This window comes from Macrotis lagotis, chromosome 4, assembly GCF_037893015.1.
Source record: "Macrotis lagotis isolate mMagLag1 chromosome 4, bilby.v1.9.chrom.fasta, whole genome shotgun sequence".
Taxonomy (NCBI): domain Eukaryota; kingdom Metazoa; phylum Chordata; class Mammalia; order Peramelemorphia; family Peramelidae; genus Macrotis; species Macrotis lagotis.
Window position 1 is genome coordinate 197,689,110 of NC_133661.1, and position 72,089 is coordinate 197,761,198.

Consider the following 72,089-nt stretch of genomic DNA (forward strand, 5'->3'; position numbering starts at 1 on the left):
CATTCCTCTACTAGAAGTTTAATGCCATTCTGAAGATTACATGCAGATTTGTTCCTGTTGTGGAGTGTGATCACAGTAATTAGATCATTCCGTTCCTTCTTTTCTTTCTCTCCCTCCTTCTTTCTCTCCCTCCCCTCACCTCTGTTTTCTCCTTCCTTCCTTCCTTCCTTCCTTCCTTCCTTCCTTCCTTCCTTCCTTCCTTCCTTCCTTCCTTCCTTCCTTCCTTCCTTCCTTCCTTCCTTTCTTTCTTTCTTTCTTTCTTTCTTTCTTTCTTTCTTTCTTTCTTTCTTTCTTTCTTTCTTTCTTTCATCACTCTTTACTATTACCATCAATTCTGGTCCTCTAGGATGGGAGCCAAGCCATTGATTTATGCAAAAACATTTTCATTACAAAGCATCATCCTTTTTATTCAGTGAATCACACACTAGCTTACAGAACATTCTCTTAATCAAAAACTATGGGAAGCAGAGCCAAAGAACTGATTTCAATTCCAAATACTGGTTCGGCAAAACAAGTTCTGATATATTACTAACAGGACAGCAATTCAGCCATGAGCCCAAAAGTATTTTTCAGGCAAAGGGTCAAAAATATGCTTTCCTATTGAACATTATAAGTCAAAAACAGAATACAAGTGAAATTCAAGAACCTTCTTTCATGTTTCTGCTACTGAGAAGTTAGAATGCCAACTTTGTCACTTGCTAGCTACGTGGCCATGGGCAAGTCAGCTGTTTGTTACCAAACCTTAATTTCCTCATCCTGTGTAATGGGGATAATGTTGTTTGTACCCTCTTCCTTCTAGGATCATTGGGATGAATGTGCTTTGCAAATTCTAAAGAGTCATGCAAACTGGAATCATAAGGTAATAGATTTTGGAGCTGAAAGGGACCTCAGAGGTCTTCTAGTCACCCCCCCACTCATTTTGCAAATGAGGAAAATGAAATCAGATAGTGTGAGATCTTAAATACAGAATTCAAACCTCTTGATTACATTGCTCTTTCTTTCCTTGGAGCCTCTCAGAGTTATGAGTGTGGGGAAGATGGAAAATGGAAGCATGAAAACACAACTGAAATAGGATCATAGTCTTGGAGGTAGAAGAGACTTTGTTATTGATATTGAGCTATTTTTCAATACTGTTAGCAAAGATTCTGGAGGAGTTTGCCATTTCTTTCTCCAGTTCATTTTGCAAATGAGGAAAATGAGGTAAACAGGATTTAGTGACTAGCAGGTAATGTCTGAGGTCACATATGAATTCAGGTCTTCCGGACTATAGGTCCAGTGTTCTCTCCACTGTGCCACCCAGCTGCCCAGAAGGGACCTTTCTAATTTCTTGTATCAAGAGGGTAAGGTGACTAGTCCATGATCACACAGACAGCCAGTATCAACAGAATAGGATTCCTCTCCTACTTTCAACACTTGTTATTTGTCCTTAAGTGGTATTTTCTACTCTGACAATTCTGTGAACCTCAGAAAGTGAACTAACTTTCAGGGTCTCATTATCCTTATTTGTAAAATGGGTTATCATTTTCTGTCCTTACTCTTTGGGATTGTTATGGGGAAAGCATATTATAATCTGAAAAGTACAAATTATTTTTTAAGACTTTTGGATGCCATACCACATTTACTTTTACCCTCCCCTTTACCACTGAGTCTTTTATGGTAACAAAGATAAAATAGTTCCATCATAAAAACAGTTTTAAAAACAAGCCAATGTGGTTGAAAATCAGTGCAATGATGCATTCCCTTAGTCCCCCACCTTAAAGTGTCTTCTAAATGTGTTATTGTGATAGAGAAAAGAAAATCAAGAAGTGACACTGAAAATATTATTTTTAAGCCTTGGTACTTAAGAATAGTAAAGATGACCATAATATTTGTAGATCTATGCAAATAGTCAGACAAATGGATGGAGCTATAGAAAAATAGTCATTTTTTATGTTTGCAAGTTTCATTCTAGAGAGAAGCTAAAAAACATGGGTAGATGAAAACACCCAAGAAAGACCCAAGAAAGATCCAAGAATGATGCTGAATCATTTCTATTAATGTCTAGAAAATTGTTTTTCTCTCCCTGCTTTTCAGTTTCCTAATCTGTAAACTGAGGGTTCTCTATATAACTAAGTTTCCTCAAAAATATCACGACAAGGAACAAGATTACAGAAATGACAGCCTTCTGTAAAAGATCCTGAGGAGGCCCTTTTGAGTGAGGCGCCACAGAGATGCCAGGTGTTATTATTGTTTTGAAGATAGCTATATTGCTAGGTTGCTGGTGCTCTAATAATAGGTTACAAGTAGGTTAGTACTTTCCATCCATTGGTTCTGTGAAATAGGTAGTACACATATGAGTGTTTCCATTTAGCCCATGGCCATGTAGCTGGGCAGTCTAACTCACTTCTCTCTAGTTATGGAGCTCTTTCCATTACCCAGGGCTGTGACTCTGTTGTGGTTTTCAACTCCTGCATCCAAGCAAGAACCCTGGCTCAATTTTTAAATTATTTTTTACAATTAAGTTATGGCAGCTCTTTGTATAATAGGTTGCTGATTTTTCTCCTTGAAATAACAAAAGGTTTGCTAGGGACTGGAGATAACAGAGGTGTAAAAGTTGGAAGTGGAACCAGCTGATCCCTATCAGTTGTCCCTGATGGCCTTGGAGGAAGGAGATAACAGCAACCCCTTCCCTTCAATAGAATCACTTCCCTTGTTGGGCAGGGAGAAGGGTGGGCCACTTCCTGAGTGGGGTGCCTGTAGATAATGGGCAAGACAGAAGGCAGAATCTATAACTCTCAGGGACAACTTTCAAAAAAGAAGGAAACTCAAAAGAGACCAGTTGTGGCAGGAGAAAAGGGGTGGATGGGGTGGCGCAGAGCTGGGTTGTTCTTATCTGGAAAAAAAAACTGGTTTTATTTGTTGGCTGAAAAGAGGACAAGATAACAAAAACTTGATCCTGAAGGTCAGGGAGTATTTCATTTTGGTCTTTGGATGTCTTTATTACCTACCTAATAGTGTTGGGTACATAGCCAGTACTTAGGAAGTTGAAAATCAAATGCTCATAGATTAGGGAATGATTAAGCAAGTTGTGATCCCTGAATGTAATGAAATATTGTACTGTAAGAAACAATGAATGTGAAGAATATAGAAAAGCATGGGAAGACTCATATGAACTGACGCAGTTAAGAAGACAGAACCAACAGAACAATATACCCAATGGACACCAATAAACAGAAAGAACTGATAAATAAATGAAATAAATGAAACAACACTGGAATTAAGACTAAGGCAAGTCAGCCAAGGGTCTATGTGCATGAGTTAACTGGTGGTTCTGGCTAGTCGATACTACTAGATAGCTTCGAAAAAAATTGTTGAAGAAGTAAAAAAAAAAACCTTGGACATTAAACCAAAAGATAAGAAGATGCAATTCATCTATAGTCAATGCAAACAATAACAGTTAGAAATGGAAATACCAAAAGTAATCGGACTTGCAAGTCAAGGTGAAGTGGGATGTCTCAAAACTCTTTGAATGGAACATCCAAAGAAGATTTAATAAAGGTCTATATTGCCAGAAAAGAAGGTGGCAAATGTAGTGTAAAAAGAGACTGGAATCAGAGATCAGTCATGCACTTGGAACCTAAACTAAAATGATTCTTTGATTTCCTGATTCTTTGGGTGGAAGTAAAAGAATGTAAATGATGTGCTACAGTGAGAACTGGCATGCCTTTCATATAATGGTATGCTGCTAAATATTTAACAACTGACTCTCTGGAAAAAATATATATGTAGGAGACACTTTAAAATGTAGTCTGCATTACTAAAAATTTCTCCATCACTTTCTTAAGTCTAGACAATTGACAAGATAATGAATCAGGTCTCAATATGTATCATTTGTTAATTTTAGATGTGTAAATGCTCATAATGAAAATTTAGCAATTGCAATTGTTTCTCCCTGACTTCAGTTATTAATACTGTCTCCAGCACACTCTTGCTTCTATAGACCTGTCAGATTATATAACTGCTTAGAGGAAACTAATCTTTACTGGATAACTTCATTCTATGGAGAAATAAAGTACATTTGTTGCATTAAAAATGAATTAGCAGTCTCAAAAAAGAGATAGGTTTTCGGACAGAAGTCCATTGCTTCTGGAATTCACATCTAGTCTTGTTCTTCTTAGTAATATTATGATTAGAATATGAGAACATTTGTGCTTGAAGAAAATTAGGTCAGACTAAACAAAATAGAGATCTAGGAATTAAGAATTTGGTTTTTTTAAGGCTCATTTACTTCAATTGCTTGCTTCCTTCGTTGGGTTCCTTTCTTCTTTGGGTTCCTCTCTCTCTCTCTCTCTCTCTCTCTCTCTCTCTCTCTCTCTCTCTCTCTCTCTCTCTCTTTCTTCCTTCCCTTTGCTTCATTTCCCTTCCTCTTCATTTTTCTCTCTTCTTCATCTACTCCTTCCATTTCTGATTTCCCAAGTGTTCATGTATTACCTCCATGCAGAAGACTCTCATTTGTCTATCTGTCTATTCCTAAACTCTTGTTTTTAGGTTATTTTTTTTGCAAGGCAAATGGGGTTAAGTGGCTTGCCCAAGTCCACACAGCTAGGTAACTATTAAGACACTTAATAGCTGAATATTTAATCCCTTCTTACCTTTCCCTAGAGTTGTTTGTACAGTTCATTCCACTGAATGGGGGGGAAGGGGAAGAAAAGGAATAAATATTTAAATAGTACTGTGCTAAGCATGTTTTACAAATATTATCTCTCTTGACCCTCACAACATCCCTGAGTGAGTAGGTAGTATTATTTCATTGTACAATGGGGGAAACTGAGGCAAACAAAGGGAGAGTGACTTGCTCAGGGTCCTACAACTAGTGACTGAGAGTGGATTTGAACTCAGGTCTTTCTGGCTCTATCCACTGTATCAGCAGTTCCCTATCATGCACTTAAATGTATTATATTTATTTGTTTGTCTCTTTCATATCTTCCCTCAGAGATTGTAAAGTCCTGAAGCAACTGTGGAGGTAATACAGTTTTTTCCCTCTTTTCCCTGAGTCTTTGTGCTCAAATCACTTTTTTTTTTTGGTAGGGAGGAGATAGAAGGGACTCCATCTACATTTTCATTGATGCAGAGAACTCTCAGTGAGGAAATTTCCTAAACCAATGTTGATTGGCATTTGGTTCTGCAGAATGATCTGGGGAGCATTTGGAGGTGAAGTGACTTGTCCAGGTTCATGCAGTGAGTTGTATCAACAGGAACTGAGCCCAGGTCTTTGTGATTCCAAAGACCAACTTACTAGACACTAAGCCATGTTTGGATTGTACAGAGTAGGTGTTTAATGGAAGTGAATTCTTGACTGATTTAATTTGCCAAGATCTGTGACTTCAGTGGTGCTGAAGGGAGTTGAACATGGACTCAACCCAAGTGAATTTTTGGTCCAGCCCCTTTGAGAACTCCACCTCTCATACAGTTCTGGCCTTGATTACTCTATCAAGGAAAATGGCCAAGGCCCTTTGACTAGTTTTAAGAAACTTAGGATAATTCTTATCCAGACCTTTTCTCTTTAAGTGTATTATAAAGCCTTACTATTCTTTTTTTTAAAAGATTTTATTTGAGTTTTACAATTTTTTTTCCCAATCGTACTTCACTCCCCCCTCAAAAAGCAATCTGTCAGTCTATTTTGTTTCCATATTGTACATTGATCCAAATTGAGTGTGATAAGAGAGAAATCACATCCTTAAGGAAGAAACTAGAAGTATAAGAGATAACAAGATCAGACAATAAGATATCTATTTTTTTTCCCTAAATTAAAGGGAATAGTCCTTGAAATTTGTTCAAACTCCATGGTTCTTTATCTGGATACAGATGGTATTCTCCATTGCAGACAGCCCAAAATTGTCCCTGGTTGTTGCACTGATGGAATGAGCAAGTCCATCAAGATTGAACATCACCCCCATGTTGCTGTTAGGGTGTACAGTGTTTTTCTGGTTCTACTCATCTCACTCAGCATCAGTTTATGCAAATCCCTCCAGGCTTCCCTGAATTCCTGTCCCTCCTTGTTTCTAATAGAACAATAGTGTTCCATGACATACATATACCAGTTTGTTAAGCCATTCACCAATGGAAGGACATTTACTTGATTTCCAATTCTTTACCACCACAAACAGGGCTGCTATGAATATTTTTGTACAAATGATGTTTTTACCCTTTTTCGTCATCTCTTCAGGGTATAAACCCAGTAGTGGTATTGCTGGGTCAAAGGGTATGCACATTTTTGTTGCCCTTTGGGCATAGTTCCAAATAGCTCTCCAGAAAGGTTAGATGAGTTCACAGCTCCTCCAACAGTGTAATAGTGTCCCAGATTTCCCACAACCCTTCCAACAATGATCATTATCCCTTCTGGTCATATTGGCCAGTCTGAGAGGTGTGAGGTGGTACCTTAGAGAAGCTTGGATTTTCATTTCTCTAATTAATGATTTAGAGCAATTTTTCATATAAGCCTTACTATTCTAATGAAAACTATGTTTTTTGGCCAGGGTGAAATCTATCTCTTTCAGTTCAAGCTGAAAGACTCATGCTAGAGGGAGTAAGAAGACATAAAGCACACCTGGAAGGGTATTTGGGAACTTATATCCTCATAGAGCACCAGCTGGGTGGTGCTGTGAATGGAGAAACAGTCCTGGTGACAGGAGGACCTGAGTTCAAATCCAATCTCAGCCACTTGATGCTTAGTAGCTGTGTGACCTTGGGAAAGTCATTTAACTCTGACTGCCTCTCATCCAGGGCTATCTCCAGTTGTCTTGATTCATATCTGGCCACTGGACCCATATGGTGCCAGAGGAGAAAGTGAGGCTGGTGACTTAGCACAGCACCCCCTCATTCAACTCCAATTCACTGACTTGTCATGGCATCACCTCCCTGATATCATGGTCTTCTTTGAGAACAAAGGACAAACATCATCGTATCATCTGTCATGTGAGAATAATACCCATAGCTGAATTTTGGTTCTTGGACTAGGACTCAAAGACAAAAAAAGGGGGAAAAAGTCATTCTCATGATAGTTACTTAATTTCTAGAAAAAGAGATTCTCAGGCCTGTAAATCAGTCAACAAATATTCATTAAATAATTTCATTAGTGCTTGGTTCTATACTAACTCTAGCTGGGATTCTTTACCTTAGGTCAAATAATTTTTTAAAAAATTGATAACCATATTTCAGTATAATTTATTTCTTTTTATAGTCCTATGTATTTTATTTGGTGTATTTAACAATATTATTATGAAAGGGAGGGTCCATAGCCTTCATCTGTTTCCCAAAGGGAAAAAAATGCAAAAAAGAAAAAAAAAGGTTATGATCCCTTGTTTAAGGGGGGAGACTTACAAGGGGGGGTTTCTAAACCATTCTATTTTTCCAGTTTCCAGATAAAAAAACTAAGTCCAGGGCAGCTAAGTGATTTGAATAGAGATAAAGCCAACATCCTAGGAGGAATTTGAGCCTAGGACCTGTTGATTCTGGAGGTATGGCTCAATTCACCAAATCATGGCATTACAGCAATGAATACCATGTTGTGTTCAAGTAAAACATTGGGTCATACTTGATAGAGATTGCAAAGTAATGAAAAGTAATGACATTAGTAACAATTAGCATTCATATAGTCTTTTACTCTTTGTAAAGTGCTTTAGAAATATTATCTCATTTTATCTCCACAAATGACCTGGGAAATGGTTGCTCTTTTTATTTCCATTTTACAGATGAGGAAACTGAGGTGGATAAAGGTCAATTAACTTGCCTAGAGTCATAGAAAAAGCAAGTGTAAATAAGAATAGTCTCAAAAGGTTTCATACAGATGAAACGATTTTATCTGTGTCTTAAATAATGTTAGCTACTATTTACATAGCATTTGATCCTCACAATAGCTCAGTGGGGTCAGTTCTATAGTATTAGAATCATAGACCCTATAGTTCCCATATAAACTACTTTAAGAAAGAAAGAAGAAAGATTTAAGTATTTATTCATTACCTGGCATTGTGCTGCGAGTTTTGTATGCATTATTTCTTTGCCTCCTTGGAAGCAGATACTATTATTATCTCCATTTTACAGTTAAGAAAACTGAGGCAGAGTTTAAATAACTTGCTTAGCATCATATAACAAGAAAATTTAAGACTATATTTAAACTCCTGATTCCAAGTTCAGTGCTATCAGCTGCACCACCTAGCTGCCACTTTAATAGCCATGGATTCCAAAGTCCTCATTTTACAGATGTACAAACTGAGGCATGGAGAAGTTGTGCCAGGTTGTAACAAGAGTATCTGAGGTGGGAATTGAGCCCATATCTTTGTGATTCCATGTCCAATTCCCTATATACTATGACATAGTGTTTTTATTATTGGCCTCATGTTATAAGTGAGGAAATGGAAGCTAAGAGGAAAAAAGGACTTTGTTCAGGTGACAGCAAGAGTCAGGGAGAGGATTTAAATCCAAGTCTCTACTGAATCCAGGGCTCTTGGACTACTTTCCTCTGCTATTTGAGATTTGCTTCCAAAGAGGCAATGAAATAATGCATACAAAACTCCCAGCACAGTGCCAGGTAATAGAGACTGATTCTAAGGGGACTATTTGATCAACTTGGAGAAAAGCTTGGGCAGGCATACACAGATGATGGCATGCATGTCCTGTGTGACCTAAATCTGGTCTGTATGATACATGCAATCCACTTATGTGAGCTTCTAAGTCAAAATACCAACATCCCAAATGCACATTTACATTCCCACAGTTGCAGCTTCACCTTCCAAAATGCAAAGGCTCTAGATTACTATTGTATCAGGACCTAGGACCCCAGGACCTAGTTCAGGAGAGCTTTGTAAGTTTTGTCAACAGTTCATGCTTGGGTGTCATTTGCTAGCATGTCCCCATTTTCAAGACAGTGTAAAACTAAATGAGAGAAAATGAGGGATATTTATGAAGAGACACCCAATATTTGGAGGGAAGATCTTGAACAGCTGGATGTGCCAAGATATCTGGAAAATCCTGTTTAATACAACCTGCCTCTGGCACTTGGCACACAAGCCTCTAGGGAGCTGGCAGCCCAAATAATTGCAATCTTGGTTATGTGTTGCTGACTCCTCCTCTTGGAAAGTAGCATGTCTTGATCCAAAAGAATAAGAGGAATCCTTTTGGGAAATGAAATAATTGATGAAAAATGCCCCCTTGTCTGTTTCACATTTTCACTCCATTTCCTCCAATTTATACAGTTCACCAGGTGTGGTAGACTAATCTGAAGTGCTAATTTAGCAAGATTGATCTTTTCAGGTACTTGTATCAGCCCTTTTCAAAAGTATGAAGTCACTCAAGTTTGTCTGCTCCTCCACTCCCTCCCCTTCCAGAGGTTTATTTTATGCCTACTGCTTTATCCTTTTGAAGGATGCTGTCTTTTGGACTCTTTTTCTCTTATCTCTTATCTATTCTGTATAATACTTCTCTATATTCTCCTCCTTTTAAGGGTTTAGCTAGGTAGTCATAAAGTAAATACATGTTATGGTGTATCAATGGTTCACAGCGAATAAATTTTTCATCCCCTATAGGACTATTTACATCTTAACAAGGAGTTCTTGAAGATATTAAGTTTTAAAGGACCCAAAGGAATAACTCTCTAATGATATTTGCTCAGTGACAAAGTCTAGTTGAGTTAGATTTTTATATGCTTGATTTTTTTTGGTGTTTTTTTGTGTTTGTTTTTTAAACAGGGCTCTCCCCATGCCTCAGATCATACTACAAAGGCCACTGCTCGCTGTCAATATAACATTCAATTAATATGTCAAATATGTCAAAGGAAGAAGAACTGGCCTCCTGTGAAATGTATATACCAATTTGCACAGGTTTAGAGATTCTTCCAAAATGATTGGTGTTCAGCTGTAGTTTTCTGTTTATTGGAGTATTTGTTCTTTTATTACTTTGTTACCATCTAACCCACGAAGATGTGAAGCAAGACAGCATCCTATAGAAGCCTAAAAGAAAAAAAAAAGTCCATTGTTAGAAGCTATCGAATAATTTTCCTGGGATGTGAGGGTTAATTTTTCTTATCTCTCTCTTTGCACATAACTTGGGTCAGATTCTAGGGAATACTGATATGGGTGTGAAAAAGTATACCCTCTTTGTAGACAGCATTATATTTCTTATGAAATACCAAAACACTGTAAAGTTAGACTTAAAGTAGTTAAAAATAGAAGACATCATTAAAATTTATTAAAATAAACTTCAGACATTAAAAGTGTGTTTAAGAAGCCTACCAAAGGTGATAGGAGAATTGGATCCACTAAGGAAGCACATTAAGGTAAATTAAAGCACTGTCTAGTGTATATAACAACCAGCACATTTCCTGGCACTTTGCCTTCCGTAAATTCTTTTCGATAATGACTACATCAATAATCTTTATTTGGATCCATCATTGTGGTATGAAGGTGGGCCTGGGTTCTCAAAAGCTATGCTATCAGATTGTCAATTCTGATATGTTTTACCATGCTATCAAAGTTCTCCATGTGGTTTTGGCAGCAAGAAGTATCTGTTGCCCAAGAACCATATCAACTAGGTATAAAAAGGCCTACCAACAGTAGGATGATCACTCATTGATGAATTCATTGTCCTTTGCAATGTATGAAAGGCAGAAAAATACAAACTGACCCTCAATCCTGTGTAACACCCCCCTCCTACTTCAACAGTGCCAATGTTAGAATGATAAGAAAGGTTAACTAAGAATCACAGTTTTCAAGCCATCTATAAGCTTCATCTTGGCTGTGGGTACCAGGTTGTGAAATCCTGGTCCAGTGATCAACAAGAAGACAGATTCCTGGAATAACTGAATCATATTGATCTTGACTTTCTTCCTATAAATGAAACCAGAAGAAAGAAAGAACTTTCCCAAGTCAGGGTCACAGGCTTCCTTGAAGAGCAAAATTCCATTTAATTCAATAATTTTTTAAAGAACATACTATATGGAACTATTGATTGCTGAGGATATGAAAAAGACCTACCTTCAAGCAGGTTAAATCTAATGGGAAAGAAAACACTGGAATAAATGCATACAAAGAAAACTATTCACAGGAAAAATATGCAGAGGGAAGATACTAAAATTAAGAGGAGTTGGAGAAAGCTTCCTATAGAAGGTAGGGTATTAGTTAAGACTTTAAGGAAACCAGGAAAGTCATAGTTGGAATAAGGAAAAGAGCATTTCAGGTTTGGGGGATAGCTAGGTAATGAGAGATTATCTTGTCAATGAAACAGTCAGCAGGCCAGTGTCACTAGATCCAAGAGTATGTGTTGGGGATTAAAGTGTTAGAAAACTGGAAAAGTAGGAGGGGGGATAGGTTATGAAAAGCTTTGAATGCCAAACAGAGCATTTTGTTTTGTACATGGGGGCAATAGGAATTCACTGGAGTTTATTGAGTAGGAGGGGTAACATGATCAGACCTGTGTTTTAGGAAAATCACTTTAGTAGTTAAAAGGAGAAAGGATTAGAATGGGCAAGTGGAACCCCAGCAGGTTATTAAGGCACTAGGGTGATGGCAGGGTCAGACGAGAGAAAGGGGTGTATTCTGGAGATGTTCCAAGATGACCTAGGCAGACATTGACAGTAGTTTGAATATTCAGAGTATATGACAGTGAGTGGGAGTTTGGTGTCACCCTCTATAGTAATGGAAAAAATAGGAGAAATAGAGGAATTGGGGGCAGATAATGAGTTCTGCTTTGGACATATTGAATTTAAGATGTCTACTATACATCCAGTTCGAGATGTTTTGAAAGCAGTTGGAGATGCAAAATTGGAGGTCAGCAGATAGATTTGGGCAGGATATGTAGATTTGAGAATTATCAATATAAATATAATAATAAATCCACAGGAGATGATATCAACAAGTGAAATAGCATAGAAGAAGAGAAGGGGACAGAACTCTGAGGGACACCTTTGATTACAAGGAATGATAAGGAATATTCAACAAAGAAGATAGAGTTGGAGCAATAAAATAAGTAGATGAAAAACCAGAAAAGAATGGTGTTCCCAAAATCTAGAAAGAAGAGAGTATCAACGAAAAGAGTGATCAAAGGTATCAGAGACTACAAAGGAAAGTGAGGATTTCGAAAAGACCATTGGATTAGGAGAGAGCCCTTTTAGTGGAATAGATTAGGTCAGAAACTAGTTTTAAGGAGTAAAGAAGACAATAAGAAGAAAGGAAGGGGAGACAGCTTTTTCAGGAAATTTAGCCACAAAGGGGAGAAGGACACTAGAATGATAATTAGCATAGATAGAAGGATCAAATGAAGTTTTTTCTAGGTAGTAGGAAATGGAATGGTAGAAAGATATAGATTGAAAATAAGTGAGAGGGGAGATGACAGAGGGGCAATTATGGGATGGAATGGGATCACTTGAACAAGTATGAGGATTAGCCTTGGTAAAGTATGAGGCTACTTCATCAGATAAAGGAGGGAATTGGCAATTACACCTCCAGGGTCAAAAAGGAAGCCTCCTTTTATGGGGTACTGGATTGTGTTGTATTCCAGTGCTTCTGATAAGCATTTGAAAGTTTACATGAAAGTAATTACATCTTATATACCAAATTACATTGTGGAAGATGAAGAAAATACAAAGAATTCTGGAAATTATCTACACATCATAGAACCAGCAATTCACAGAGTTCAAAGGGATTTCAGAGGGAATCTAGTCCAATCCATAATTGACCAAAAATTATCTGCACATATCCTTTACTCTTCTACTTCAAAATCACTATCAATTGGGAATCTACTATACTCTTTCATGGAGGGACCCAGACTGTTTTGTCTTCATGCCCCTCATGACCCTGTTTTAGACTTTCTCTGAACTTCAAAGCCAAGTTCCCTCTATTGCTGGCTCACAACTGGAATTTTCCTTAGTGGGTGGGGCTTCCTCATTCTGGCATAGATATATATATATATATATATATGTATATATATATATATATATGTATATATATATATACATATATATATATATATGTATGTATGTATGTATATTTCTATGAGGTCTACTCTTCTTTTCTTCTTCCATTGGTGAGTTTCTTCTAGAGTCTCTATTTTGTGGAAAGCCAATATTAGTAGTTTACCTTTATTTCTTTCCTAGCCCTGACTCTCTGTGGACATCAAAACCATGGTTCCTGCACCACATACTTTCATTTCCCTTTTCTTTTGCCTCACACTTTTCAGCTCCATTCACTATTTTATCTTCCCCATTAGAAACAGGAGCTGAATCTTTTTGCTTGTAATTTATCTTTTCCTCCTCACCTTAATACAATGCCTAGTACATAGAAAGCAATTAAATGCTTATTTCTTTCTTTCTCATCCCTTCCCCAAGGAAGATCATTCCATTTTGGGTAGCCCTTAACCTGCTACTAAGTTTTATGTCCCATCAAATCCAAATTTAGCTCTTTTTTTTTTAGCTTTTTTCATTGCTTCTATTTCTAGCTACTAGGGCTTATGAGAACAAATATAATTTGTTTTCCACAAAACAACTGATCAAATACTTGAAGATGCATTCTGATCCTTGGTGACTTCAGTACAAATTAGGAAATAGTAAGAGGATAATAAAATATATTGGAAAGCATATATTATTGAATAAGGAACAAGGAATAAGAGAGGTTCTTCATCATGAAAATTTGCTTCACAAAAAAATTGTAAGAGCTAGACATTATGAGCCTTGAATAATATCACCAAAATGAAATTAGATTTTAAAAGATGGAAGATGGTTTGTAACTGATTTCCTGGATCAACTGTTTGTGTACAGGCAAGTCAAAATGAGTACAAAGGTAGAAGAAAGAATAAAAGCGAGAGAGAGACATGGTGTGCAAATGAAACAACTAAATCATGTCTCATTTAAACAAGTTACTGAAGATGGAAAACTGAATAATGGAAGGTTGGATATCCCCCTTTTCCAAAATGCTCCTCTTCAAAGAAGAGAATATCAACAACTTCCCTTTTCTTTTCCTTTAGCAAAAAATGTTTATGAGAATGTTCTACGTTTTCACCAAAGGCATCCTAAGTGAAGGATTAAAGGGAATAAGCAAGTTTTTAAAGTGATGTTCTATCATGCACTGCACAGCAAGATGTTTCCCATTCATATGTAGGCCCATTTTGGAAGGCTCTGATTATCAAAATCAATAGCATTAGATGTTTTGAAGAAAATTCTAGGCTCTGTATGTCTTAGAAAGTGTGATTGGGTTGCAGGGATTTCTGGAAAAAGGAAGACTGAGAGTGGTTTTTTGGTGACCAGACATTTAGACTTCATCTTGAGAAGGTCAATGTCGCAACAGAAATTCTTTGCAACAATACCCCCTCAGGGGTAGCTAGGTAGTGCAGTGGATGGAGCATTATTCCTGGAGTCAGGAAGACCTGAATTTAAATTTGACCTCAGACACTTAATACTTACTTAGCTGTATAACCTTGGGCAAGTCACAACCTCATTACCTTGCAAAAATTAAAGATAAAATAAAAATAATACCCCTCTGGACCTCTCTAGCACCAAAATCCAAAAAGACAAGGAGAACTGCTGATTGCAAAGGTGATGCCCTTGGTAGTAATTTTAATTATACAGAAGACTGAATCCCATTCTGGAGAAAGGACTCTCTCAGAGATACTTCTGTAAAAAATTCCCTTTCTGTTGTATGTAAGCAGGGAGTTAGAGGGACACTGGTTGCCATATTTCTACTGTTTTTATTAGAACCCATCTCCATTTTCCCTTTCTGTTCTGGTTTGTTCTCTCTGATACATAAAACAAAGCTGTTTGGTTGCCTTTCATTCTCAAAGAGGACAAAAATGACATCACTATGTCAGGGTCAAGGTATACTGTATCTCACTATGGCTGATCAGACCAATACAGCCTTGGAAGACTCTACCACAGATTGGACACACATACTCTTTAAGAAATTTGGAGTGGAAATGTCTCTAAATTTATGTATCTCATGTTTCTTTTGAGCTATTGCAATTCTGCTTTGTTCATATAGCACAGTACCACCACCAAACTATAGGCACACCAAACTGGGCAGACCTGTTTTAGGGTCTTCTGTGTCTCACAAATGATGCCAGAGTTCTTCAGAAAGATCTTGGGAATTTCTTTGTATCACCTCTTCTAAATTCCATGTGAGTATTTGCTTTGTGTGAGTTCTCATTTAGAACAATGTGGCCAGCCCATCTGAGTTATCATTTCTGCAATAGAGTTTGAATGCTTGGCAATACACCTTGGCAGTTCACCTCAATGTCCATCCAGTACCTTATCTTTCCAGGTGATCTTCAGAATCTTCCTGACAATTTAAATGGAAGCAATTTAATTTCCTGGCATAGCCCTAGTATGCTGTTTCATAGGTTTCTCACATGTATAATAATGAGATCAGCATAATGGCTCTGTAGACATTCAGTTTGGTGGACAGTCTAATACCTTTTCTCCCCCACACTTTTCTTTGGAGCCTCTGAAACAATGATCTAGCTCTGACAATGCATGTATCCATCTCATCATCTATAGGTACATCCTTAGAAAGTAGACTGCCAAGATAAGTGAACTTAAAATTTCTCCATTTATTATAACTATATTTCCATAGATGGTGTGGTGCTGGCTTGTAGAGTACCTTTGTTTTCTTGGTGTGAATTGTTGGGCCACAATTAGCACAAGTAGCAGAGAATCAATTCATACTTTGAGCATCTCATCCTCAGAACCTGCACTGAATGAACAATCTTAAAACGCAGCAAAACTTTCATATAGCCATAGGTAAGTGATCCCTGGTGGGGTGGGGGTTTGGCAGGCATATGGAGAAGTAGAGCTATTCTAGAATAGACTCTATAGAACTTTGGATGATCTTCTTGGTGCAAAGTTGGCCTAGGGGAGTTCTTGTCCTTGGAAGTGGAAAAACAAGCTATCCCTAGGAACTCACTAATTTAGGCAGAACTGAATGGGACTATATTCTATATTAGTTCAAAGCCATAAACTGAAGACATAAATGAAGACAAGAGAGAGTGATTTATATTTGTTACTGAAACCCATAAGGCTGACCTGTAAATACCAGTAGTTAGGGACAAACAAAGAGGGATACAGGAGAGGGATTGCACTACATTGTCTTTCCCTCGGATTCTTCTACTCCTTGCTGCCGGGGAGAGCAAAGTAGTATAGTCTTCTGCCCGCAACTCTGCCCTCATCCATTAATTGTGACCCAGGGCAAATCACTTAAACTCAACCTGCTTCCATTTCCTCAGAGAAATTATTGTTATTCCTGAGAATAACAGTAGTACTGATTTCCCATGCTTATGAGGATCAAATGAAATAATATTTATAAAATGCTTTGTAATGCCTGGAAGATAAATATTTAATTATTAATATAAATGTATAATCAATATATATTTCCTTCTCTTAATCATTTTCCATTTGTTGGAACTTCATCCACCTCTTCTTCTCCTGGGGTGAATGGGGTGTTTAGAAAGGACTAACATCTCTCACTTGAGGGCTTGCTGAACCCTTTTCAGGACTGTTCATCCACTTTTGGTGTCCACCTTCAACCAATTCTCACCTGTGGCTTTAAAGAAACTGTAGCATGTGCAGAGACTACACCCTGGTAATTTTGGTTGAGGGCAACCAAGAGGCTTCAAACCAGTTGGTAAGTCAGGAGAATGTCTACCCCAAGCATGTGAAGATTTTTCCTGGTGCAATGGGCAGATGAGAACAATTTGTTCTAATGATCATGAAGGTAACTGAAGCAGTCACTTAGAGTTTGATCAGACATTGAAGATGCCAAGGTCATTCACTGTAATGCCATGTCATTGCCAGTCGTCTTGACTTTCTTCTTTCTTTCCTTTTTTTCTTTTCTTCCTTTTCTTTCCTTTCCTCCCTCCCTCCCTTCCTTTCTCTCTCTCTCTCTCTCTCTCTCTCTCTCTCTCTCTCTCTCTCTCTCTCTCTCTCTCTCTCTCTCTCTCTCTCTCTCTGATGTTAGCTAGTAGATGATAGCTATTCCCTTTTCTCAGAATCTCTTGATATTGTCAAATAAAAGGAGCTTCAATCTAAGTTTTTCAGTTCTTATGGATGTTTGAATAAGGATGAGTGAATTTTATGTAGTGTCTGCAGCCTAGGCTCCTAGGTCCTCTTTTATTGTTTTAACATTGTGAATAAACAACATTTTGGTACCTCAGTTTATTTATAAATGATGGGACTGGGTTGGGGAGGAAGTGATATTACTTATCTCACCACTTATCTCACTTTGGGGTAAATGCCATAAATATCTTCATTCTTTTGTCTATTCCTGGTGGAAATAAAATAAAGAAACATGTAAGTACAAAGTGTGGTTATTCAAAGTATTCATTTACATCTCATATGATCATATAGCGCCTCCTTCCCTGGGGCCTAGTACTCTGTCCTATAAATCCTCCCATCATTCTTATGTGTTTTATAGATAAGGTCTGAGGTTAAAGAATATGCTGAAGAGTAGACTTTTGGCATGTACTGCAGGAAAGAGCTGAAGCAGAGACCAGAATATCATCTCATCTTGAGCTTAAGCTAGTGATTAAAACTAGTGCTTATCATCTTTTTCTACCAGTCAGTAGCTTAACGAATCTGCAAATATTTACTAAATACTTAATGCTTGTTACCTATTACTATCAAATCAAAATTTCAGCTTCATAAACCAGAGGTGACAACCTCTCACTACCTCTCTACATGATTTATTGTCAATGATATGTTTAACTACTTATTCTGAATTCTTCCCAGAATTATCAGCTTACACTTAAGGATAACCCAAGAAGAGATGGTCAGTGAACTATAATAATAATAATGATGATGATGATGATAATAATAATATAGTACTTTTAAAGTGCTTTAAATTTTGCAAAGCACTTTGCATGCTCACAACAATCTCATGAAGTAAATATTATTAATTTTATTTTGAAGATAAGAAAACTGAGGCTGAGAATAAATGACTTGCTCAGAGTCTCACAGTTGAAGTAGGTTTCAATTTTAGTTCTTCCTGACTTTCAAGTCTAATATTATTCATTCTTCCTATCATTTGTCTTTTTTTTGTTTGTTTCTTTTTGGAGGCAATGAGGGGTAAGTTTGAGGCTAGATTTGAATTCAGGTCCTTCTCACTCCAGAGCCCCTGCTTAATCCATTGTAATTGCCTAGCTGCCCCTAATCATTTCTTTTTTAAAAATCAACAATTTTTTATATGATTGGCATTTCCCACTTCCATCCTCTTCAAACTGAATCTTCCCTTGTGACAAAAAAAACAAAACACAGTTATGAAAACACAACTGATGTCTATGCTTGGTGATATTTATAATCTGTCTTAGCACCCTCCTGTGTGGAATAAAACCATTTCAGGGTAAATATCCCTAGTGAAGTCCTCTCAGGGTTAAGAAATATTAAAGAAAGAACAAACTATTATTCTTAGAATATTTCTAGAAGAAAGGCCCTTGTATTCCAAAGACGTGGCTCATTCTAACTTTTGACAAGACTACTTTTACTGACTAGAAGGATAGTAGACTTTTCCCATGAGAAAACCTTACATTCCAAAGAAGCTCATAAGCCCCTTGATTGATGATAAGACTATTTTTTACTGACTAGGGGGATAGTAGATATTTCTTAGAAGACCTTGCATACTCAGACATTATTTCATTTGGATAGACATAGAAGGTCATTGAAAGTCTTTTTGATGTTCTCACCGTCTGGATGGTGAAGTAATATTTTTATGAAAATATTTTATTCTTTTCTTTGTTACTGGGTAGATTTTTTTTGCATGAAAATTGTAACTATGAAGACCCAGCCAATTGGGTTGGGAGAGGGGGTTAGGGAGAGGGGAATCTCACTAGGCCATATACTCTTGCTTGGTTTGAATCTAGGGTGTAGCTCCTTGATCTTCACTATCTTCTTGAGACTTGGAGCATGCCCTTTTCTCAAGAAAAGTAAATAAACTTTTTTTCCCTTTTTGCTCATAGAATTCTCTGAATATTTTAAGTGGATCTTTTTTTTAAGTGACTTTATTTAAAGATGAAATCTGAATTTACTAGTCCCAGAAAAAGTTTCCCCCCTTTTTTCCTTAACTAATTGACAATCAATCTGCCCATTTCCCCTTCCCTCTCCCAAGGGTGGGGCTTTCTCAGCCCAGCTAAATGGGGCTTGGAATTGATAAACACCCCTTCTCCCCAAACTAGGAAGGCATGGGGGTCCCCTGTTTTCTAAAACAAGTTTTTTGTGGGGGAGGTCTTACCCTTCCTGCAGTGAAGCATGCATTCCATCTGAGACATAGGTTTGAATTTCAAAGTTCTAAAAGGGAACATTTCCCTTCTCCTCCCTCACCCCATTTCAAAGAAAAAGAAAGAGAGTACTACCAAAGGATAATTTCCAAGGGCTCAGATGTTTTGTTTTTGTCAAATCCAATTCCTTCCAAGGAGCAAGCACACAGCTGGGGGAGGAATATTGGTACCAGATTTTCTCCCATATTTTAATTCTCATCAATTCATAGGTAGGCAAACATGTCAATTGGATATATGCCAAACGTTCTTCCTTGACAACTGTCACTCACAGTGGGGTATAAACCAAATACACCTCAGAACTGCCATTCCTCCGGTCAGTCTGAACATGGCAGGCCTATATCAATGCTACTGTCAAACATTATGTTGGTTCAGTTTTTATGACAACCCACAAACTCAACCATTTTTCATTTTCCAGAAAAAGGTAAATACAGAAGGAAGGCTAGAGGTCCATTAATTTTCCTACTTTTCTAAAAATCTAGAATCTAATAAAAAGGGGAGTGTTGCTTCTTACCTATGGAACTCGATCCAGTTTCCCAGTCTGAGAAGTAGCTGGCTACTTGGGTTTGATTCTACCTATGAGGAATCATTATTTCAGAATAAGAAAGCATGGGTGAAAATAAAACAATTTATTAAAAATATTACAAGACATAAGGAAGGGCGAGAGAGAGAGAGAGAGAGAGAGAGAGAGAGAGAGAGAGAGAGAGAGAGAGAGAGAGAGAGAGAGAGAGAGAGAGAGAGGAGAGAGAGAGAGAGAGAGAGAGAGAGAGAGAGAGAGAGAGAGAGAGAGAGAGAGAGAGAGAGAGAGAGAGAGAGAGAGAGAGAGAGAGAGAGAGAGAGAGAGAGAAAAGAACAGCGAAGCATGGTTGGGCCATGGTCAGAGAAGACTGAGATGGCCTTAAGTGGATCTTCATCCCACACACTCCTCCCTTACCTCTCTGCCTTGAGGAAGATAACAGAGTCTGAGTCTTGACAATATTTACAATTCTATTTTCTGGTCCCCCAATTTTGTTCTGAGGGAGGAGGTATGTTTCATTGTGTCTTTTCTAAGACAGTTTTTTTGGCCCACTTATTTTTTTTTAGACAATTTCTTTTCTTCTTTCCTGTATTTAAAATCACAGAGCATTATTCTTTGAAAACCTATATATACTTCCAGACCAATATTCCTTAAATTGCTTTCGCCATGACTCTCTTCAAAATACTTTAATAATGTTCCATTTAAAGGGTTTATAGAATTTAGAATTAGAAAGGGACCTTAGAAGCCATTCACTTCATTTCCACCTTTTTGAATGATAAGGAATTGAGGCCCAGAGAGTGAATTTTTCCAAGGTCACACAACTAGCTAGTATCACTTTTGAAACTAGAGTACAGGTCTCCTGTGTCTTGAGATTTTTTTCCATTACTACTCTGGACCTCTCTTAAGAGTCGCCTCAAAACTTGCTAATAGTTCAGACCATAAGCATTGAAAATGAACAAGAGAGAGAAAACAGTTGCATAGCAGTTGGGGACAAAAGAACATACTTTGAGTAAGAAGCAAATGTGGTGTCATGAGGTGCAATGATTCTTCTCTACCCCATAACCTCACTGTTTTTTTCCACAGCATACCTAAGACTTGGTTTGTTGTTAACCTCATCTGGTTTCTCGCCACCACTACTTCTGCTCATGTACAGGAAAAAGACTGCAAAGTTTCCTTTATCACCACTTTTCTATGACAGCAGCACACTAACATTGTTTAAAGGGGATTTATTATGAAGCATGACAGGGGAGCATGCAAAGAAGGAGGTGGCAGGGATGGTCACAATTGCAGGAGGAAAGGTTAACATTTTCATAGCCTGGGAAGGATCTTAGATTTATTATCTAGTCCTCTGAGATTGTAAGCCTGAGGGCATTTATCCTGCCTAACTTTTGCTTGGCCTTGCCTTTGCTCAATTCTAGTTCCATTGCAAGGATTTGACTGTCTTGGGTTTTCTTTCTTTTCTAGAGACTGCTTCTACAACCTTCAATGATAGGTGTTTTTATCTTTTAACTAATGATGGAGGCAGGGGAGGAACCCATCTCTTTTACCTCTATCAGCTAGTCCCAGGTATCCATATTCTTTCTAAGATCATGCTGCTTATGGGTCAATCTATTTCTAGTTCTGAAACAGGGTTCCCACAAGGAGATATCCCCATAGTTCCCCATTTTTGAGTGGATTAAGTTGATAGACACATTCTGGGGTAAATAGAAACTGAATACTTCCTTTTCTGTCTTCAATTAATTAGTCATTTAATTTAATCACTCTTTCACCATAAGATGATGAGTCATTGCCTAACTTGGTCCCCAACCCACTTGGTTATGGTCACCACTGATTATGCAATATTATATTAACATTGTAATAAAAATTGCATGAATACCACTATATCCCTGACATTCCTGCAATCCTATTCCTCAGTCTTAGGCAAAGTAATTTTATTCTTTTTTATAAATTAAATTAAAAAAAATTCAAGTTCTACATTCTCTCCCTTTTTTCAACCCCTCCTCTACCCATTGAGAAAACAATATGATTCACATCATATGTGTGTGAAGACATATAAATCTTATTTCTATATTAGCAGTGATGCAAAAAAAGCAAGAAAAATAAAATGGAAAAATATGCTTCAATCTTTACACAGAGTTCATCTGATTTTTCTCTGGAGATAGACAGCATTTTTCAATATTAGACCTTTGGAATTTTGTTGGATCATTATACTGAGAAGAGTAGCTAAATCTTTTGCTTTTTTTGGCAAGGCAATAGGGTTAAGTGATTTGCCTAAGGTTACACAGCTAGGTAATTATTGTCAGAGGTCAAATTTGAACTCAGGTCCTTCTGATTCCAGAGCTGGTGCTCTGTCCACTGTGCCACCTAGCTGCCCCTGTCTTTCACTTTTTAAAAATATTTTCTTATTACATTTTTAAGCACATTAGACACTTTCCTATAACTACTCAAACAAACCCTTTAATAAAGAGCATCTCTTGAAAAAATTATCATTTGTTTATAGAAAGAGTATATAACACCAATACTAATCATTGTACTTGACCTGTGTTTTGCTCCTTCTTGTTAGTGACTTTATATTGTGGTATATTATTCTTTTGCTCTATTTTCTTAACTCTGCACCATTTTAACTCATTCCCTATGTTCTTCTGAATTCTTAATACTCATAATTCTTTCCCATCCAATAATGTTTTATTATATTTCCATACCATGGTTCATTCAGTTATTCTTCATTTGTTTAGTATATGTATATTTTTGTCATTGCAAATTATATTGTCCTTGTAATTTTCATTGCAATTGGTGATTGATTCCAAGTATTAATGCTATAAACATTTTTGCTTATATGGGTCTTTTCTTGATATTAATCATCTCCTTAAAGATAAAGCATCAACAATAGAATCTCTGGGCTAAAGGGTATGAAAGTTTAGTGCCTTTCTTGGGGGGGGGGGTAGCATTATTTTACCCTAGGTTCATTTTTTGATAATAGAGTTAGGATATAGGAAGGATGTAGGGAAAACGAGACATTAATACACTGTTGGAGGAGTTGTGAAATGATTTGACCATTCTGTAAAGCAATTTGGGAACTATGTTCAAAGGCATAGTTTTAAAGAATTGAATGATAAATCAAGGATGTGCTGGAATCAGTTTGTACCAATACACTTATCTGATAAATTTTCATTGTAAACATTTATCCCTTAGAAGGTGAAAAATGCTACAAATAATGACTTGATTTATTGTTTTGCTGATTATCTAAAATTAAGAAAGTGATGGAGAAATTATTTTTATTTTATTTTATTTTTCCATATTTTGTTTTTCCTGGTTACATGTATAAACAAATTTTAGCATTCACATTCTCTCTTCTTCCCTTCTCACTCCCCTTTAAGAAGGCAAGCAATTTGATATAGATTAAAAATGTGTAGTCATGCAAAACATTTCCATAATAGTTGTATTGTGAAAGAAAACATCCTTCCCTCCCAAAAAACCTCAAGAAAAATAAAATTTAAAAAATTGTGCTTCAGTCTATATTAGGACCATCAGTTCTTTCTCTGGAGATGGTTAGCATTCTTTATCATATGTCCTTCAGAGTTGTCTTGGGTCATAGCACTCCTGAGAAAAGCTAAGTCATTCATAGCTAATCATTCTATAATATTGCTGATACTTTGTATACAGTACATTTCACATTGCATCTAATCATGTCTTTCCAGGTTTTATTGAGAGCATTCAGATCATCATTTCTTAAAGCAGAATAGCTTTCTATCATAATTACATACCATGATTTGTTCAGCCATTCCCCAACTGTTGGTCATCCCTTAAATTTCCAGCTCCTTGCCAACAGAAAAAAAGCTGTTATAAATATCCATATATATATATATATATATATATATATATATATATATATATATATTCTATTATTTTTTGTTTTTTGTTTCCTTTGGAAAGCTAGTAGAGGCACTGCTAGGTCAAAGAATATGTCTAGTTTTATAGCCCTTTGGGCAATGTTCCAAATTGCTCTACAGAATGGTTGAATCATTTCACAACTCCTCCAACAGTGTATTAATGTCTCATTTCCCCTACATACCTTCTAACATTTGACATTTTCCTTTTCTGTCCTCTTAGCCAGAATAATAGGTATAAGGTAGTACTTCAGAATTATTTTAATTTGCATTTCTCAAATATGACTAGAGGTAGCATTGATAACATCATCTGATAATTGTTCATATCTTTTTCTACATTTATCAGTTGGGGAATGGAACTTATTTTTTTATAAATTTGACTGAGTTTGAGAAATGAGGATTTTATCAGAGAAACTTAAAAATATTTTTTACCCACAGTTACTATTGCTAACTGTATTTCCTTCCATCCTATTCCTCCCTCCCTATTTATTCTATTCTCTCTCATTTCATCCTGTCCTTCCTCAAAAATGTTTTGCTTCTGACCTTCCATCACTGCTCCCTCTTTCTCTTATCCCCTTCCCCTTTTACTTTCCTGTAGAGTAAGATAGATTTTTATATAAAATTTGTATATGGTATCCCTCTTTGAGCCAATTCTGATGAGAATAAGATTCACCCCTTCTTTCACTCTACTGTAAAAACTTTTTCTTGCTTCTTTTATGTGAAATAATTTACCCCATTCTACTTCTCCCTTTTCCTTTCTCCCAACACATTCCTCTCTCAACACTTAATTATTTTTTTAAGAAATTTTTCCTTCATATTCAACTTTCAACTATGCTCTGTCTATATATAGACCTTCTAATATGCCCTAATAAATGAGAAAGTTCATATGAATTATCAGTATCATCTTCCCATGTAGGAATGTAAACAGTTCATCATTATAAAATCTCTTGTAATTTCCCTTTCCTGTTTAACCTTCACTTGAGTATTGTATTTGAAGATCAAATTTTCTGTTCAGTTTTTGTCTTTTTGTCAGGAAAGTTTGAAAGTCCCTTATTTCATTGAATGTTCATCTTTTCCCCTGAAAGAATATGCTCAATTTTTCTGGGTAGTTGATTTTTGGTTATAATACTAACTCTTTTCTCTTCTGGAATATCATATTCCAAGCCCTATGATCCTTTAAGGTAGAATCTGTTAAATCTTATGTTATCCTGACTATGGTTCCACAATAATTGAATTGTTTCTGTTTTGGTTATTTGCAATATGTTTACCTTGACCTGGGACCTCTGAAGTTTGTTTATAATATTCTTGGGAGTTTTCATTTTGGAACCTCTTTCAAGAGGTAATTAGTGGATTCTTTTAATTTCTATTTTACCCTCTGGTTCTAGAACATCAGGATAGTTTTTTACTTGATAATATCTTGAAAGATGATGTCTAGCCTCTTCTTTGGATCATGACTTTCAGGTTGTCCAGTAATGTTTAAATTATCTCTCCTGGATCTATTTTCCAGGTCAGTTGTTTTTAACTATGAAATATTTCACATTGTCTTCTATTTTTTCAGTTTTGTTTGATTATTTCTAGGTTTCTCATAAAGTCATTAACTTTTCTTTGCTCAATTCTAAATTTTAAAGAATTATTTTCTTTAGTAAGCTTTTGTCCTTTTCCATTTGATCAATTCTACTTTTTTAAGAGTTTTTTCTTCAGTGAATTTTTTGCCTCTTTTTCCATTTAGCCAATTCTGTTTTTTTAACGCATTCTTCTCCTCATTGACTTTTTTGTACTTATTTTTACATTTGACCTGCTGATTATTTTTCATAATTTTCTTGTATCACTCTCAACTCTCTTCCCAATTTTTCTTCTACCTATCTTACTTTTCAAAATACTTTTTGAGATCTTCTCTGGCCTAAAACCAATTCATAATTTTCTTAGAAGCTTTGCATGTAGGAAATTTGACTGTGTTATCTTCTGAGTGGGTATTTTGATCTTCCTTATTATGATAATACCATTCTATGGTCAGACTTTTTCTTGTTGTGGCTCATTTTCCCAACCTATGGCTTAATTTTAACTCTTTGGTAAGGCAGGGTTCTATATCCATGGTGGAGGGTGTCTTCTCCCAAGCTTCTGGGTTTTTTTAATCTAGGGACCCAAATTTTCTAAGGTGATATGATCTAAGAAGATATGTCTACTACTCTCCTGGCCTATGTTCTGGTCTGTGGGTGACCACAAATACTCCTTTCTGCCCTGGAACTATGAGGAGGGTCCTTCCTCCCCTGTGCAGGTCGCAGGTTCTGTCGTGCTACTGCTCCTCCTCTTTCTCGGACTATGACTCAGATTTGAGTATGGGAAGAGCAACAGAATCCTGTCTCAGTGATAGCAAAGAGATCCCTGCAATCTGATATGCTACTATCTGTGAACTGAGAGCTCTGGAAGCCTCTTCTGCAACCACTGCTCATTCAGCAGCTCCCAAAGACTGTTTCTGGATTGTTGGGACTAATCTTTGCCAGCAAGTCCTGTGCTACTCTGTGCTCTTCTCTTATCTGGGGCAAACAGATCTTTCTTGTTGATCTTCTAAGTTGTGTTGGGCTGAAACATTGTTTTGCTTCATCTTTTTTTGGGATCTGTCACACTAGAATGTGTTTATAATCATTATTTAAATGTATTTGGAGGAGTTTGCAGGAGAGCTCAGGTAAGACCCTGCCTTTACTCCTCCATCTTGACTCCACCCCTGAGAAAGTATTAATAATGCACATTAAATTTAAAAGTATGTGATGAATATATTTTCTCCTAATCCAGTTGCTAAACATTTACCAATACACCTCTAATTATCATATCCTTACATATATGTATATGGTAGATAGGTAGTACAGTAGATAAAGTACTAATCCTGGAATCAATAAATGGCAAAACACTTCTGTATCTTTGCAAATGGGACAAAGAAGAATTGGTTATGACTAGTCAACTTAATAATGATTTCTGCAAATAGAATCATATATGTGAACAGTGAATAGCATACATACATAAATACATAATTACATATATATATATATATATATATATTTTAAACTTTTATTTCTCTAACAAGTGGCTAGAAATTCACCTATTTCATAAAGCCTCCTTTTGATCATATCAAAAAATGGAGGGGACGGGGCGGCTAGGTGGCGTAGTGGATAAAGTACAGGCCCTGGAGTCAGGAGTACCTGGGTTCAAATCCGGTATCAGACACTTAATAATTACCTAGCTGTGTGGCCTTGGGCAAGCCACTTAACCCCGTTTGCCTTGCAAAAACCTAAAAAAAATGAAGGGGTGATACTCAATAAAGCCAATTTAGCAATTGAAAAATATTCTTAGAACATTTTGTTAATTATAACAGAAAAAAGGCTCACCTTCTGAGATCACTCAAGAGTCCCTCCAGGAATACTTTTACCTTGAAGGTCTTTTAGACTTTTACTGGACTGTGTCCCCCTAGCCCCATTTTTACCTTATAGGGACCATTCTCATCTTTGATTGGATATGCCAGAGGTGATGTTTCTGATCATACTTCCTGATGGACAAGGCTATTTAGGGACAATAGTAGGCTTCCTTTGTGGGGGGGGGGGTGCTTCTGGCTAGACCACCCCACACATAATAAAGCAAAGTCCACACTTTAGAGAAATATCAATATATATGTGTTTGTTAACCTGCTTCTGTTTTGCTCTTCATTAAAGTCAAAACTTCTGTTTATATTTGTCTCTCAGTAGGACAAATTTTGGGAAGGTTAACATATTTTTTTTTCACAAGACAATGGGGTTAAGTGACTTGCCCAAGGCCACAAAGCTAGGAAATTATTAAGTGTCTGAGACCAGATTTGAACTCAGGTACTCCTGACTCCAGGGCCAGTGCTCTGTCCACTGCATCACCTAGCTGCCCCACATACTTGTTTCAATAAATCAAAACATCCTGTGAAGATCCCTTTTCATTTTGGAGGGGTAAATTTACATAATACTATAGATCTACAACTGTAAAAGATCTCAGAGGTCATCTAATTTGACTATTTCATTTTTTAGATGAGGAAATTGAGGCCAAGGCTGATAAGTGACTTACTGCAGGTCGCACAGGTAGATTTGAACCAAAATTCTAAGTGCTCTTTCCACCATGCATCTATATATCTTTATGGAATATATTAATAAATTAGTGCTATAGAGTTTTTATATTATATGTTATTTATATATATAATATATATTAATTTGGACAACTAAACATGAATGAATAAAGATAGCAAAGTAATTGTCTCTAAAAGACTCCTACTATAATATATAAGTACGGTCTAAGAACTTGGGCTCTGAGAAGCTCCCATTGGTTTGGGAGCATAATGAATTAACCAGTAAGTGATTTGTCACCTTGAAATGCAGGCAAACTCTAGCTCTGAGGGATGAATCTTGAGAGGAATGTGAGGAAGAAAGAAAATGTAGTGACAAGCTCATTGTAGAAAGGTTGTTTACTAGGGCAATGACCAATGAGAAGAGATCCATAAACAGAGTGGAGCACTCTAGGCTATGAGTAGTTAGAGGGGTGTGGAAGTTCCAGGCCTTATCATTATTACAAGTTATGATACTTCATTCCTCTAATAAACTCATGGATATATTGAAAGTCATAATGTAGAGGCCCAGGAAGGGACCTTGGGGAGTCTCCAAGTCCTTCTGTCCTCCTTTAAGTGTTTTGCTCCAAATTCCATAGTCAAATATCAGTTTCAAGATTTTAATCAGATCTTCAGACTCACAGGTTCCTTTCTCCTGTTACCACAGTCTCTCATATCTAAAATCCTTCCTACATCACTGAATTTGTTTTATGTGTCAGAATTGCTGGATATGGTTCTAAGTATAAAATAATATAATTGTCTATAGTCCTACTTTTTGAAGTCACACTTTAAAAAGAAATTATTTCATTGCCTACAATACATTGTACATAATAACTTTTAAATAAATGCTTGTTTAATATGTGTGTCTATGTGAATATATACACACACCCATGTATGTTCATGTGTCTACATATAGGAAGGATGTATGTATGTTATGTATGTTATGTATGTATGTAAGAACAGCTGTGTAGTAGATAGATCACCAGGCCTGGAGTCAAGAAGACTCATTTTCCTGAGTTCAAATTTGGCCTCAGGTTCTAACAAGGCCAAACTAACTGCTTATCTCAGTTTATCTGTAAAATGAGCTGAAGAAGGAAATGGCAAATCATTCTAGTGTCTTTGCCAGGAAAATGTCAATTGGGGTCACAGAGTCAGACCCAACTGAGAAACAATTGAGCAATAACATATATGTGTATTTACAACATACAGAATGCTCATGCTTGTACACATGCAAATATATATTGCATACACACATATCTGCACCAATATGTGCTTATATATTAGCTTGGGGACTGAGTGTGTCTGTGTGTATATACCTATGAACATATGTCTAGTTGAAATTCCATAGCTGAGAACATTTAACAGTAACAAGAGCATGGCTGGAGTGTCCCGGGGCACTCCATCAATTTTTTTTTTAATTGAAGGTTTTATTTATTTTGAGTTTTACAATTTTCTCCCTAATCTTACTTCCCTCCCCCCAGAAAGCAATTTGCCAGTCTTTACATTGTTTCCATGTTGTACATTGATGCAAATTGAGTGTGATGAGAGAGAAATCATATCATTAAGGAAGAAACATAAAGTATAAGAGATAACAAGATCAGACAATAAGATACCAGTTTTTTTCTAAATTAAATGGAATAGTCCTTGAACTTTGTTCAAACTCCATGGTTTTTCACTCCATCAATTTCTAACCTGTACTCTGCACCCCTTTTTTGAAATAAATTCCCAGGTCTCACTTGAGTATCTCCTCAGATCCATTTTTTTTTCATGCTTCCCCTAACCCTTGGTTTCTTGCAAAATAAGATTTATCTGCCATCAGTCTCTCTTTAGCAAGTTAATATCAAACTAGTCTTAGCCAAATATCAATATGTAGAGTCCTCCTATCAATAGTTATCATCCCCTAGAATCAAAATCCAAAGTCCTGTTTATGATAGAGTTCAGTATTCTTTTACAAAGCTCAGGGAAGAGCTTTTGTTATGTCTTGGTGTTAAAGATTTGGTTTCCATTTTCTCACCCAGATCTTTCCTTAGATGATAGTAGGACTCTACAGATCGACAGTATAGTAAATCTGGGACATTCTTGGTATGACTAAAACTCAATAATGAGAAGCCCAAAACTCTTTGGAAGAAGCTGTAACATCTTTTTGTAGGGGACAACTGGATTCATTTTATCAAAGATATGAATTATACTAATACAAAGTCTTTAAAGTTAGATGAGAAGGTCTCTGTAAGGAAAATTAAATACTAGAATATTTAAGTTATACATTAAATACATTCAAATTTTTTAAAAATTATTTTATTTTAATTTTACTTGCAAATTTTCTCCCTGTCCCTACTCCTTCCCCTTTTTCTGCCCACTGAGAAAACAAGAACAACACCTGTTTACAAGTAGGTATAGTCATATAAATCAAATTCTTTCACTAACCATATCTAATATATAAAAAAAGAAAGAAAATGTTTTAAGTTGTACTTTGAGTCCATCAGCTCTCCATCTGAACTTGGATAGTATGTGGCAATATTAATTCTTTGGAATAGTGATTGGTCATTGTATTGATAAGAGTTCCTAAGTCTTTAAGAGTTGATTATCATTACAATCTTGCTTTATAAATTTTTCTTCTGGATTTGTTCATTTCATCTAGTATCACTTCTTACAATTCTTTTCAGATATTTCTGAAAACATCCCTTTCATAATTTTTATAGTATGATAGTGTTCTGTCACATTTATAGACCTTAACATCTTCAGTAATTTCCTAATTGCTTTAGTCCAGTAATTTCAGCTAGGTGGCTCCCTGGATAGAGCACCTGGCCTGTGATCAGAAAAATCTGAGTTCAAATGTGACCACTGACACTTTTAGCTGTATGATCTGGGCAAGTCACTTAACCGTTTCCTCATCTATAAAATGAACTGGAGAAGGAAATAGCAAACTAATCCTGTAATATTGCATAGAAAGCCTTAAATGGGCTCATAAAGAGTCAGACAAGACTGAACAACATTTCTTCTTCCCTCCTCCCCTCTCCTTAGAACTTTTGACAGCAAAGACAACAAACCCTTAAAAAATGCTCTACACTTGATCTGGGCCTTAGAATATGGGTAGGATCTTGGTGCTTGGAAAAGGGGCAAAGTGTCCTGGGTGTATATAGACCTGAGCAGGACTAAAGATGGAGTACTGGCTTTTATTTTTTTGTAATGTAATACAATAAGCACATATATTTATATTTATATAATCGACTCTCAAAGGCAGTTTGGTATAAAGGATAAAGGAATTGACCTCTAGCCAAGTAGAGGCTTAACCATTTAATGCCCTAGATAACTCTCTAGAATTGAGATTATAAATTGCAGAGAAAATACCAACCTGCATTTATAGAGAGGGTTTCTTTACACCAATGAGTTTCAGTTATTGCCTCCTTCCTTAAGAAGTTAGCAAGTGAGCATTAGAACTCATGCCTCTCCTTTACTTGTGCTCTTTGTTTCAAACCCCTAATCAAAGTTGAACTGAGATTCAAGATCTAAAGTCAAAGTTCAAGAGCTCGAAGGGACCAAAGAGGACATGAAATTCAACTTCCTTATTTTACAGTTAAGAAAATTGAAACCTAGAGAGGGAATGGCAAAGCATTCTAATGTTTTTGCCAAGAAAACCCCAAATGGGAGTTACAATGACTGAAAAGACTGAACGACAATAAAGTCCCTGGCACTATGCTAAGCATTTTATACTTATTATCTCATTTGATCCTCACAGTTTCCCTGGGAAGTAGGTGCTTTTATTATCCCCATTTTAGAAATGAGAAAACTGAGGCAAATGGAGATGAGGTGATTTGCTCAGGGTCAGAAAACTAGTAAGAATCTTTGGTTGGATTTGTATTCAAGTTTTCCTGACTGCAGGTCCCATGTTGTATTCTCACTGCCCCTTAGAGAAGAATTTGAGGTACTATACTAGCAGCTATAAGAGCTATCGCATATAAATAAAAAGTTTCATCATTAGGCTTGGAACCTAAGGAGCCACAGCTCTTCTCTTTTCTCGGGAGACAGAACTGTCAGAGCTATTAGAATCATGATTGAAGGCAAATTACAAATTAATTGGGTAGCATCATCAATAATAGAAAGGTTTTCCTGGAGTTAGTCAGTCAGTCAGTAAACATCAATTATATACTTATCATGTTCCAAGAACTATGCTAAGTACTGGAGACATTCCTCCTCCAGCTGATGTAGGACAGCTTCATTCAATGTGAAATAGGGTTTCTTAGGGACCTGATTATTTAAAGAAAGAAGCACTGCCTCTTACTCCTACATTTTTAGGTTCTAAGACTCTTTTTGTTATTTGGGATAGAAATTGGCTCTTTTTCTTGTTACATAAACTCAGAAAAATAGGCCGAACATTATTCTATATGTTCAGGAAAAGGATTTATCCTGTTTAGGATTTAATAAGGATGTTGCATCACTTCTACTGGAACAGTGGATAAAGCACTGGACCTGGAGTCAGGAAGACTTATCTTTCTAAGTTCAAATTTGGAATCAGAAGCTTTCCAGCTGTGTGACTATGGGCAAGTCAATTAGTTTGGTTTGCCTCAGTTCCTCATCTGTAAAATAAGCTAGAAAAAGGAAATAGCAAACCACTCTAGCATCTTTGCCAAGAAAACCCAAAATGGCATCACAAAGAGTTGATTACAACTGAAAAATGACTGAACAGTAGTGGAAAAAATGCAAGGTCATAGGTTTTGAGGGAACTTAGGATCTGGTGCGAGTTAACCCTTGGACAAGTCATTTAATTTCTCTCTTACTTTCCTTGTCTAAAATGAAATTAGTATCTATCCTCTCCATTTCACAGGGTTTCTTAGAGAATTCAAGAGGGTGATGAAAGTCATTATAATATAGTGGACTATGGATAGTATATTAGATTTGGATTTAGAAGAACTTGGTTCTATGAGCCTAGGAAAATCACTTAAATTCTCAAGAGTCTACATTTCCTCATTTGTAAAATGAGGATAATAACTTGTAGTATCTACCCTGTGAGGAAATTATGTACAAAACTTCATGTTATACTTGTGAGTTAGCAATATGAGAGTGCTTTGAAAAGTATAAAATAACATACTTAGTGTTATTGTTGAATTGCTATAGTTTTGTCTGACTCTTCATGACTCTATTTGGGATTTTCTTGATAAAGATATTGGAATAGTTTGCCATTTCTTTATCTAGCTCACTTTACTGATGAGATAACAGGGTCAAATGACTTGCCCAGAATCACACAGCTAATAAGTTTCTGAGGCAAGATTTGGACTCAGGAAGATGAGTTTTTCCAGACTCATGTACTATGTGCTTTATGAACTACACCACCTAATTGCCCAATATTCTAAGTACCAATATATATTATACATGGGAATAATTTTATTACACCACTTATCTTGGCTATAGTAAATTAAAAAAATGTTTCTCTTTTTGAAGTTTCTAGCTTGACTATGCCAATGTTATATTCTTCTTATCTTCTCAATGTACTTAAAACAACTCTTTCCCATATACTCTACAATCTGGCTACAGTAGTGAATTTGCTTCTCTTCACATATATAGCACTCTCCTAACTCCATGATTTTGTCCTGACAGTCCCATGCCTAGAATGTTATTTCCCCTAACCTTGATCCTTTCTCCACTTAGCTTCCCTGAAATTTCACCTTCTGTAGGACTTGCCCAGTTCCTGCAGCTACTAGTGTCTTCCTCTGACATTACTATGGATTTACTCTATATGCATCTTGTGGGTACCTAACCATATAAATGTTTTCCCTCTCATCAGAATGTGTGAACTCTTCAAAGACAGGGCTTCAAAGAAGCATGGGAAGACTTGTATGAAATAATATAGAGAAACATGAGTCAAGTATATTTCCTCAAAGACAATTACATTTAGGTATCATCTTTATAGTTTACAAAGACCTTTTGCTTTCAAGGATATATTTTTTTAAAGTGGATACTCAATGGTAGTTTGATATGAAAGTCAGAAAAAGCTAATGAAAACTTGGAAATCATTAAGAGAAGAATACATTCTATCATTCCGGAGGAGATGATCAAACTTTATTTTGCCCTGATTAGACTTCCCTTCTAAATACCATGGTTTAATAAGAATATTTCTAAGTTGGAAAGCATCTAGAGAAAGGCAACCATGACAGTGAAGAGTCTTGAACCCATGTCATACAAGTAATAGTTAAAGGAGCTGGAAAGCCAGGAGAAAAGAAGCTTCATGGAGGATGTAATTCCTGTTTTCAATATTTGATGGGTTGTCAGATGGAGGAAAGTTAGACTTATTTCTCTCAGATCCAGAAGTTCCAATAGGTAGAAGTTATAAGAAATAAAATTTAGGTATAATGCCAGGAAAACCTTATTAGCTATATGTTACTTAAAAATATAATGGATTACCTTGAGAAGAAATGGGGTCCCTCTTAAGGGAAGTCTTCTAATAAAGGCTGAATGATGACATTTCAGTTGTTACAATTTCTTATAAGGTATATGTTAGATTAAATGGCCATTCAAGAACAGAACAGAATTTGGAACTCAAAACTTTAAAAGAAAATTTTAACATTTAATTGGGGAAATTGTTTTTAAAAACTGATAAATTGAGCAAAGGAAAATGCTTAGGTAGCTCAGAAGATAGAATGCTGAATCTAGAGACAAGAAGACCCCAGTTCCAATCCAACTACAAGCATTTAGTAGTTGTATGATCCATAAGTTCACCACAGGCTACCTCATTTTCCTCATTTGTAAAATAAGGATAGTAATAGCTTCTGCCTCTCAGGGTTGTTGTAAGGATCACATGAAATAAGATTTTCAAACCTTAAATCACTGTACAATTGCTAACTTAGAATCATTTCTAGGCTAGGGAAATTTTAGCACAGTCCTTCCTAATTTACTCACTTAACATCTGCTAACTGATCCCCTCTTTCTGATAATGTCTCCCTTACATTGAATTACATCTTTGCCTAGCAGAATTATAGCTATGTTTTTAAGTTATAGATTGCTTAGTTCTCAAAAGTGGCATATATCTTTTTCTTTATAAAGGCTCAGAAGGTTAAGTGACTTGGTTATGATCACATAACTGTTGAGTGACAGACAGGAGTTTCTACTATAGATGGGTCTGGGACTTTTTCTACCATGGCTAAAATCCTTTCATATTTCTAACTAGCTATAAGATCCAAGAATGGGTTTATCAGGGGTTCTTGTAGAAACTCTGTATTTGGAATTTATGCTCTTTCTGATATCTCTTCCCATTCCTGCATCTCTAACAATAGTAGAAACTATTTCTGCGTTGATGATGATGACCAGGTTTTTTCATCTTCCCTTTCCTCTATGATCCCTCAGCTATTGGAAGAAGGAAAGGGGTACATGGCTGGAAAAAGAATGATTGACGAATCCATTAAATCCTGCTTTAAAAAAAATTATTTGCTAATGTACTTATTGGTTCATTCGGAAGTGGTTGCCCTGCTTATTTAAACAAACTGCTAAACTTCTAGTTCCCCTTTTCTATCTCTGTATAAAACCCAGATCTTTTCTTTGCTATTCATAATCAGTCTGTTGACTTTCATATTGCTTTACATAAGACTATTTGAACTCTTGTTTGAACTCTTGCAATGATAATAAATTTTAATACCCTGGAAGACAAAGAAGTTGACTGGACAAGGGAATCTGCAATATTTTTGGTTCACTGAATCAGTATATATATGATATATATATATATATATATATATATATATATATATGAATCAGTATATATGATATATATATATATGAATCAGTATATATGATATGAATCAGTATATATGATATATATATATATATATATATATATATATATATATGTATCCCATAGTTAAATCAATTGGGCGTGAAGTTCCATCTCTGTGCCTTGAAATCTGACTTAGCTAGTTTAGTGAAAAAAATTAAATATAGTCTTAGTCTTATTTTTATGTGGGAAGTAGTGCAGTATAGTAGCCAAGATATTGGACTTGTCAGGATTCAATTGCAGAGCATTAAGATCATCCTGAGCAATTCATTTAACCTCTTTGAGGGTCAATTTCCTCATTTATCATATAGAGATAATAATATCTACATTACTTTCCTTAATAGTTTGTAATGGAGATAATCTACATAAAGTTCTTTGGAAATTAAAGTATTATATCAATAGCCATAATTTGTATTGTAATTAAGAAAATGGTGTGTTGACCAAATGACTTCTCTGGATCCTTTCAGGCTTGAAGATTCTGTGATATAATCTTGCCACTCAGCACTAGATTTGTCATCTCTTCAATCAATCAATAAATGTTTAATATGTTCCTACTATGTTCAAGGACAGCTAAATGCTGCAGTAGATATAATGTTGATATATCATTTGAGTTCAAATTTGGCCTCAGATGCTTTCTAGCTGTTAGATCCTGGGCAAATCATTTAACCTTGTTTGCCTCAGGTTTCCTCATCAGTAAAATGAGCTGGAGGAGCAAATGGCAAGCCACTGCCAAGACAATCCCAAATGGGGGTCCTGAAGAGTCAGATACAGCTGAAACTACTGAAGAACAAAGCTGTTCCAGGCACTGTGATAAGCACTGGGGATATAAAAAGAGACCAAAGACAGTACTTGACCTCAAGGAGCTTACAATATAAAAGAGAAGATAATATGCAAACAAATATATACAAAACAAGATCAAACATGATTAAAAAAGATAGGATCTAACACTCTTATGTACACAGTAGGCATTTAATAAAGGTTTCTTAAATGAATAAATGGTGCTCGCTTTGGCAGCACATATACTAAAATTGGAATGAAACAGAGAAGATTAGCATCGCCCCTGCGCAAGGATGACACGCAAATTCATGAAGCGTTAAATGAATAATTGATGTAATTAGTAGTGACATGCAAAACTCAGCATATAAACAAAACATACTTCTATCTTCTGCTCTGATTCTGGTTTCTACTTTGTGTTAAGTGCTAAATAGATAAATAGAAAGAACTACAGTTACATCCATTTTCAGTCAACTATTCATGAGTAAGGAAGAGACATTACCAGATCTGTGCTTGAAGAGTACAGTTTTGTCAGAGGTAGAGAGTAGATTGGATGGGGAGGAGAGAAGAAACAAGGAGATCCAGGAAATGATTGTGATGGTTCAGGAGAAAAGTGGGAAAGGCCTAGAGAGAAAGCTGAAATGTATGGAATTAGTTAAACTGCTTAGAAAAGCAGATTCTTAAATTTTCAATTTGAGTATTTACACTTCAAAAATTGTATATATTATAAATTAGGGTTTGATATTTTTGCTTATTGTTAGACATAAGAAGATAATAGAGATACTTTTTAAAAATTCTTTTATTAAATATTTACCAGCATATTACTGAAAGAAAAGGACAGTTGTGAAAGGTTCATTTGCATCAGAAAAATTATATCAGGCCCGAGGGTAAACAATGACCAACACACATTTTCTCATGTCTCCTGTGGCAGGGAAAAGGAAGCTCAGTTTGTCATTGGAACCTCTTCCCTTTGGGGCCAGGGAGGTTTGAAATGAGGGCAATTTGCTTTACTTTTTGAACCCTTCAGGGGTGGAAAGATTTATGGTGTGATGCCATTACTGAGGCCTGCAAATGGCAGGAGAGAATGACAATCAAGATAAAAGCCTCCTGGAATGTGAGTGTGAAGAGGGAGTTGCTTCCTCTCATCTAGACTGATAAAAGTGGGGGTGGGGAGGTAGGGGAGGAGATATCAGGAGTCCTCCTGCCTTCAGTTATCCAACACACATGCTTGGTTTTTGTTTTTTTTTAAAGACAATGTGGAAGGCAGGAAGGGATCAGATATATTGCTTAGAGTCAGATTTCAAATGCAAAACCTGCCAGTCTTAAATGTGGTTTCTGTAAGAAAAGGTCTGACTTGTTTCAGAAAAGAAGACTATAAATTGGAAAAAATAGCCCTTGAAAGATGCTCAGGAAACCTCTAGATTTGGGGAGCAAGTAGATCTATTGGAGAAGAATCCATGCTCTCTAGTTGTAGTCAAAACCTTTTGAAATATTGAATAGCGCTTCTTGATTTTGGTCAGCTGCTTGATGCATCCAAATATCATAGGATCACACAGATTTAGATTTGAAAAGGCCTTGGACTTCATTAGTCTAGACCCTTCATTTGCCAATTGAGGGAAATGGGACCCAAAGAGGAGATGACTTATCCAAGCTTATATGGAAAGTAATGACAGAGTCACATTTCAAACATAAAGGGTGCTTTTATTTATTTAAATATCTTGTATTTAACAATTTTGTATATATATATATATATATTTGTATTTATTAACTTTATTTTTATGCTGTATTATTTTAAAAATGTGTCTCCTTTAAAACTTTACTTTACATGTCACTTCTTCCATTAGAATTTGTTTCTTGAGGGTCAATGCTGCCTTAGTCACTTTCATTGTATTCCTCTCACTTTCAGTGCACCCAATAAGAGTTTAATAAATACTCATCTCTCTATCAATCTATCATATGTATGTATGTATCTATCTATATTTATCTATCTATACTATTCCCTTGACACCTCCCCCAAACCTAAATGAACAAAACCTCAACCCTAAAGATTAAATTATTCTTCCCCAGATCTGCTGATTTCTGAATAACTGCAGTATTTCCTAGGGGAATGCCTTACCCAAGGAAAACTAGATAAAAGATTGACCTTCAAGGTGAGATGGAAAATACAGAGAGGGTGTAGAAGAGAGCACTGATGCTCTGGAGAAACAGGAATTTTAAAAAAAAAGTTAAAGGGAATGACTTCATTTAGAAAGGACCTAAGGAAACTTGAAGAATAAACTTGAAGAATGACTGACATATGTATGTCTTACACATATATGTATATATCACTAAGATTTATAAAGTACTTTACTTGCATTATAGAAAGGGTTTTCAAATATATGAAGGAATATAACCTGCTTTCAAATCCTGACTCTGAGATATAGCAGAGGGATTGACTGAGTCCCTAACTACTCTTCATCTCCTTGGACACCTCTAGGGGTGTATGGAGTGTTTAGGGAGGACTAGAATCTCTAGTGTGAGGGCTTGCTGAGCCCTTTCAAAGGTTTCTCATCCATCTTTGGTATTCACTTACTATCCAACTCTTATTTGTGGCTCCAAGAAGCTGTAGCATGTGCAGTGGTAAAATTGTTTAAGTAGACAGGGTAAACCAGGTTGGGGGGAACTGATAGAACTCAAGCATATTGGTGAGTTTAGGGGGATTTTATCACAAATATGTAAAGACTTCCCTCTGTGGAATGGGGGGATGAGAACAACATATTCCAATGAAGGCAGCTGACTCAAATGCTTTAGAGTGCTTAGAGCTCGGTCAGACATCAAAAATGTCAAGGTCATCTATTACATCCTGGACCATCACTAGTTGTCTTATTTTTTGTCCTAAACTGAACTTTGATAGAGTGATAGAGTGAGGCTGTTAACTCTGTGCCATTGTCTCACTTAAATCCAATTTATTTGCAAGTCAAGACATTAATTATAATCTACTATTGTAATTGGTCCTCTTAAAAAATGAAGGAGAAACAACAGAGACCTCTAAGACTTAAATTATAAGGATGGGGAGAGATTCTACACTGGGAATTCCCTACACCAATAAAATCACATCAGGATCTCACTTGTATACTCTAAGATCACCAACACACCTACACTAAATGATTCAGCTGAATGACTGTTTGCTGTCTTCTGATAAGACAAATGCAAATGTATTTTACTTACAATGGAAGAGAGGGTGATGACAAATTGAAAGTGGTGTGATACTGTGTATAGAATGCTGGATTTAAATTATTATGAATTCTGCTTTAGACATTTACTATTTGGATGATGCAAGCAGTTGATAGTGTGTGGGACTTGGAGTTAGAAAGACAATTTTTTAAAATTCTACCTTCAACACTTATTGTTGTATGATCCTGGGTAAGTCATTTAACTTCTTTATATTTTGGTCTCTTCAACTATAAAATGAGAGACCATTTTACCTCCCAGATTTGGGTGGAGATCAAATGAGATAATAATTGTAAAGTTCTGTAAAGAAAAGTAAATATTAACTATTATTTAAACTAGATTACATTCAACAAACATTTATTAAGTACCTATCTCTATGAAGAGAATTGTACTAAGTGGGGTTAGATGATGATGGACAGGAAGACAAACAATTTAGTCCTTGTACTTATAAGGAGAATATGGCATAGACATAATTATAATGAGAATTGATATATGATAAAAGCTTAAGAGAGGTACAAAAAAGGACTCTAAGAAAAGATATTCTGGAGCAACTCCTACTGCCTTGCAAGAATGTGTATATATATATATATATATATATATATATATATATATATATATATATATATATACATACATACATATTATTTATTTGTTTTTCCAAGTACATGCAAGTGGTTTTTACCAGTCATTTATTACAAGTTTTGAATTTTACATTTTTCTCCCTTCCTCCCCTCCCTTCCTCCTCCCTATGACAGAAAGCAATCTGATAATGGTTCTACATTTATAACCATGCTAAACAATAGATTCATATTGATCATATCATGAGAGAAGAATCAAATTCAAACAGGAGAAAGAAAGCATTAGAGAGGATAAAAAGATATAATATAATATATCCAAGAACTTTTAAAAATTGAAGATAATAAGCACCTACACCTTGAATGACAAGTAGTATAAATAATCTGATGTATAGATTTTATCTATTTATCTGTCTTGTATATATATACATTTTTAATATATATGTATATATTATAAGATAAATGTAATGTGACTAAAGACAGAAGGAATTTTTAATGTTATTGAGTCTTTTCCTTTTTTTTTTAACTGAGCAAACTAAGATGTTCATTGAATTAACAAAAGTCACACAGGTAGTAAGTACATGAGTCAGGATGTGAATGCAGAATTTTTAATTCCATATTTAGTACTCTTTCAACTGTACTATCCTTGGAGATGTACAGTGGAAAGAGCCTATAGAGGGCCTTGCATGCCAGGCAAATGAAATTTTGTTTTGTTCCTTATTGTAGGAAATAAGAAAACATAATAGGATGTCACATTGATGATGATGATAGTGATGATGATAACATTTACATAGCACTTATTATGTATCAGACACCATGTTAAGTGCTTTACAACTGCTGTCTTGCTTGATCTTCACAGTAACCCAGGAAGTTTTATATTTTACAGATGAGGAAACTGAGGTAAAGATTAAAGAACTAAAATATATCTATCTGGTTCTAATTTCTCCCCTGAATTCCAATCACTCATGGCCAGTTGACTGCTGGGCATCATCTTCTAACTTTTTCTGCAAGCTACAGTTGGTAGTCTGTTTATTTTTTTTGGTAGGCTGTTTCTTTAGATGCTTATTCTTATCTGTTCATCCTAGTTTATACTGCATGTAAACTATGGTTTTCTGTTGTACTTAATGTCTAAGTTTATGGAAGAGAAGTGAGGGAATGGAAGCGGAATAGAAGAAAGTCAAAATCTTCAAAGAAACAGGAGATAATATTTCCCTCAACTTCTTTTGTTGTTGAATTATTTCAGTAATGTATGATTTGTCATGACCCCATTTAAGGTTTTCTTGGCAAAGATACTAGTCATTTGTCATTTCTTTCTCCAGTTTATTTTATAGATGAGGAAATTGAGATAAATAGGGTTAAGTGACTTGCCCAGAGTCACACATTCAGTAAATTTCTAAGTCCAGATTTGAATTCAGGAAGATGAGTTTTCCTAATTTCAAGCTGCATATTCTATCTACTGCACCAACTAGCTACTCCTCCTTCAGCTCAATTTTTTGGGGAAGGAGTACATTGGGGTGTGTGTGTGTGTGTGTGTGGGTGGGTGGGTGGGTGGAGAGAGAGAGAGAGAGAGAGAGAGAGAGAGAGAGAGAGAGAGAGAGCAGGGGTGGGATTTGAGCAGGGATGGGAAAACTTTTTTTTCTTTTAATGGTCATTCGGATATTTATAGTATCATTTGAGGGCCATACAAAATTATCAACTTAAAAATTAGCCTGCTAGATTTAATAAAAAATTTAATTAATTCATCCCTAAAAAACTCCTAGATTTATTGAATTTTGAATACTGCCTGTGGTTGTCTTTGCGGCATCATAATAAATGATTTTGTAGGCATTATATGGCCTGCAGGCCAGAATGCCCCCTTGTAAAAAATCCCAGCATAAAGGAGAAAAGTTGGAATCTCTGATCAATCCTAGGATTCCAAGGTGACTTGGGTTTGACATTGCCCTGGATAGTCATTTAGTGCTAAGGCTAAGGTTTATCCTGTAAGTGTAGTCAAGCATCAAACGTATCCAAGAGGCTAAAAATGTGGTGAAGTATTATTATACTGTAACAGAGAACATGAAGAATTCAGGAAAAGTTAGCAATACTTGCATGAACTGATGCAGAGAAAACTGAGCAGAACCAGGAGGACAATTTACATGAACACATGAGAACCATTGAAAGATAATACAAGGGGCGGCTAGGTGGTGCAGTGGATAAAGCACAGGCCCTGGAGTCAGGAATACCTGGGTTCAAATCCGGTCTCAGACAGTTAATAATTACCTAGCCGTGTGGCCTTGGGCAAGCCACTTAACCCCATTTGCCTTGCAAAAAAAAAACCTAAAAAAAAAAGAAAAAAAAAAGAAAGGTAATACAAGACACAATTCTAGGGAAGTAATGGATGGTTTTGTGGAGCTCTGCCTCAATCAATACCTGGAGTATTATGTTCATCTCTAAACAAAACATTTTAGAAAAGATGATTTTAATCCAGTAAAGGATTGACCAGGATGATGAAAGGCCTTCAGATCATAAAGAGTGGTTGAAGGAACTGGGACTAGCTAATAAAGACAAGTATAGACTGGGGGTAGATGTGTCTGGGAGTAGGGGAATGCTGTTTGTCTGGTAGTCAACATATGAATGATTGTACTGTAATAAAGGGATTAAACTTGTTCTTTTTGGTCCAAAAGTGTGGTGGTTGAAAGTTGCTAAGAGTCGAATTTAGAGTTAAGGTTAGAACTAATTGTGGACAATTTGAGCTGTCTAAAAGTTGCTGCCTTGAGACATAATAGGTTCTTCTTACTCCATTAACATTGATGCCGGCTTGTATAATATACGGGTTCTTGTTCAGATATGGATTGGACTAGATAATCATTGAGGTTCCTTCTAACTCAGATTCTGTGGTTCCTTACATAATTCATAGGAGAAAAGGATCTTGGTAAAATGTAAAGCAAAAGACATTGTTGGTCATCATTACTATTATTCCCTTGTTCCACAAGACCCCTCTATTATATGATTGAGGAGATTGGGGACCTAAGTTCACAATGGAATCCATCTCCCAAAAGTTTGAAAATCAGAACCCTGGCTCCTCCTCAACATTTTTGTCAGGTGGCTTTTCAGCAGTATCTTTGTTCCTAGGAGATTCATGATCTGATTGACATTTCAAAATCCTATTTGAAATCCTTTTGTTATCTAAGTCTTCAGGCACAAAGCTGCAGGTTTTTGTTTTAAATAAAGCCTCAGGCAGCACATTTAAGGCAAACCAGACTGACATTTTCATCAAATAAACTTGCCAGGGCCTTCATCCAAAGCCTTAAACAGAGAGACAAACTTTCCATATAGTGAATGACCCTGTAGTCCTCAATATGGAGGCAACTGTGATTTGGAAATTTCCTTGTTATTTGTTCTTAGCTAATTTTCCTTCTTGCTTTTCTCTGTCAATAACTTTTGATTGCTTATAAATAGCCACTGTTTCAAGAATTTGCCTTCATGCTATCTGCAAACAGTAATGACAACTCACCCTGTCAAGATCAATTTCCTGCTCAAAGCTATAATTCTTTTGAAGGCACTTCTGCTATCTCTATTGTTAAAAGGCATCTGGTAAGGAAGCAAACATAGTTCTGTGGTAGGCAGAATAGGAGCAATTTAAACTGATATGGTTCCTGCCCTCTGAAGCTTGCATTTACAAAGAGATGACCTTGATATGGTCTGGCACATTCAAACAATTGGACAATGTCTCCTCCCCCAACCAAGGATTCTTACTGCCTGACTCACTCAGTCAACACACATTTATTAAGTATATATACTGTGTCACTGTGTTAAAAGCCTGGAAATAAAAACAAAAGCAACCCCCCCCTCAAAAAACAAAAACAAAAAATTCTCTGTCTTTGAGGATCTGATTTTTGAGATTCTTATATTTTAATAGGAAGAAACTAAACCCAATCAGGTATGAATGAAGAAAGAAATACCTTCTTCAAAATGAGATTTTGGGAGGAGTCTCTTAATTCAAGAGAAGGACTCCTGGATCAGAGGGTACTTCTGAAATGAGTTATAGGGTTGAAGAGGTTTCTGCAACATGGTGGAGAAGTCCAGGGCAAACCTTTGGCAGGACATTAGACCAGAAGGGAAAAGGCAACTTTTCTTTGAAAAAAAAAAATCCAAGAGATGACAAGAAATGCTGCATGCCAGGAAAGAAAAATTTGATGGATGTGACAGTAGAATTGAAGCTTCCCTTTGAGGCCTTCTTGAGTATTTAACTATTTATCTTACTTTGGGCAGGTCTCAAAATCATGAATCAACTCTCAGAAATGTGGGGCTCTGAATGAGTACAGGAGAATGAAGTGATAGGGATGTGGGAGAGGGCTGGCAGAGGCAATAAAGTAAATGAGAGTCATCATCATCAGCTTTGAGGAAAAACTATAGGTGTATAAACGGGAGCCATTTGTTGTTGCTCAGTCATGTCCAAGTCTTTGCATTCCTATTTGGGGTTTTCTTGGCAAAGATATTCTTGCCATTCCTTCTCCAACTCATTTTACAAAGGAGAAACTGAGGCAAACAGAATTACATGACTTGGTCAGGTCACATAATTACTAAATGTCTGAAATTCACTTTGAACTCAGGAAGATAAATCTTTTTGACTCCAGATCCTGTTCTCCTATCACATAACCATCCAGCTGTCTGTCTCATGGATACAAAATAAATCATGAAACCTGCAGTCCAGATTATTTTCAGCATCCAGAATTCTTACTGGTCTCTCACATTTCTTTGTCTTTGCTCACACTGCTTCTTATTTCAAAAGCTCTCTTTCCTTCCCTTTGTGAGTTAAATTCCTTCATATCCTTTAAGAACTGCCATATCTTTCATGAAATCTTCCTAGAATTTCCTCATGGTTGCCTAGGTCTCCGTGTTGATGTCATCTTCATGCTACACTTTCTGGGGGCAGAGAAAAATTTGATTTAAGTTCTGTCACCACCTATCCCCCCAACCTAGGATAGAGATTGTTTGATTTTGGTCCCCAGAAATGAGAAAATTGTTGTGCACACAGTGGACATTCTAAATTTTCTTATACATTAATTAATTGAGTAGAATACCATGTCTCTGGCTTTGCCAATGCACAGTAAGGACTGCACATAGTAGCATTTAAAAGATTCTTGTTAAATACTTATTGCATTATATTGAATTGCATCATATTTCTCTATATTGTATAGTATACTGTATTATACTATATAGTAGTCTATTATTAAGTCATTTGGCCAAAGTAAGGCAGCAGTAAAATCAGGGCTAAAGTCAACTCTAACAACTCCTTGTCTGGTGCATCATGTCCATTGTCTTTCCTTATTAAAGAGATGAGGTGTGAACTGAGAGATACGTGTTTAGACAGATGAATTTGGAGACAAACCACAGTCTCAGTTTCCATGAGTTGCTAGAGACTTGTGTAGGAGGTGGGATTTTAGGAGTCCATGGGAGTAAAAGGAAACAGCTTGGGGTGGGGGTTTCCAAGCACAGATGTGTAGTATGAGAAATTAAGGGTGAAATGATCAGACAAAAGAGATCACCTGGAATGGGAAGAAGGTTAAATTGGTTGGCTGGATGAAGTATTTTTTTTTGCTTACTAACTAGATAACAGACTTTTCCTCCCTTTTCTTCCCACTCCTTTGCCTTTCCTGTTACTTTCTCTTCTATTCAGTTCTTTAGCAAAGCAATGTTGTAATGCTTCCATGCCCACCTGCCTAGAAAAAAGAACAGGGTTTGGGGAAGGAGGCAATAGACCGCAGGGTCTAGTTACAAAACAGGCTTGAGCTGCCACTATGACTCAAAAGAGGAAGATTAAAGTGTAGATTAGTTCAGAATAAAATGCATGATAATCATAAATCTTTGGTATATTAATTGTTTCCTATTTATCCTGTATATAACTTGCTTTGTTTTATTCATAGATATCACTCCTTCCCCTCATTCCTCATCCACCCTCCAAACTGGAAACTCTGCATACAATTTTTGACCTTCCCTTCATACCAGAAAAGAAATCCATTTTTTCTTTTTCTTTTATGGGCTGTTACAGTACCTTATTGTAAAATTTGGGTTCATATTATGCAATACTAAAATATATTTTATGCATTTCTGAGTTTCTAAACTTTTCCTTTGTCATCTACTGAATATCAGCTGTTGTCTGTGGCTCCCACAAAAGGCTTCCCAAAATCTCATTTAATTTCTTATGCTGATCTGTGATATATCAAAACCATTATGGGACAAGTCAGAAAATGGTGATGTGGAAGGGATAATTGAATTTTATTTTTATTTATTTGCATATTCTCTACCCCCCCCCCACCCCCGCTTTAGAGTGTAATCTTTTTGAGAGTAAGTACTGTCTTTTCCCTCTTTTTGTATTCCAGGGCTCAGTATAGTCCTTGGCACATAGGAGATGGTTATTAATTGATTAATTGGTCCAAATCTTGCCTCTGACACTTTTTAGCTTATCCTAGACAAACCACTGTTCCTAATATGTAAAATTAAAGAAGTTGGATTTAATTGCCTATAAGATTCCTCTACTTTCAAATTTGTTCTCCTCCCCCACCCCCTTACCTCCACTCTGGTTTGGTATATTTCCATAAAGCAGGCTCATTATCTTTAATATAGTCTACAAGGTAGGCCAATATGGGTGTTTCTTTCTCACATCCTGGAAATATGTAGAAAGGGAAGGCTACCTTCTAAGGACTCAGGTCAGTGCACAAAAAAATCTTCAAAAGGTTTCTGAACTAACCTTTATGTTTGTTTTCTATGCCTTCCAGAATGTTTGATTCATGTAGTCTCCCTCATTTGTAGTACCACCACTGAATGAATGCATATTGCACATAGGTCTGCATATGCATGTGCTTTGTGAGAATCTGCTAAGATCAATGGAAATGATCCCCAAGGGTAAATCAACACACTTGGCCCATTGCATTCGCATATTGTATAATATAGCTTTACATTCCCTGACTGTATGAGATTCATTTCTTCCATACCTTTTTTTTTTTTTGGCAAGGCAGTGGAATTAAGTGACACAGCTAAGAAATTATTAAGTATCTGAGGCTGGATTTGAACTCAGGTCCTCCTGACTCCAGGGCCAGTGCTTTATCCACTGTGCCACCTAGCTGCCCCTTCTATACCTTCTTAATGCAAGTTACCTCCAGGATGAACATAGGTGTGGATGGATTTAGTAATAATAATGATGATTGTAAGATAGATTAAAACATTTATTAAAATGTTTTATGTGCTGGCACCGTATTGAAGACTGAAGATTTAATTTTAAACAAGATAATCCCTGTCCTCAAAGAGTTTATATTCTAATGGAGGAAGACAATATAAAGAAGAGCTGAGAAAGAAGTTGGGCTCACCTATTAGAATGAGGGGAACTGTGGTGGAGTCTAAGCTTTCATAGTAGGAGGTTAATGAGGATGACTAGAGATCAAATGGCATGGTATGGAGATGACTGGAGCATTTAAAATAAGCATATATCATTTGGTAATATAATGGGGTCCAGTCTAAAGATCGATGGATCTAGTATCAAGGTATCTGAATTCAAATCTTAGTTCTATCAGTTTCTATTTGTAGGACTTTGGACAAGTCACTTAACCTCTTTAGAATTCAGTTTCCTTAGCTATAAAATGAAGGGGTTGAATGAGACTGAATACAGCATCTGGGTTGAGTATTAATGGAAGTAAGATAGAGACCTTAGAATCTAGAAGGCCTAAACCTAAATGCCTAAATCATCACCATCATCATCATCATCATCATCATCATCATCATCATCATCATCATCATCTTCTTCTTCTTTTCCTTTTTCTTCTTCTTCTTTCCTTTTTCTTCTTCTTCTCCTTCTTCTTCTTCTTCTTCTTCTACTACTACTACTACTACTACTACTACTACTACTACTACTACTACTACTACTATTACCATTACTACAACAAATGACTTCTAAAATGACTTTTCTGTCTAAATCTATGATTTTATGAGCTTTTTTAGAACCTCACAGCACTCCTATGAGGCTAAATACTACTTATTTTATTTTACAGATTATCCATTATCTCCTTTTTTTACAGATAAAGCCAAGACTGAGACTAGCTTGGCCATGGCTACATAGTTTATGTGAGAAGATCTGAACCTGGGTTTTCTTAACCACCCCAGGTTAATGCTCTAGCTATTAGGTTATGGAGCCTCGCTAGTACAGCACTCTCTCACTCAAATCCAATTCATATGCTTTTCATGGCATCACCTCCCCGATGTTATGGTCCTTTTTGAGAATGAAGGACAAACATCATAATTAGAGAATATTACTGCAAACTCATCTTTGAACCTGGTATTCAAAGTAATGTGGAGATGTAGTTTTTCTGCAATGACAGGCCTTTACTTTCCTAGAGGAATTTCCTCATAAGATAGACGAGTTCAATTAAACAGATGTCAAGTGACAACAAACAGTAAGCAAGATGTCTTGGGGATATAAAAACAAAGATGAAAACAATCCTTGACCTCAAGAAGCTTACATTCTAATGTATTTTAATTGAGTACTTGATATTTAGTCATTTATCAGTCATTTCTGACTCTAGGGTTTTTTTTTTTTGACAAAGATAATAGAATAATTTACTTTTTTTCCTTCTCCAGCTTATTTAACAGATGATGAAACTAAGGCAAACAGGATTAGTTGACTTATCCAGGGCCACACAGCTTGTAAATGTCTGAAGCAGGATTTAAACTCATGAATATGAGTGTTCCTTACTCCAGGTCTGATTGTTTACCCACTGTGCCACTTAGCTGCCCTTATTGATTACTGTTTCTTCAATTTTTGAGTTCTCCTTTGAAGTTAACAGCATTGTCCATGTAAGCTACAATGGGACTAATACTGTATTTTTTTTCACAAATTATTTAATCATTTATTGTCACAATTGCCCAGAGTTACATCAGAATCAATTTGGTAGATGATACATACTCTGGAATCTATATGATATAATCCATCAAGGCATAGTTCTGCTCACTTTGGCATCCCTTTACTTCAGGTAGCCCTGAATATTCCAAATAATTATTCCTATGATTTGCATTATTTAATCATATATAAGGGGCAACTAGGTGGTACAGTATATAGAGCATAGCTCTGGATTTCAAATATGGCCTCAGATACTTGACACTAACTGGGCAAGTCACTTAAGTCTCATGGCCTCATCAAAAAAATAATGATATTGGTTGCAACCCAATGGAAACATGTAATGTAAATCACAATAATTTCATTGCTTCTTAGGATACTTTCTTTGAACTAATTGGGACTTAGTAATATTAAAATTTGAATCAATTCATTTGATTAAGGTGCATGCCCTTATTCAACAGTTAATAATAATTTATTAAATGTCTATTGTATTCAGTCTCTATGGTATTGGAGATTTAAAAAGTCAAAAATAAAAGCATCCCACATTAGGTTAAGGCCCACTAATAGCTGTAGGGACCAGGAAAGGTCTTAGGCTAAATCTTGGTATCTGAGCTGAGTTTTGAAGGGAAGTAAGGTAGAGATCTTAGAATCAAGATCTTGACTACCACCACCACCACCAATACTACTACTACTATTATTATTATTATTACTACTACTACTACTACTACTACTACTACTACTACTACTACTACTTCTACTCCTACTACTACCACCACTACTACTGATAGAACTCTGTGAACTGTATGTTAAATGTTAGGTAACTTTCCAAGGTTAGGCATTACAGAAGAGTTGCTGATATATATCATCAGGAAAGGATGTTTCCAAACTGGAAATTCCTCATTGACAAATGATGTTTTCATACTAGAAATTCCAAGTGAAATCATACATACACACACACACACACACACACACACACACACGCACGCACATGTTGGAAAGGAGGAGTCTGATGGTACCGCCCAGGACTTAAGAAACAGTGGAAAATTATGATAATGACTACTTATTCTATGTAGGAGGGAGTGTGTGTTTAAATAGGTAGGAGTAAGTTAAAGTTTAATTAATACTTGTAGATTGCTAGGTCTGGAGTTTGAATTTGCCTAGACATCAGAGAACATCTCAATTACCTGTAAATGACTGGTTCTTGGGGCTAAATAACAGTGAGTAGGGCTTTGAAATAAGGTCAGTTTGGAAGTTCAGAATGGTAAAGATCTGAAGCTACTAGAGATATGCCTTGTATGATTTAGGTAAGCTTGGTGTTGACTAGTAAGTTAGATTTGCTCTCTTTTCTCAATATCTCTAGCAGGAAAATTTTGGCTAAAAATGTATTATGGAGGTTCTGAAGGTTCCAGTTCTGTTAAAACTTTCAATACAAATTTTCAGAATTCTAAAGTTGGAGCCCAGATGAAAAATGCCTTAGGGAACCCTATTCCAGTTCCCAACTGACAGTGACATTTTTGAGGCAGGGGCATTCCCAGCTTGTGGTGCTCAACAAGTATCCCCCTAATGTTAACCAAGAGAGTATGTAACTTGAAGAGGGGAGATGTACAAAATGAGCACACAGAATCTCCTATTGATCACAACATCATGGTGAACAGAATCATAAAGGTGACTTTACAGGAACTGTCCCTGGAAGCAAAAGCCCTTAAACAACAAAATCAGCCAAGGTTTGACTTGTTAGCTACTTATAATAGGAAGGTTCAGAGAAAATGGGCCACATTTAGTTTTATATAAATATATATATATATATATATATACATATATGTATATATATAGTATATATGTGTGTGTATACATATATATATATATATATGTGTGTGTGTGTGTGTGTATTAATATCAAGAAGTTTTGGAAATAGGTCTATGGGAAACAATGCAGTATATATGGGAAGATGCTGGTTGTTGTTTGCCCTTCATTATTTTTGTTTGTTTGTTTTGCTTTGCTTTGAAAGGCAATGGGGTTAAGTGGCTTGCCCAAGGCCACACAGCTAGGTAATTATTAAGTGTCTGAGGCCGGATTTGAACTCAGGACCTCCTGACTTCAGGGTTAGTGCTCTATCCACTGTGCCAACTATACTATCTCTGGAACATAAGAACCTGATTCAAATTGTGCCTGGGATGCTTGCTACCTTTGAGTAAACTGGGCAAACCGGGCAAACTTCCATCTCAGGTTTTCTTTCTTCATTTGTAAAATAAAGATCATTAGGGGGTGGCTAGGTGGCGTAGTGGATAAGGCACCGGCCTTGGAGTCAGGAGTACCTGGGTTCAAATCCGGTCTCAGACACTTAATTACCTAGCTGTGTGGCCTTGGGCAAGCCACTTAACCCGTTTGCCTTGCAAAAAAAAAAAGAAAACCTAAAAAAAAGATCATTGGATTAGAGTAGGCGTTTTTAAACCTAGGAATCATGAAATTTAAAAAAAATACTATTTTTGATAATCAATAAGATTAGTTTATTTTGTAAATTCTCTGTATTTTATTTTAAGCATTTAAAAACATTCTGAAGATCCAGAGGCTTCACCAAACTACTGCCAAAGGGCTCCAGGTCATAAAGTTGCTCCTGTTTTTTTGGTTCTAAACCTCTGAACTAATACTTTTAAAAGTAAAGCTATTAGATTATGCTGATTCTATACCAAGCCACCTTGGAAAAAAGCCTGTTTCTTTAACAGTGTTTTCTGTTTTGGGGCTCGGAGTGATTTGGAGGAGTTTCTTTGATCTACAATGCCTGGCATATATTAGATGTTTAATAAATATTTGTAGATTGATTGATCTAGGTAGGGAGCCAGAAGGGAGAGGCACAAACTTCAGAATTTTTTTAAAAAGATGGTTGCACATGAAACTGCCAATCTACTATGTACAACTTGCTACTCCTTTTAGCTAAACAAGTTATCATGTACATTTCTTTTCTTTTTTCTTCCCTTTCCCCCTTCTCTCCCTGACCTGGAGATGGGCACCATTAAACACACATATATGGATATATATATTATATATATATATATATGTATATGTGTGTGTGTATAAACACATATATATGTGTGTGTGTGTGTATGCCCCACAGAAAGTCAGACTTCACTGGAATGACACAACAGCAAAAGCAAATCATCATTGTTTTTCTTCCTTTCTTTTCTTCTTCCTTTCTAAGGGTGTTTTTTTCAAATCATAGTCCCATTGACTATTTTTAGGGAAAAGGTTAGAACATTTTTCATTGTGTTCATATTCAAAACCAGAAACCATCTTGGTAGGCACTAAAGGGAGAAAAATTCTCCTCACCAAAGTCTAGAACAGAAAGAAAAGGTCTCCTCTGTACCAAAATGTTTAAAGCAGCATTTTTGTGTTCTCCTTAAACCAGAAACAAAGTGGACACCCATTAATCTGAAAACAAGGGAGTTGACACTGAGGACCTCTAAGATCCCATTCAGTTCTAAGCCTATGAATTCATGTCTAAGGAATGGCTGAACAAATGAATGTAATGGAATACTATTGTACCTTAAGAAATGACAAAAACGAAGAATTCAAAGAAACAGAATAAGCCTTCTACAAATTAATGCTAAATGAGGTAAGCAGAACCAGGAGAATGAGATGTACAACAAGCCAAAATATGTAAGAGAAAAGAACATGAAAAAGAAATCAAACTCAGAAATAGAAATGCCTAATTTTGGTCCTGGGGAACAGATGACATAATTTAGATTTCTCTGATAGAAAGTTGGGGGACGCAGACTCTGTGTTGGTTGTTTTTTTGTTACAAAAGAGGGTCCATGGAGGGGGACACATTATATGGTAATGTAAATCAACTCACATCAATAAAACATTTTAAAAATACAGAAAGGCAGAGATTGAGACAGACTTTTCTAGCATATAAAACATACATTTATTTTGGTGTTATATATAAATTATAGATTATAGCATTGTCCAACCAAACTTATAAGTCAAATATTTTCACACCAACCTATTCACCTTGTCAAGGTCAACCATTTACAATGACATTGCTTACATAACTATAATTTGGCTAGATCACAACAGAGAAGAGCAGGGCTTTTCTAACAGAGGCAGTGTAGTTTAATGGAAAGTTTGTTGGATCCATAGTGAGAAGAACTGGACCTAATCCCCATAAAAAGCAAACATTTCCATAGCACTTTACAAATATCTCATTTTTAGTCAATCATCATACCCTGCTGTGAATCATACTTCTCTCTTCTGTGCTATATCCCCCCATAGTCAGGGCTATAGTTCATTGTGTAGTAGTTATACATATATATAAATATATATATATATATATATATATGTATATATATTTGCCCACCCTAAAGATGATCTCTTTGGTATCAGAGGAGACTTGGCATATCTTTCTAGTTTTCCTCCTATATAAAGAAAGCCTTTTACTTATGACTACTGTTAGCCTTTTGGTTGGATTTTCATTTTATTTCTTAGAGTTAATTGTGGTTCTGATAAACTATATGAACTTTTTAATATTTTCCAGACTTAAAACTATGGTTATGATAACTTGTGTAAGCTTTTTGGTATTTTCAGAGTTAATAGGAGTTGTATAATCTTTGTGACTTTTTAGTCATTTGTTTTCAGAATTGAAATTCGCCAGCACTGTGTATGGGGTATTGACAAAGATATTGGAGTAGTTTGCCATTTTTAAATTTTTAAACAACAGAAGACTACCTTTCATAATGGAATTATTTTAGAAGAGTCAGGAGTTCTGCTGGGGTTGACCCGGCCTGTTGCTGTTCTATTTTGACCATAGGGTTTTACTTCAGCATTTTTACTTTGGCTCTTCACTGCCCTCTCCAGGTGTTCCAGGTCTTCCCATCATAGGAGAAGCTCCATTCATTAATAATCTTGAGTGTTCCCCAATCCTATAGAAGAGAAGTTGATTCTTTTCTATATTCATCTGATCTTTTAAACAGTTTTCTCAACCTTGCTTATTGTTGTTGAACTCTTTCCCTAAAGGCAGAGCAATGGAAAGAGTGAGTTGTAGGGGCTGAGCTCCAAATAGAGTTACTTTGGTAAGCAACTTGGGAGTAAGGGAGTATTTTCACAGAGCACTTTTTATGCTAGTTGCCCGATGGAAGAGACAAAAGAAACAGGAGACATTCACTTCAAGGAAATTATAACCATTTGGGGAGACCAAATTTCCTATATAAAACACCACAAAGGTAATTAACTGGCTAGGTAAACTTGAGACTTGTGTTTTGTTATACTTTGCAGTTTACAAACAACTCTGTCCTGTAGGCATCATCATTACCATTTTACAGATGAAGAAGCTGACATCCAGTCAAGTGACTTGCCTGTAGTCGGTAAGTGACTGTTCTCTCTCTTCTTTTCCACCACTTGGTTTCCTTGACTTTCTTTAAATCCCAGATAAAATTTCACCTTCTGTAAGCCTTCCCCGATCCTCCTTTATTCCGGTCTCTTCCCTTTGCTGATTCTCTTTAACTGATTCTGTCTCTATCTTGTTTGTCCATAACTGTCTACAAGTTGTCTCATTAGACTGTGAGCTCCTTCAGAAAAGGATCTTTACCTTTCTTTGTCTTTCAGTGCATAGTAGATGTGTAATAAAGTTTTTTTTTTTTTACTGACTGACAGACCATATTGTAGTGCTGACCTAATGTGGATGATCAATCAACTTTATCCCACCTTTTATTCAGACTCAAGAGACCCACTGGCCCCAGATGCACTGGCATGCATCCCTGGGGCCAGGGTGTTACCAGACCCTTAAGTTTTGTTGTCTTTGATTCTGATTTTAATTACAAAACAAGATATCAATAAATAGACTTTCTCTCTCTCCATCCCATTTGAGAGGCATGGATAATAAATATAAAGCTAAGAAAGACCTCAAAGTCATCTAATCCAAACTCTTCATTTTTCATATGGGGAAACTGAGACCAAGAGAAAAGACTTGTCCAAAGTCATTTAGGTAGTATATGCTCTCATTGTTTGGAATGAAGAACATACAAAGACCATAGATTTAGAACTAGAGAGAACCTTACAGGCCATCTAGCAACATGAATTCTTCATGAAATCCCTAGTTATTCGAGAAGCCTGTACTTTTAGTCAGATTCCATTCTTCTTTCTCCTATTGGCTCAAGTAGAACTAGAACCTTAGTATTGCTTTCCTAAATCAGAGGAAGTCATACATCATAGTTAAATAGACAACCCCCCCCCAAAACCAAAACAAAACCAGGGGTGTCAGAAGAATTAGATTTGAATTCCTGATACTTAAGACTTGAGTTTCTAATACTTAAAGCTCTGATACTTAAATGCTATTTGTATAGACTTGAGCAAGTGACGCTCTCTAAGTCAGATGGGGAAACTGAGGCCTTGAGAGGATAATAGATTTTATATATGAATACTAAAAAAAAGTATGCTGGTATGTGCTTGGTACTGGGAGAAAGATTCTGGGTCCTAATAGAACAAGAAAACAAAGATGTCCTAGGAATCAAAGTAATAGACTGGCAATGAGAGGAGTTATTGATTCTGTTTTCTTAGAGAAGCTGAATAACAGGAGAGACTTGTAGCTAAGATTCAAAACTTACTAGGGAGACTAGCTCACAAAGAAATCGTTGTATCAGATAATACTGCTTTGCTTTTTATTTTTGTTCATTCATTGTTCAGTCATTTTTCAGTCATATTCATTTTGTTGTGATCCCATTTGGGATTTTCTTGGCAAAGACACTGGATTAGCTTGCCAATTTCTTCTCTAGCTGATTTTTATAGAAGAGGAAACTGAGGCAAACAGGGTTAAGAGACTTACCTAGAATCACATAGCTGCTAAGTGTCTGAGGCCAGATATGAACTCAGGAAGATGAAGTCTTCCTTACTCCAGGCCCAGTCCACCATCTATCCTGCCATTTAGTTACCCAGAGTTTTTAGTTATGTCCAACTTTTTGCGACTCATTTTAGGTTTTCTTGGAAAAGATACTGGAGTGCTTTTTCATTTTCTTCAGCTAATTTAATAGATGAGAAAAAGAGTGAAGTGACTTACTCAAGTTATACAACTAGTAAATATTCGAGGCCAGAATTGAACTCAGGCCTGGCACTATATTCATTCTATCAATCTAGCTAGTCTTGATAGGGTCACAGAACTTGGAAATGGAAGAGACCTTCTTGGTCATCTGTTCCCTCCTCCCCCCCCACCTTTTTTCCCCTTAGATGAAGCAATGACTTAGGGTGACTAGCTCAAGTCTACACAAATAGCATTTAAGTATCAGAGTTTTAAGTATTAGAAATTCAAATCTTAAGTATCAGGAATTCAAATCTAGTTCTTCTGACACCAAAACCCCTGTTTGTTTTTGTTTTTGTTTGTTTTAACCATGATGTATGACTTTCTCAAATTTAGGAAGCAATACTTAGATTCTAGCTCAGCTTGAGCCATCAGGGGAAAGAAGAATGGAATCTAACTAAAAACTCAGGTTTCTCAAATAACTAGGGATTTGGGCCAAGTTAATGAAGGATTCATGAAGTATATCCACAAGCAAGGGAACAGTTATAACTAGAGTGCATACCTGGGGACTTTCTCCTAGGGTGGATGAATTCAGAGGGTTAAAAAAACACAACCTTATTAATCACAAGTCTTCTCTAGGGCATATTATATTTCCTGGACTTAAATCTTGCCTTGGAATTTCTGGTCCTCCTTTCTACCACTAAATTCTAATGTTGAATCACTTTTTTGTACTAATATAGTATCTTTTAAATATATTTATATATATTATATATATGATATTTCATTTTCTCCAATTATATGTTAAAATATTTTAAAACTTTTTTTAAAGTTTAGAATCCAAATTCTATACTTTCTTTCCTCCCCTCCTTCTTGAGACAGTAATCAATATGATATAGTTAATACATGTGCAATCATGTAAAATAGGGACAGGGAACTATGACCTCCATCATTTGATCTGATGCTGTCACAGCAGCTGCAGGCCAGACTCAAAATTCAATAAATCTAGTAACTTTTTTAGGGGTGAATTAATTAAATGTTTGACCAAATATAGCAGGCTAATTTTTAAGTTGATGACTTTGTATGGCTCCAGAATGATGTTTTAAATATCCAAGAGGCCCTTGGCAGAAAAAAAGGAATGCCTCCGTTGCTGTAAAACATTTCCATATTACTCATATTGTACAGTAAGAAACAAATAGGAAAGGAAGAAAGGAAGGAAGGAAGGAAAGAAGGGAGAGACAGAGGGAGGAAGGAAGGGAGGAAGGAAGGGAGGAAGGAAGGAAGGGAGGAAGGAAGGGAGGAAGGAAGGAAGGAAGGAAGAAAGGAAGGGGAAGGAAGGAAGAGGGGAAGGGGGAAGGAAAGAAGGAAGGAGGGAGGAAGGAGGGAGGGAAGGGAAGGAAGGAGAAAAAGAAAGGGGGGGAGGAAGGAAGGAAGGGGAGAAGGAAGGAAGGCAGGGATTGTCTTGAATCTTTGTATTGCTGAGAACAGTTAAGCCTTTCACAGTTCTTCATTATACAATATTGCTGTTACTGTGTACTACATTCTCCTGATTCTGATCATTTCACTTTGTATCATTTCATATAAATCTATCCATATTTTCCTGAAATCATCCTGCTTATCATTTCTTATAACATAATAATATTCCATTGCAATCATATACCACATCTTGTTAACCATTCCTCAATTGATAGACATTCTCATGGTCATCACTAAAAAGAGCTGCTATAAATATTTTTGTATAAATAGATCCTTTCCCTCCTTTTTTAAAAAAATTCTAGACCTAGCTGTGGTATTGCTAGATCAAAATGTATGCTGAGTTTTATAGCCCTTTGGTCATAGTCCCAGTTTACTCTCCAGAATGGGTGAATCAGTTCATAGTTTCACCAATAGTACAGTAGGTCCCAGTTTTCCTACATTCCCTACATCATTTATCATTTCCTTTTTTGAGATATTAATCAATCTGATGGGAATGAGGTATCTCAGAATTGTTTTAATTTGCATTTCTCTATTCAATGTGATGTAGAGCATTTTTTCACATGACTTTAGATAGTTTTGATTTCTTCTTCTGAAAACTGCCTATTCATTTTCATTTATCAATTTATTTATCCGTTTATCATTTGGGGATTTATCATTTACCATTTATCAATTGGGGAATGACTTGTATCCTTTTGGATTTTGCTGTTTTCTGTCTATTGGTGAAATGAGACCTTTATCGAAGATATTTGTTACAATCTCTTTCCCCCAATTTTTTCTTTCCTTTTAATTTTGATTATACTGGTTTTATTTATGCAATTTTTTAAAAAATTATTTAATTAAAATGATCTGTTTTATATTTTGAATTACTTTGTATATTTTCTAAATTTTCCCCTAATTCACAGATCTGACAACTAATGTAGTTTATTTTGATTTGAATTGAGACCTCATGTACTTTTTCAGTGTAGCAGAGAATACATTTCTAACATTTGCTTGTGATGGAAAAATTAATCCATAGAGGTCATACATAATTAATCTTTAACTACTTTCTGTTGACCATAAAGGAACTTTGAAACCTGAATCTGGGAATGTATGATTCATTGATTTCCCATCTTTCATCTAGCCTGCCACTAGCAGTTTGAAGTGGATGACCCTCTCATTCTCTTTGTTCTTTCTTGAGCTTTGGCAAATAAGTATGTCAAGAGACAAGTGTCCAGGAGATCTTATGAGTTTTGAAGTCTGAAGATCAGTGGTGGTAGGGGCAGCAGTTTGCCTGTATGGTAACAGGAATATTAGTATTTACTAGCAGGGTGACCATAGGGCTTGATGTCAAGGGCAGTCTAGCCTTTGCACCATGGAGTTTGCCAGGAGAAAGGCCAAGCCTTTCCCAGTAAAGTTGATCAAACAATGCCAAGACTGGGTGAAATATAAACCTGCTAATTAGCAGACTAATTAGTAGTGTTGCAAAACTGCTGTGTGTTCTAATGAGGATCTACTGGCAGTTTTTTAGCCAATTATACCAATAGTTTTAAGTTGTTACTAAATTCTGTTTAAATCATTCTGCCAATGCAAACTGTGATTCTATGTTTACTAGTTTGTTTTTTTGCCAGACGGACTAAACTACTTTTCCCATACTCAATTCATAGTCTACATTGAGTAATTCTTTTCCTACTCCCTCTTTTTGGGGAGATTATAGACCTGACAAAAAAGTAAAATTGATCCTGAAATGTTGGGACAGAAGTAAATGAGACGATGAGATCTAGAAAGAGGTGTCTAATTGTCCCAAGTAAAGCAAAGTTCTCCTGTCAATTAACTTGGGGGTCTAGGACTACGGGGTTGTGTTTGAATCAGTGAGTGTTAGGTACCCCATCTCTTGTTCTTTTTAGGCTTAATGGTGTACAACTAAATGAATTATTAGATCTGACTGTGGTATCGTGATCACCTTGCTGAAGTGTATTTGTAATTCTTCATTCCATTAAATGATGTTGCTAGGTATTTGCTTTCATGAGTTCAATGGTTTTGGATGTTACTACATCTTTGAATATAAGTAAGTAGCCTTACATTAAAAATGAATTCTTTCCCTAACTGATAAATGGTCAAAGGATATAAAAATAGGCAGCTTTCAGAAGAAGAAATCAAAACTATCATTATTAACAAGAAAAAATGCTCTAAATCACTATTAGAGAAATGAAAATTAAAACAACTCTGTAATACCATTTTACACCTTTTAGATTGGCTGACATGAAAGAAAAGGAAAATTACAAATGCTGGGAGGGTTGTGGAAGACTTGGACACTAATGCATTGTTGGTGAAGTTGTAAACTCTTTCAATCATTCTGGAGAACAATTTGAGCTAAGCTCAAAAGACTTTAAAACTGTGTATACTCTTAGACCCAGAAATACTACTACTAGGTCTGTCTCTGTATCCCAAGGATATCAATGAAAAAGGATAAAGGAAATATTTGTACAAAATATTTATAGTAGCTCTTGTTATGGCAAATGATTAGAGATTGAGGTCATAGTCATTAAGTGAGGATTGGTTGAAAAAATTGTGCTATATGATAGCAATGGACTACTATTGTGCTCTAAGACATGATGATCAGGATAGTTTCAGAAAAAAATTGGGAAATATCGTACAAACTGTTACAAAGTTAAATGAGAAGAACCAGAACATTGTACACAGTAACAGAAATATTGTAATGAGAATTAACTGTGAAAGACTTAGTTATTCTCATCAAAAGAATGATCCAAGAGAATTCCAAAGGACCCATGATGGAAAAAAACTATCTCCAGAAACAGAAATGATGAACTCTTTAGTATAGACTGGAACATACTTTTTTTCACTTTATTTTTTAAAATATGGTTAACATGGAAATATATTTTGCATGACTTCACATGTATAATTGCTTACCTTCTCAATGAGTGGGGTAGGAACAGGGGCAGGATGGAGGGAGATAATTTGGAACTCAAGATTTAAAAAACTAATATTAAATTTTAAATGTAATTGGGAAAAATTCAGCAAAATAAATAAAAATATATTAAAAGATGAAGAATTATTCAGGGGAGTAGTTAAATTGATATCATCAGAGGAAATAAATGTATGACTGAAAAAAATTAACTTATTTTATTACAAGAGCAAAGGATGGAATATTCTTGTGGATGGTAGGAATCAGACAAGGCCAGAGAGCTTCAATATGGCTTAAGTATATTTTTGAACATACATTAAAAAATATTTAAAGAGACCATAAAAAAGTCAATAACTTGTCAACTGCAGTTATAATGGATGAAACTAAAGGGACCTTTGAGAAATCTCTGGGATTCACATTTTTCTTTCTTCAGTTCTGATATTTCCACCCAATCTTGTCAGTCAGAAACCAAAAGGCAAAAAGATGAAATTTTATATTTCATGTTTGTTTCTGAAGACCTCCAAAGAATAAAATTCTCCAGTTTTCCTTGGAATTAGTAGCTACAGTCTTTCTGTCTGTGTGACCTTGCACAAATTCCTTATCCCAAATCTCTGGACATTAGATTCCTCGTCTGTCATATGGGGAGTGGGGAGGGATCAGACTAGATGGACCCAAAGGTCTCTTCCCAAATCTGAATCAGATAGTTCCTGAAATTATTGCAATCAACTCAATTCACATCTTGTGATTCAGGCAATAGTTTATGGAAAACATATGCCACAAATATGGGGTTTAGATTTGTTTTGATTGGGGTGTGTGAGCACGGGATGGGTGGGGTAGGTTGATGACTCTTTGTTATTGTTCTGAGTTTTTATTTTCAGATCTCTTCTCATTTTGGAATTGGAGACTAGAAGCCAAAGACGGGGAAAAGAGAGGTTGTAAAACCTCTGTCCTCTCACTAAAGGAAAGGTGTAAAGAAACTATTAAGAGTTCCTTTTAATCTTGACTGCTTTTAAATGGCGACATGTTGGCAAATTTAAAAGTGTCAAAGTAAGAAAAGGCCTCAGGTATTTTTAAACCTGCTTACAAACAAGAGTGAGCTTAAATTGAACGCCCAGGTTGCTTTTAATGTGGTTTTACTCTTTCTCTCCCCCTCTCCTCTCTTTCAAAGAGATTTTTTTTTCCTGCCCTTAGAATTTAGCACAGGACAAATTTGGTGAGCAGAGATGAGTTAACACTGGTGGCAATCACACCCAAGTGCAGCAAAGGAAGTTGAACTCCACTTCATCCCCGCCCCCCCTTCCAGGTGACAAAGCCCAAGGACAATAACTGGATTTAATACCCTCAGATTATAGACAGGAGCATCTCAAGATGAAAGAGAACAAGATTTTGTAGACATATATGTCATCTCTTATTCAGGCAGGCCTTCTCTTCACTTCTGCTTCACCTTCCTGACACAGTACAGGGATGAAAATTAAAAAAAAAAAAGTGTGGGGCCAGCTAGACAGTGCATAGAGTACCAAACCTGGAGTCATGAGGACCTGAGTTCAACTCATAAATTTAGCTGTGGGATTCTGGGCAAGTCACTTAACCCTAATTACCCCCTTTCTGCTTCCCAAAGGGAAAAATGTATTATAAGACTATACCTTTTGCATAAATCTCAACCTTTTGGAATTCTATGTAGCTTTGCACACCATTGATTTCCCTCCTCCTGAATCCATTTTCCTTTCTGAGTTTCTGTGACATTTCTTTCTTTTGATTCTCCTTCTGTCTGGTTAGTTTTCCCTTTCCTTTGTGTAATCCTCCTTTATGGCAATACTGCCCACTGCCCCCAAACCATAATTTTGTCCTCCACTCTCTTTTCTCTCTTCCCTCTTTCACTTGGTGATTTAATAAGCTTTGATGGTTTTTACTATTTTCTCTAGGCAGATTGCTCACACATCTATATTCAGCCCCAGTCTCTCTTCTGAGTTCTCATCCCTTACAACCACCTGCCCATTGGATATTTCAAACTGAATATGACACTGACATTTCAAATTCATGTCCAAAATAAACTCATCACATTTCCCTCCAAGTCTGCCCATCTTCTGAATTTGCCTGTTTTTGTTGAGAAAGCTACCAACGTTTAAATTAGCCAACTTTGTAATCTCTGTGTTATCATTGACTTTTCATCCCAAACAACCAATCTGCTGCCATTTTTTTTTCATTTTAACCTTTACTGAAATTGTCTTATATGTCCCCTTCTTTCTAACAACACAACTATTTCACTAATTTAGGTCCTCATCTCCCCTCTCCTGAACTATTTAAAGTAACATCCTAATTGGTATTCTACCTTTCCAATCCAGAGCTGCTAGTCATCATGCTTCCAGAATGGAGGGAAGGGCTGCAGTTCTATCTTCTCCTTGCATGCATAGACTTCAATAGTCATAATATGATCTATAATATGAAAACAGAGAGACTGATGGTGGGATCTTTCTTTTTAAAGGCCCCTTGAGTCAAAAATTTTCCCTGCTCAATCACCCAGGTCCTATTCAAATATCAGATTCCCTTCAGCGGTGAGCCAGAACAAGTAGTGGACCAGAAGCAAGCAGACAGACCTACTCATGCTCTCTGAAGTGAAACCCCAATTCAACTTGTATATAGGTACATGTTGTCTCTTCTGATAGAATGTAAGCTCCTTGAGAGCAGGGATTGTCTCATTTTGGATTCTGGATCTCCAGGGTTTAAGAACCTCCAAGGAGGTTCTTAAATACTTCTGATCGATTTATGATATCTGTTCTTAATGCAAATGGACAACTAGATAACAATGGATAAAGTGTCCGACCTGGAGTCAGGGAGATTCATCCTGGTGAGTTCAAATCTGGCCTTAAGACATTTTACTAGCTTGTTAACCTAAACAACTGAAAAACAACTGAAACAATACTTATTGCAAAGACTGAGAAGGATTTAACTTTCTCCAAGTGAAAGAGGGAATTTCAATGTGCTTGATAAATTCACTTTGTAAATTCATTGCTTGGACCTTAGAATGTACTTTTAGAGAAATGATGTTAGATTCTGCAGGCTAACCCATAAAATTCTATTTAAACCAGAACATCCCTGAAGTGTAGTACTCCCCTGATAATAGTGCTAACACACCAACCCACCACCACATGTCTCTGTGGGAAGATGCATTCAGGGTGTCATTTAGGGAGCTGTGAACAACACATTTCTATCTTCCTCCTAGCTCTTTCTCTCACCACACAACTATTTTCCCCCCAGACACCTTGAAGGTGCTAATGGGATCTCTGAGTATAGGAGCTATTCACATTTCAGAGGGAAAGTAAACTCCTCCTTGGTCCTTTCCCTATAGCCCAGCTGTCTTAGAAATGTTTCTTGAATGACTAGACAAAATCTGACTCCTGATTTCCCACAGGATCAAAGTTGGAAAGGAGCTCAGAGTCCATCTAATCTCAAATCTGTCATTTTGCAGATGAAGAAACAAAAACCAAAAAGCTTAGTTGATTTGCCTAAGGACATACATTGAGTATGTTTGCATTGAGTGTTTTAGTCCTTTGTTCAGTCATATATGATTCATCATGACCCCATTTGTAGTTTTCTTGGCAAGCATCCTGGAGTGGTTTGCCATTTCTTTCTCCTGTTCATTTTGAGGAAACTGAGGCAAACAGGATTAATTTACCCATGGTCACACAGTTAGTAAGTCTCTGAGACCATATGAATTCATGAGAATGAGTCTTCCTGATTCAAACCCCAACTCGTTATCCACTGTACCACTGCCCTAGCACTTAATAAGTAATTAATAAAAAGGTTTATTTATCCACCCTAACCAACTTGTTCCATTAGAATTTGAAATGGCTTGCCTTAATCATTGATCTTAATTATTTTGATGTATTTGGTTCTAGAAGAAACCTGACACAAATGTAGGCAGAACAGAATGTGAATTAGCAGGGAATCACCAGAGTTTAAAAATAAGAGCATAGCTCTGTTTAGGTCTCTTACCAGATTCTCAGAAGGGAACCGCTTTTTTGCAGCCCCAGGTGCTGTAGCTGTCCAAACCCCAACCCTAGAGCTATTGGCTCTGCAAGCAGGTTCTGGGTTTTGGGGGCAGGAAGTTAGTTTTGAGGGTGGGAGTGTTTCTGCACACTGTCTGAGCAATAGGAGGGAGGACTTGTTTGATCTTTGTAGTTTCTTTTTAAAAAATCAACCAACAAAAATTCAAACCCACACTCAGCAGGAGTGTAGTAGGAGCAGCTTGAAAAGGGGGAGAACACCCTTTAAATTTATCTTTTTAAGGATTGTTAGCATTCTGCCATTCTGAGGGATGAACAGCTCTATATCAGGGATTCCCTGGCTCAGTGCATTCTCTCTAATTATCCCTCCTCCTCACCCCCCTCTCCATGTGTGGAATACCTTTATTCCTCTGTTTCAACTTCTGACCTTTTACTAAAATCCCATCTTACAGGAAAAGCTCCCTGACTCTCCTTAATTATTTGTCTCTGTTAATTAGTTCCTGTTTATTCTGTATATATATATCTTGCATTGTGTTTATTGGTTTGCTTATTATCTCCCCAATATTAGATTGTAACCTCCTTGAGGGCAGGCTCTGTAGTTTGCCTCTTTTTTTATCTCCAGGGCTTAGCAGTACATAGTAGGCACCTAATAAATGCTTTTTGCTTGTTTCATGTGTACTGAGGACTCTTAATAATAAACCAAACAGGAAAGTGAGCAGAATAAGCATGCCAAGCATGTAGGATCTTGCCACTTTGCCATTAGTGGGAATAAGACTTGTTGGGCAGGTCCCTGGCAGGTTTGGCTGGCACACTTCAGCAGGGGAACCTTGAAACTTTCAACAGCAAATGAGCTGGGGTGGGGTGAGGTGGGGTGGAGGAGCCTTGAAACCAGTGTGGGCACAGTCAAGACTGATGCTTTTGAATTTCTTAGAAGCCTAAATCCTTGCTTTCCTTTTTTTTTTTTTCTTTCAGCCAGTCAAAAAGCATGAATTAAGATCCTACTGTATTCAAAGCAGCTAGGTGGTGAAGTAGATTGAAGGCTGGGCCTGCATTCACTAAGTCTCACATCCTGAGTTCAAATTTGGCCTCATATAGTTACTAGCTGTGTGACCTGGGTTAAGTCACTTAACCCTGCTTACCTCAGTTTCCTCATCTGTAAAATGAGTGGAAGAAGGAAATGGCAAACCACTCCAGTATCTTTGCCAAGAGAAGATTATAGGGCAGAACAATGTTACAAGCACACTACTAAATACAGGGGACATGAAAAAAGTTATATGTAAATAGATAAATGAATGAAAAATTCTTATTTTAAATAAATTTTAAATAGAAATGAATAGCATGTTAAACAAATGGCTAAACAAATGGCTTAAACAAATAGATGAAATAAAATCAATCACAAAACAATTCCTGCCTTCAAGGAGAGTTTACAGTCTAATGGGGGAGACAACACACCAAACAATTGGTTGGTAGCTCTTATCCTTTGTTATCAAAGAAGACCAAAATGACATCACTATGTCTGAGACAAATGACAGTGTGAACTTGGAATATGAACTTGGAATGCTCTACAGCAGGTTGGGCACAAATAGTCCATGTGAACACCTGGAGTGGGTACTCTAGACTTATGTTTCCTATGAGTGGCTTCAATTCTGCCTTCCTCATAGTGTACAGCACCCTCTCTGATGTGGGCATGCCAGGCTGGGAGGTCCTGTGTCAGTGTCTCCCATGCTATACAATCAATTCTAAAGTTCTTCAATGAGACCTCAGGGTGTTTTGGTATCTCTTCTTCTGATCCCCCTTGTGAGCACTTGTCCTGTGTGAGTTCTTTATATAACAGTTTTTTTTGGGGCCAGCGTATGCCTGGCATTCTAACATTGTGTCCAGCCCACTGTAGTTGCATTTATGTTCAAATGATATACAAAGGAAAATCTGGACCTAACCAGTAAAGGAAAAGCATTAGAATTAAGGGGGATCAAGAAAGGCCTCTTGAGGAAGGTGAGATTTTAGCTGGAATTTGAAGAAAACTAGGGAAGCCAGTTGATCTGATGAGGAGGAAAAGAATTCCAGGCATGGAGGAATCAATGAAGATGATCAGGAGCTGGGAAAGGACTAGCTAGGAGATCAGTGCCACTGGATTGCAGGGTAAGTGGGGAGTAGATGAACCCTAACACTTTCTGAAGGAGGCAGACAATATGTTCCCCCTTTTAAGAAAAGACTGGGAACTTAGGGACTGAGTTTTCTTTGTTAAAATGTAAAGATATGGGGTCTTTTTTGTTTTGGTTGATAGGTGATTTCAGGAGAGTAGGGTACTCTTGCTTTGGAAACTCCCTCTATCAATGAGACAGCATGGTGGTGTGAAAAATAATGCTGAATGTTGATTGCAAGGATCTGGATTCAAATCCATGGACTGTTAACTGCTTTTATTTTATTATTCTTTCAATATACTTGTTGTTGTACAGTTATTTTCTGTTATGTTCAACTCTTTTTGACCTCATTTAGGGTTTTCTTGGCAAAGATGCAGGAGTGATTTAGCATTTCCTTCTCCAGCTCACCTTCGAGATGAGAAAACTGATATGAACAGTATTAAGTGACTTGTTCCAAGGTCATATAGCTAGTGTTTGAGGCCAGATTTGAATTCAAGAAGATGAGTTTTCCTGATACCAGATCCAGAATTATTTTCACTATACCACTTTTCAATATTATACTATGGGTCACTTAATACTAAATACTAAAATATATTTTATTAATTTATTTTAGGCAATGAGGTTAAAATGACTTGCTCAAGGTCACAGAGCTAGGCAATTGTTAAATGACTAAGATATAATTTGAACTCAAGTCCTCCTGACTCCAGGGCTGGTGCTATATCCACTGTACCACCTAGCTGCCTGAACAAAATCTATTTTAAAGTACATGTAATATTATTTACTTATGACCTCAAATGGAGTAATGAAGAATACAATGTGACACATAAGTATAAGTATAGAGACTAGCTCTATGACCTTACCAATTTAGGAAACTCTGATGAGGAAACTCAGGTGAAGTCAGGAAGACCTGAGTTATCCTTTTGCTGTACCTCTCTATTAGTTACTTATGGCCCCAAAAAACTATTCTATAAAGAACTCACACAGGACAAGTGCTCACAAGGGGGGGATCAGAAGAAGAGATACCAAGACACCTTGAGGTCTCATTGAAGAACTTTAGAATTGATTGTATAGCATGAGAGACACTGGCACAGGACTTCCCAGCCTGGCGTGCCCTCATCAGAAAGGGTGCTGTACACTATGAGGGATTCTGTGCACAATCTAAAATTTATCAACTGGGTGATCATGGACAAGTCACTTAAACTTTTCTGGTATCAGTTTCCTAATTTGTAAAATGGAGAGTTTGGACTAGCTGACTATTAATCACTTTTAGCCCTAAATATTTTGATCCCATGAATACGGAACAATGCCTATTCTGTAGTTTATCATCTTAAGAGAGTTGCCTGGGGTTCAGATAGGAAGATGGGGAAGAAATAAGCCTTTATAGGATGCTTATAAGCATAAGGCATTTTCCTAAATGCTTTACAAATATTATCTCAGCTGATTCTTATAATAATCCTGTGAGGAGGGTGTTTTTATTATCCCCAGTTTACAGTTGAGAAAATTGAGGCAAACAGAACTCAAATGACTTGTCCAAGATCACACAACTTATGACTGACTTAGAATTTAGATGTTCCTGCCTCAGGGCCTGGGTAGCTACCATAGAGTTACCTAGCTAGTTCATGCCAGAGGGAAGGTTTTTGAATCCAAATGTTTCAGACTCAGAGACAAGCCTTCTATCTACACCAGAATGTCTATCTATGGAGGTATTAGTATTCTAAATATTTGAATGAAAATACTGCATAGCTCATAGGAAAGAAGGGTGATTATTTTTACATGCAAATGTTCAGATTTGACTAACCCCTGAAAGGGCCATTGTAAAGGGCATAGGAAATGGCTGTGGAAGGGGGGAAGGGATGCTGGGGATGCTGGCATAGTGAAGATCAGAAGCATTTTAGAAAAACTTGGGATGGAGAAAACTGCTTACTGGACATCCAGGATTCAAAAATGAAGAGGGTAAGGAACTTCAGTAAGTAAAGCCTATGGCACAGAGTGGAGTAAATTAGTCAATAAATCAATCAGCAATCATTTATTAAATATTATATACCAGCTATGTGTTAGAGCATAGGGAAACAAAGGTGAAAGTATTCTTGTCCTCCAGAGGCTTATGTTCTACTAAGGGAAACAAAACTAATATATACAAGATTAGTGGGGGGGGGACAAGATCAGTTGGGGAGATAAGGAAGGGTCTTATGAAGATTTTGATTTGTTTTAAAGGAAACTGGGAATTCTAAGAAGTAGAAGTGAATCCTTTTTGAGCAGAAATGATAAGGATGGGCACTGGGTGGCTCTGTGGATAGAGTGCCAAGTCTGGAGTCAGGAGCACTTGAGTTCAAATCTGGCCTCAAATACTTAACAACTGTGTGACACTGGGCAAATCACTTAATCCTTTTTGCCTCAGTTTCCTCATTTCTCAAATGAGCTGGAGAAGGAAAGGTCAAATCACTCCAGTACCTTTGCCAAGAAAGCCCAAATGAGGTCACAAAGAGTACAATGTGACACATAAGTATAAGGACAGAGACTAGATCTATGACCTCACTGATTTAGGAAACTTGAGGAAACTCAGGTGAGGTCAGGAAGACAAGAGTTAACTTTTCTGCTACACCTCTCTATTCGTTTGTATTTTAATTTTGTGCTAGGTGGCACAGTGGATAGAGCACTGGCCTTGGATTCAGGAGGATGGAGTTTGAATCTGGATGGCCTCAGACACTTTATTAGTTGTGTGACTTTGGGTGAGTCACTTGACCCTGATTGCCTCATATCCAGAGCTATGGAGTATTGGATTACATTACATTACAATAATCCTATTACATTAGGATTCTGAGGAACAGACAACGCTACTTGGAAAATCAATAATTCTAAAAGTAAACCCAGAAATGCATTGTTCTATATATTGATTTTCTTTTGGAGAGGATTCCTATGAATGTCATGTTAGAAGGGAATGGAGACTTGTCTTTAATCTAGAGATGACTTGGATATAGATTTTTGTTAAAGAAAATAAAACTATTCCTGGTAGATACGAGGAGTACTAAGTTGTAGGGTACTATAATAATATGTACATATGTACATATCTATATATCTATATCTATGTATGTATGTGTATATATGTATATATATATATATATATATATATATATATATATCATGGTAAAGAATACATATAGATGATGGTCATTAAGAAAATGACCACTGGGCGGATAGGCGGAGCAGTGGCTAGAGCACCAGCCCTGGAGTCAGGAATACCTGAGTTCAAATCCAGCCTCAGACACTTAATAATTACCTAGCTGTGTGGCCTTGGACAAGCCATTTAACCCCATTGCCTTGCAAAAAACTAAAAAAAAATGACTACCCTTGAACTGGAAAAAAGTTGACATTTTATACAAAAAAAGAGAATAAGTAAAATTTTTAACATCCTTTGTGAACTGACCATGAAAGTTGCACAATATTAAGTTGCCCAAAGGGCTACTCAAAGACCATCATCTTTGTACAATACTGTCTGATCTGTTATTGTTTCTTCCTGGCAATATTAGTCTCCTAGAATCCTGATTATTGTCCTCCCGAGTTTGTAATTAACATAGGGGAAGATTCCTAGGAAACTTAATTTCTTTCTTTCTTTCTTTCTTTCTTTCTTTCTTTCTTTCTTTCTTTCTTTCTTTCTTTCTTTCTTTCTTTCTTTTTTTTTTGATGAGGCATTGGGGTTAAGTGATTTACTCAAGGTCACACAATTAGTAATTATCAAATGTCCGAGATCAAATTTGAACTCAGGTCCTACTTACTCCAGAGTCTGTGCTCTATCTACTGAGCCACCTAACTGCCCCTTAATTTCTTAGTAAGTTATCAAGGTGATTGATATGAAGACTGAGTACTCTTTAAACAAAACAATCTTTTTACCAAGAATATGGTTTTGAGATATTTAACAATATACATGCATATATATATGCATATGCATTTATAGGAGGACTTTCCTTATCATGACTTCGATATATCATGGTTGCCATAAGTACTTAAATAGGAATTTTGGGGGGAATTTTGTGAAAGCTATAGGTGACACTAGAAGGCCAGCAGATGACACAGAAAAAGTTTAAGAACTCAGAAATGAATAACATAAATGTTTAGTATTATATAATATCAATATATTTTATCTTTTAATACTATAATAATTCAGACTTCTTTTCTGTTTAGAGGAGGGACCAAAATTTTTTTTCTTGGATTTTCAAGATTGTGGGGGTATCATGTCCCTAACCAACCCCCAAGATGTGGAAGGAATAACTGTTATATGGTTTATGTATGTGTTTACATATATATTTTAATTGATTGAATTTCCCATCTTCCATTATGCTCCAAAGTCTTTTGCTCACATTTTGCAAGTTCTTAAGATAAAAATAGCATCTTATGCATATTTTTTATGAGATATGGGTAGATATTAAATGAAATATAGGACCATCTTCCTTGCCCCTACTCTTATCCTTTGTATTCTTACCTGAAATCTTATTTCTGAACTCTCTCATTTGCTTCTTTCAAAGCAGGTTACTCCTCCTCAAAACCCAGTGCAATCTTCCCATTTTATAGCTTCTAATTAGAATTTTCTATTCTGGTACACTGTCAGGTTCACTGTTTTTTCTCCCCCTCCCCCACTTTCCCCTATCTCACATACCTCCAAAGTACAGAATGTCTCACCTGATGAAGCTGACAAAAAAAAATCTGGGAAATTGTGGGTTGGTTTAATTACTCCCTTAAGATAGCAATTTGGAAATAGCACTTTTTAAAGTTAATTTGCAAGAAACATTCCCCCCCTTGATTCTAAAATTTTAAATACTCTTACTTAGCAATGCACAATACAAGGAACATTGACTCTGGAGTCAGAATCTGGGTTCAAATACCCTATGTAACTACCAGTGATCTTAGGCAAAATATTTATTCTACTTGGACACCAGGTGCTGCATTTGTAAAAGAGGGGTCAGAACACATGGTCTCTGAGATATCTTTTGCATTTAAAATTCTAAGTGTGGACAGAAATTTACCTGGTTTCCTATCAAGTTGCATCACAATGACTCATATTAATAAAGTACTACAAGATTAAAAAGTACTTTATAAATACTGCATTATTTAATCCTTAAAACAACCTTGAGAATTATTTTGTATTGCAAAAAAGAATCCCCACTTTACAGATGAAGAGCCTGAGCCTTGAGGAAGTAAAGTAGCTTGACTGTGGCCATATAGCTGCCAAATATTGGAACCAAGACTGGAACCCAATCAATCAATCAATCAATTAGTATTTATTAAATGCCAACTGTATGCCTAACACTTTGATAGATGCTGGGGATACAAATACAAAGAATGAAGTAATCTCTAACTAGAGATACTTGAAATTCACTTATTAATATATATATATATATATATATATATAGAGAGAGAGAGAGAGAGAGATAATATATTTGTATTTGTGGCATAAAAATAAAGTGATAAATAAAATTATCCTACCAAGTATTTAAATGCAAGGAATATAGGAGGGAAGATGCTAACATTTGGGGGATCAGGAAGAACTTGAGGCAGAAAAAGCATTTGAACTGCAATGGGAAGGACTCTATGAGGCAC

At 36.3% G+C, this 72,089-nt stretch overlaps 1 non-coding gene across 1 annotated transcript; it reads left to right on the forward strand.

Annotated features, from left to right (window-relative positions):
• Positions 1-36,547: 36,547 nt before the first annotated feature.
• On the forward strand, positions 36,548-36,654 carry LOC141523252 (U6 spliceosomal RNA). Its single transcript, XR_012478435.1, has one exon. It is a non-coding gene; the product is annotated as a U6 spliceosomal RNA (small nuclear RNA).
• The last annotated feature ends 35,435 nt before the right edge of the window (positions 36,655-72,089 follow it).